Raw genomic sequence first — 72,089 nt, forward strand, 5'->3', positions numbered from 1 at the left:
GGTAAACATATTCTTCTTCTCTGTGCCCCATGCATGGCTTCCACATACTCCTTTGCGAACCTTATAAAAGGTCTTCAACCTGGCTAACTGCAGTCCAACCTTGTGTGTTTTCTTTTTTTATCTTCTGGGAACTGAGATCTGCTCACTGAGCTCTTCTCTTCTCGGACTTAAGTGCCGAGATCTTGTCTGCTAGAATCTTGGATCTGCTTACTCAGGTTGAGCTCTTCTCTTCTCGGACCTACTCACCTAGGCCGAGATCATGTCTTCTAGGATTCGGGATCCAGGGTCTGGAATCTGGGATCTGCTCACTTAGGATGAGTTCTTCTATACTTGAATGTTATCTCCTTGGGAGCGTTCATGCCCCCTGTCTTTGCATCCCTTCTGGAAGGGTCTTCGTTCCTCCACAGGTATCTATCCTTCCATACCTGGAGGTCATCTTCATTGTAGTATCCGCTTCGATCTATTGTCTTTGGTGCGTCACCTTTCTGGCCGGCGTCTTTCACTCCGTGACTCTGGTCACAAGTTTCTGTGTTGCAGTCATCCCCTTCAACGTCGAGGTTGATAGGTCTCCCATTCCCAGCAAGAGCGTTGTCTCCAATCTGATCTTTTTGTCCGTCATTAGCCATCTATTCTTCTTTCTTTCATTGGACATCTATTATTCTTTCTTTCATTGGCCATTTATTCTTCTTTCTTTCCCACAGATGGCGCCAAATTGTGTGAGTGATTTTCTAACCACACTGCCCGCTTAGTAACCAGCTAGAGAGCACCGGTAGAATAGATGGCACCTGGCTGACCTGCAACAGAATAAGAAGATTCCGACGGTGGTTCGTCCACCCGGGGGCACTCCGACGATCAAGTCAGTATATCTCTCAAAGATAAATCAAGTGTTAAACTCACAAGCTTAAGTATCAAAAGCATACCTTAGACCCATGGGGGTGCCTCTCTTTTATAGCCAACATAAACCTAGTCCCAATAGAAGCCTAACTTCTATGGACTCAGGATTACTGCTAATCTTGGACTCCTAGTAAGATTAGGATAAACTCTCTAAGAGTCTTATCTTAATACAAACTGAAGTCTTCTATCATTCTAGGACTCTTGCCCTTCATCCGCTTATCTCGGATTTCGATATCTTCAGAGGTAACCTCGGCATAACAACCAGGACACGTGGCACCTCGGTTGATACGTCGACGTCACCTTGGCCACGTGTTGGTACTCAGAAAATATATCCCCACACAAGCCATGTCTCCAAATGTCTGCATTGTCAGCGTGTTAAAGCAGAACATCAGAGACCTGCAGGACTGTTGCAACCACTCCCTATTCCTGAATGGAAATGGGAGCATATTACTATGGACTTTGTGGTCAGGCTATCATAGTCATTTTCGAAGAATGATACAATATGGGTTATAGACCGATTGACAAAGTCGGCACATTTTCTGCCAATTAAAATCATGTACTCCCTTAACAAGTTTGCCACCTTGTACATCAAAGAAATTATTCGTTTGCATGGCACCCCAGTTTTAATCGTGTTTGATCGAGACCCCCGCTTCGTGTCTCACTTTTGGAACAAATTGCAAGAAACTTTGGGAGCCACACTGAAGTTTAGCATGGCTTGTCACCCACAAACTGATGGGCAATTCGAAAGAACAATCCAGACGTTGGAAAACAGGTTACGTGTATGTGTGTTGGACCTCAAAGGTAACTGGGATGAGCACCTACCTTTAGTGGAATTCGCCTATAACAACAGTTACCAAGCAAGCAATTGAATGGCACCGTACGAAGCTCTGTATGGAAGGAGATGGCGATCACCTTTGTGTTGGACGGAAGTCGGGGACAGGAAACTGCTAGGCCCCGAGATCGTGCAAGTCACAAGTGAGAAAATTCAACTCATCTAACAGTGAATTCGCACTGCTCAGAGCCGCTAGAAAAGCTATGCAGATACATGGAGACGGGACTTAGAATTTTAAATAGAAGATCATGTGTTCCTTAAGATCTCACCAACAAGAGGAATTATCCGATTTGGAAAGCAAGGAAAGTTAAACGCACGTTACATCAAGCCATTCGAGATACTGGGAAGGATTGATTCTGTAGCCTATCATCTTGCACTACCACCTGAACTATCCAATGTCCACAATGTGCTTCACGTTTCAATGCTTCGACGGTATCTTTGAGATCCAGAACATGTTATTGATTATGAAAACCTAGAAGTTCAAGAAGATCTCTCTTATAAAGAGCAACTAGTGCAGATTCTCGATCGTCGTGATTAAGTTCTCTGAAACAAGACCATATCGTTGGTAAAAGTCTTATGGTGAAATCATCGTATCGAAGAAGCTACGTAGGAAACGAAAACTCAAATGCGAGCCAAATACCCATACCTCTTCGAAAATTAAGGTACGTCAAGTTTGAAGACAAACTTTTATTTAGGATAGGAGAAATGTGATACCCTGAAAGTTTAATGAAATACCACATAAATATTTATAGCTACATATATATATATATATAATTATGGTTGTATGTGACAATATTAAAAATAAATAACATATATAACTATTAGAAGAAATGGTTCAAAGTAAAATGACACCAAAAGTTAAATAAATAAATAGAAACAAATAAATATTGAAGTAGTAATAATAAGGGAAAATTATTTATAAGTCCTATTAGGGAGACTTGTGCTACATATGGTCCTACTAAAACTCTTATATTCCCATAAGTCATGTGGGAAGTTTGTTGACACATTTACCCTCAATATTAGTTGTTAATATCATAAATAATAGTAAAACCACATATAAGAAATTGAATGTTACCATAAATCATATCTATATAAACGTAACGTAACGTGACACCTACATAAACGTAACGTGACACCTATGATCTATGGTAACATGCAATTTCCTATATAGAAAGTTGCATGTTACCATAGATCATATCTACATAAACATAACGTAATGTGACACCTACATAAACGTAACGTGACACGTATGATCTATGGCAACATTCAATTTCCTAAATTGAATGTTACTATAGATCATATCTGTAAAAATATATGTATTATTGATTGATATGTTTATTGTATTCTATTACAATGATTCATGATTCCTATATATAGAAGAGGGTGAGTGTATAGTAGGTAAGGAGTAGGTGATAGTGGAGGTGGTAGTGGTGTAGTGGGTTAGGTTTAGTGGAGTAGGTTTAAGTGGGTGAAGTAGGTGGAGAGTAGGTGGATTTTAACAGCCCCCCGCAAACTCAAGGGGGATAGGAACTAACCAACTTGAGTTTGGAGAGAGTAACAAAACAAGAAAATACATAAAAATAAAAGAGGATAAGAGACACTGTATGGTCGTGTCAGACCATTGGTGAAGACACTGGATGGTGGTGTCATAACGTTGTAGAGGACACTGTATGGGGGTGTCATAACCATGTAGAGGACACTGTATGGGGGTGTCATAACGTTGTAGAGGACACTGTATGGTGATGTCATAACGGTGTAGAGGACACTGGATGGCGGTGTCAGACCGATGTAGAAGACAGTTTATGGGGTCATGTCGGACCGTTGTAGAAGACAGTTTACGGGGTCATGTCGGACCGCTGTAGAAGACAGTTTACGGGGTCATGTCGGACCGATGTAGAAGTTGACCGGGAGCAATGTCGGGACAGTTTACAGAGTCTTGTCGGACCCTTGTAGAAACTAACCGGAATCAATGTCGGGACAGTTTACAGAGTCTTGTCGGACCCATAAAGGAGCTAACCGGAATCAATGTCGGGACAGTTTACAGAGTCTTGTCGGACCCTTGTAGAAACTAATCGAAATCAAGGTCGGGACAGTTTACAGAGTCTTGTCGGACCCATAAAAAGTCGCACCCTCAAAAGGTGTGCCCAATCTTTCAAAAGGCGAGCCATAAAAAAGCGTGCCCAATCCATAAAAAGACGTGCCAGATATGATGGCGAGGCACGTGAGGGCCTTGGCTGGCGCGCCCGTTTGTCGTCTAGCGTCAAGTGGCGCGCGATACGCGTGGCTGCCTCGGCTATTTAACCAAGATTGATGCTGAGGCTGAGGCTGAGGCAGACAAAAAACTTCTGAAAATCCTCTGAAAAAAACTCTTCCGTTGCTGAGAGAAAAACTCTGTAATACTCTGTAACCAACCCGTCTCTGAAACACTCAGCAACATGGCCTCTTCTTCCCGTCCAGCTACCCAAAACATGGCCTCTTCTTCCCGTGGTCTGCTCACGCTCTTTCCAGAACTGAACGAGCCCACAAGAGAAATAACTGGTGCGGTCGGTGGAGCAAAAAATGGCGGTGCAAACTGATATTGAGGCCAATCAGTATACTCTGAAGTCATGTGTGGAAACCATGACTGCGGTCACAAACTTGTCGCACCGGCTGCAGAGCAGGACAAATGAGGTGCAACAGTTAAACTCCCAGCTGGCTCTGCTCCAACGCATGTATAAGGATGCGCGAGCAGAGATAAGTGTGCTAAAGGCAGAAAACAAGGAGCTGAAGCGGAAGGCCACCGTGATGTTCCGATTTGGAGGTCCACCATATGCTGTAGTGGAGGAGCAGGGAGTAGTGATCGTGCCCAGTGGAGTGGGAAACACGGAGGCAACACCGTCAAGGAGCGCTCAGGACGGAGGCAAAAAGAAGAGACCGGCGGCAGAGTAGAGAAGGGATGGCGGGGTGTGGCCGTCTGCAGAAAAGAAAACAAAGCCGTTGTTGTGTGTGTTTTTTTTTTTTTTTTTTTTTTTTTTTTTTTTTTTTTTTTTTGTAAAATTGTGATCGGGGTTGATCCCTGAGATGAATAAAATATGGTTTGGTGTGCAAAGCTATATGGTATGAATGGAATTGGAAAAAGATGAAAAATAATGTGAAAGAAAAAGAAAGAAAGAAATAATAAAAATATAATTGAAATCAAAAAATGAAAGATGGGGAAAATAAGGAAAGTGGTTTGGAGAAAATAAATAAAAATAATGGAGTTTGAAAGCAATCGGAGGAGAGATGATGTTTTTTTTTTTTTTTTTTTTTTTTTAATATAAGATAATAAAAAGATATATATATATATATATATATATATAAAATAACAAAAGTGGGAACAATGAGTGCACCAAGAAGCTTTATAATAAAAAAACAATTTTGGGCGGTGGATGCAAAGTGAGGAGAGAGAGTGGGTGTGAAGTGTTGTCAAAAACCCATTTGCCGAAAAAAGAAAAAGTCACAACTCTCCTCAATCCCCCTGTGTCTCTGTAGAATGATGCAGAGATGGCACAAGAAGAGAACCCATTTCCCTCTCTTAGCAGCACTGATCTTCTTCGTCTTTATAGTCTGTTCAATTCTCTACAACGAACGTAGTATTCAACAAATCCATCAAAACCTTGACCACCATGTTGATGATTCCCTCAAGCAGCAACATCCATTGCCACTGTTAAGTGGCGGCGAAGCTGCGAGGGCGGCGGACAGAGGGTAAAGGAAGAGAGACGGTGGTGGTGATGAAAGTTGCCTTGGCCGGTGGTGTGAAACCCAAACCGAGGCCGATTTAAACCAAAACAATAAATTTTTATTTTCATTCTCATATTGACACAGTGAACAGATCTAAGAATCTGCACAGAAGTACCAAAAAATCAAAACCAAACTCAACAAACAGGAGAGAGGAGGAGAAGACAACAGCGGATTAGTGGTTTTGGTTCCGGAGATGAAGGAGATGGTAGATCTGAGAGATGCAGATGAGGCAGCGACAGATGTGGTGGTGAGGAGGTCAGAGAAGAGTTCAGCTATGATTTTCTGGCAGAGGAGTGAAGGTATGTGTAGAGGTCCGGCGGGCGGCCAAGGCGAGGCTGCCACCCGCCGGTGAAGCAGAATGATCAGGTTCTTTAACCCTGCTCTGATACCATGTAAAAATATATGTATTATTGATTGATATGTTTATTGTATTCTATTACAATGATTCATGATTCCTATATATAGAAGAGGGTGAGTGTATAGTAGGTAAGGAGTAGGTGATAGTGGAGGTGGTAGTGGTGTAGTGGGTTAGGTTTAGTGGAGTAGGTTTAAGTGGGTGAAGTAGGTGGAGAGTAGGTGGATTTTAACAATATCTACATAAACGTAACGTAACATGACACTTACATAAACGTAACGTGACACCTATGATCTATGGCAACATTTAATTTCCTATATAGGAAATTGAATGTTACCATAGATCATATTTATATGAAACGTAACGTGACACCAACAAAAGCTAGCAACATTTTCACATTCAATTTTAAAAAATAAAAACTCATTAAGTTTGAGAAACGTAACGTGACGTTTATGTAGGTGTCACGTTACGTTACGTTTATATAAGTGTCACGTTACGTTACGTTTATGTAAATGTCACGTTACGTTTATGTAAGTCTCACGTCACGTTACATTTATGTAGGATATTGTGGAATACATTTCAATCTAAATAGGACTTAAGACACTATAAGAAATTACACAGGACTTAGTCTACCATAAGTGTCTGAAAAATGACTTATAAATAAGTCTCCCTAATAATAATAATAATAATAATAATAATAATAGGATAGTTATCTAAACAAGATAACAAATCTGTGTGAATTTATTAGGATGAAAGGTGGCCTTGGAGGATTACACCACCTGTACAAAATATACATAATTTTGATCTAGTCATTATGGTGAAGATACGAGCTTTGTGTATATAAGCAAGCCAAAGTAGCAAAATTGAAGATACTAAAACGAAGGAAAATCAGCGAAGGTACTGCATAAGAGGGAGTCTCGAAAAGACAGGAAAAATAGGAAGGAAATAGTAAGACTCAATCTTAAGGTGAGTTATATTATACCTTGAGTCACCATAATATATTTTACGTATGTTTTGACTTACCATAATTTATTTTATACAATTATGTTTTATAAATTATATTAATATTTCAATTACGTAGATTAATTTTTGAACTCTATTTATTTAAAATGAAACACATGGATATATTTGTTTAAATTTTAGAAAGTATTTGATTATGACCTTATAAACAATTATGTTTTGTAAGTATCACCACGGGAATCCCACGTCTTAGGGGACTTAAATAATCATTGGCCTCTGTTTGGCCACTTTGTGGTCCTCTGTTTGTCATGGATCCATTGACCTCTGTTCTGACTGTTACTCTTGTGACCTCTGTTCTATTCTGTACCGTGGTTATGATTATTTATTTACCTAATTTTTATATTTCAGTTTCTGTCACTTTGAATTATTTGTCTATTCAAATTAAGTTATGTAAATGTTTTAGCTTAACTAACTATCCATGGTGATTTTGTGTTCCCTATACTTTTGGCATAATATTTCTCACTCTGCTGTGTGCTTATAGTTATTATCTTTTCAGGTGACGAGATGTAAGGAACACCCGTAACCTCATATAATAGAACCTAAACAAGAATTGATGTTGATCCATTATTTTGTTTTTTTTCCTTTTCTTCCTTCTATTTTTATTTTTATTTGTTTTTACTGAGGGCCGGTCGATGCATAATAAAAACATAAATAAATAAAAGTCCTATCAATGTATTTTCTCTTATTAAAATAGTAGAATGAAGTAAATTTTTTGTTTAATTATTTTTATTTATATCTGCCATCGTCATTTAATTTGTTACAAATAAATTAGTAAGTTGCAATTCCAACCCTAAACCCCTGAGGTTAGGTTGTGACATAACCATCATCTAACTATCCATATAACTTCCACCTTCTTACATTGTCACTTGTCCTCTATCCCTTAAATCTTCAAAACTTGATTTAACTTCTCTTAATTTTCAAGATTTTCCTGCATAAACATAATAATAATAACAATAACAATAATAATAATAATAAATAATATAAAGTTTAAACCTAATTATAATCGATAGAAATTTTATTTATGGTGCAAACATTTCCCTTTTCAAATATCTTCCCAAATCTCTCAACCAAATACATCGTCAGTCTTACCTTGGATTAAATTTGGCAATACTATTTTTTAGCAATCCTTTTGGTAGAGCGATAAAAAATTATTTTTTTGGCGTGAAATTGTTATAATTTAACAATAGCAACTATTGTACCAGGTTTCCTAAAACAAATTAAAATCCAAAAATATCATTCTTATAACTTGAAACTTTTTTTTAGTTTTTAACATATATTTTAATAATCACTTAAATTTTTAAGTGATACTATTTATGATTATCAAACATGCTTAATTACTTTCACTTAATGCATTCATTTGTAAGTACTAGATAATCAAACACCACCTAAATATATAAATTATTTGAATCCTACCAAAAAATCTCTCCAACACAAGTAAAAGAGTCGTTTTCTTGCTTGCTTCGTGCCAACCAACTAGACTGAAAATTAAAATCTGTATGAGATTATGTTTGGTTTGATTTTGCATCTTAAAAAAATTATTAAAAATAAACAAAAATGGGAACAAAACCGTATACAGGTTTTTGATCATTTTTAGTGACCCCTTTTTTTAGTCACTTTTTTTTTTTTAATGCATTTATATTTGGTACTTCTAAAAGGTAAAAATATTTGACTAAAATATGAAAAAAAATCATTAAAGACAAACTAATATCAATTTAAAAACAATGAGTAACGCTACGAATCCAAATAAATTACTAAATATTTTATTAAATATTCACATGGTTGCGAGACTCATACCACATGAAACCCATGTAAGTCTCACAATTACGTGAGCATTTGATAAAATATTTACTAATTTATTTGGAGTCTCTAATATTTTTAAAAAATAATTTGAAAAAAATCAAATCAAATACAACCTTCTGAGAAACTCAATTTTGCAGCAAGTTAATTAGAGTAAAATGTGTAACATTCGACACGTTATGTAGTTGTTGGGAATCTGTTTCATTATGTAAGCAAAACCACGTCAATGTTGGTGGGTGGATCATGGATATGTTATGAAGAAAGACAGGATGACTAGCTTGAGATATTAGGAGATATTGCAGGTATTTTTAAAAATTAATTATAAATTCATAAAAAAATTATAATATTACTTTTTAATATTTGTAAAATTTGTCACTAATTTCAAAATATTTTTCTAAACATAATGTGAAATTACCCCTAGAAATTATAAGAAAAGTTAAGAAATCAAGAAAAAAAATGTTCAGAAATTTGTTAAGAATATTAATTTGTAGTTTAGAATTTAACTTTGTATAATGGGATTTACATTTAAATGAATCTTAATCATCTCATATTTTTTTCCGATTTTTTTTTTTTTTTGAATAACCTAACATTACTCAAAAATTAAAACACTTCCCATTTAGATTATTAGTCATAGTAAACATGTTAAATTGAGAGTGAGACTGTGTTTAAATTATAAATATGAATAAGAGCTTAAAAATGAAAATAAAAAATGTAGGTAAAATGCAAGTAAAATATAATTATTTCATTTACATTTCGTCAATATCTTTCTTAAGAAATTCTATCCAAATTTATAACTCAAATACAACCTGAACATATTTTTAATCAAAGTGGGAGAGGCTTCTCTCCGGTCCAAATCGGACTAGAGAGACCTGTTGAGCCTATATGGGCCCACCACGAAGGCCGCGTTGATAATCCGTACTGTTTAATGTGTAAAGCCTGTTGAATATTTCATCTCTGTAAAAAAATCACGTTAATCAAATATTTATAGCCATTTGATCAGATCACATTAATGTGGTATGATCAAGTGGATATCGATATCCGATTAACTTAATTTTTTACAGAAATGAAATAATCGACGAACTCTATACTTTAACGATTCGAATCATTGATGTAGCCTGTGTGGTGGGCTTATAAAATCCCAACAGCACCCTCTGGTTGAGTTTCCCAAGTGGAGAGAACCCAAGCCCAATCAGAATAAGCTTGAATGGAAAGCTCAACATAAAAATTGTGCATATATCTTTCCACGGTGGAAAATTATTGGTTTGTCTAGCATATATTTTCTAATCACCTAATATAAAATCATATATTTCACTATTTTTATCAATTACAATACACATAAAACACCATGTGATGCTCCCCTACACCAACCAATTCTTCTCATCCATGACACCTTCTTAGGATCAGATGTACCTACCTAACTACCACGAGGACATGAGATGAAAATAGGTGGTAATGGTGGAAAAGCTTGAACCAAAAAAAGATCATAATATATATTTTTTATTTGCTTGGATTTTTTTATTTATTAAATAAGAGTAATAAATATAGTTATAGATACTGTGATGGCCTTTACGATACACATATTTGTTTGGCAAGTATGAAAAATAGCTTAAAAATCAAAAAATTATTTAAAAAATTAAAAAGTCAGCAAATATCAAAAAATTAAATAGTCTTTTCCACTCATTCTATTTTTTGCACATATTTTTTAAAAGATTAAAAAGTCATTCCAAGCCTATTAATTTTTTATCTCATATTTTAATCAAAAAAATTAAAAAAATCATTAAAAAAATATCTATCCAAACACGGTAACCCTTCTTTATTTATAAGGTTGGGCTCCTCTCCAATCTATTTTAAGAACTGAACTAAAAATCACCGTATCAATTTTAGACATTTTAGATATTGTCTTTGTTTGAGATGCAGGTTAGCTTTTAACTTGGGACTAAAAAGTCTCGTTTGGAATGAGTTTTTTTTATTTTTGTGAGAAAAAAATAAAATAATTATAACTTGGATGTGATATTTTGTTTTATTAACTATTTAACCTATTTTATTTTTTTAACTATTTTAGCCAAAAAATTCATGCCAAACATTGCCATTATTAAACAATTAAATGAAAGAAACTTAAAATGATATTCTTATTTTACCTCTGTGTTCTTGCCATTCAAATATTATTTTTATATTTATGTAAGTTATCAATGAATGAAGAGGATTGTTGCATAATTTAAAGAAAAAAATGCTATAAACCCATCCTTATAAATCCATAATTTATCATTGTTAGGTTTTTATAATTGACAATCCTGTTTGACAAAATTTCTTTCAATTGTAATTTTATTCGCTCTTTTATTTCAGTAAAGATGTGAGTGTTTAGATACGAATTCAACTCGAATTGTGCTTATGCAAAGGAGTTTATGATCTTGATCCTTTTATGTTTGCCACTTCGCTAACTATATACAGGGATCAAGCTGTCTGGTCAGCTCGCGGGGATCCACGAGGCAACTCCCAGGCGGCGTTGAAGGGCAGTGCCTCCGAAGCCAAAGTTGTTTGACCGCTCGAGCGGTCATTTGTGCTCTGGTGAATGGCATCGTTCTGTATTTTTAGAGAGCAAACTGAACTTCTAAGAGCATCCATTTCGAGCTCGAGCAGTGAAGTCTTGGCTCAAGCGATGGACACACGTTTTAGTGAGTTCGCTCGAGCGGTAAAATGTGCGCTCGAGGGCCTTCGCGATTCAGTTTACTATAAAGTGCGCCGTTTGCTGTTTTTAAGATTCAAACTGTCCAAATTCTAGGAGAGCAAAGTTACCAAGATTTTTTATATTTAAGGGTATTTTTATGAGTTCCTCCTTGATGATTTGAGAGTGATCAATAGATCTATGAATTTCATATTAACATCATCAAAAGAGAGAAGCATTCTTCGGTGGATTCCGAGGAACTTAGGTCTAATACTTTGGTAGATTCTAGAGTGGCTCATCGTCATAGATTCAACATTAGCATTGTGAATTCAACGTTGGGCAAGACGATTCCGAGCTAAAAACGGTGATGAAAAAGGTACATCGGGGTCAGTTCAATTCATATGTAGATTCGCTAGGTAATTGAGGTTACACATATGTAATTTATTTTTGTCTTCTTAGTGAATTGTTTTGTGATGTTGACCCATGATTTTTTTTATCACAATTGGAGGTGCTCTAATTATAATTTTCTTTCATGTTAAATTGTTGTGTTAATTTGTCTTTAATTATTTGATTGAGATTGTTATTCGTTGTTTAAAATTGAAACATAATTACAAATCAATATCTCAGAGATTTTAGATTTTTTCAATCCCAAATGGATTTGTATGGTGAAAATTAAATTGATGAATTGTGGGATACATGAGTAAAATAAATTTGAACAATTAATTTTATTTTATTTTATTTTTTTGAATAAATTCTGATTTGATAAGTATGAATTTATAATGCTGTTGTAATTTAAATTGCATTATTGTGAAGGCTTGGAGGTTTGGTTCTCTTTGAATTAAACCGACTGGAGGTCATTCCCTACCTTTCTTATTAGTAAAGGAATGCTTGAGGATAAATTTTATTTAAACTTGTATCAAATTTAATCTCACTCGATAAATTTTATCCTAAATTTAAATCAAATTTAAAATTATATTGCTTAAATTCTAAGTTTTATGGGTTGAATTCATATTTAAGGACCATCATTTGGTTAGAAAAACTCTTGCCAAACCTAAATCTATTTGACCCGTCGTGTTTTTACTTGACATAAGTGTATGCCTCGAGTGAGCTAGGTTAACTCAAATGAGACATGAGTTGCTCCTACGCCTCAGCCTATGTTTTAAAAGCTTGACCTGACCAATTGGCTAATAAAAGGCCACCTACCAACCCAACTAGTAAACTATACAAAAAATAGAACAAAATAAAATAAAATAAAATAAAAATTCAATTATATATTTGAATCTCAACTTGTTGATTTTAGTTCATAATCTAGTTTGATAACTTTTATGGGCAAATCTATTGATCAAAATTTAGACTTGAGGTTTTTTACTCTAAGCCAGCCTGGCCTAGTGTCATGGGCCGACTCCTTTAGAGGCGCAGTAGATCAATCTTTCGCCTGTGTGGCACTCAAACTCCACCAAGTTTAAACTCGCCATAGCTTGTTGACAAATCGAGTGTTAATTATCTCACCCGTTTGAACATTAGGGTCCAATGCTTTGTCAAGAAAAACAACTTCACAAGGAAGCTCCGTCTTCACCCGAATGCCACAAGTAGGCCTAACGGCTCAAGTGCACCAAGCACGGCATAAGTTACTTCATAACGCCAAACTTATCTCAAGCAAGGTCCTCGCCCAACTTAGGTTTATGTCATCAAGGTGCCTAGCCACACAACAATGTGCTAGCGAAGACTCTCGACTTAGCCGATAAGCCAACATAGCATGTTGGGTCTTTGATAGTGCCTAGCTACACAACAATGTGCTAGCAAAGGCCTTCGACTTAGCCGACAAGCAGACATAGCACGTTGAGTCTTTGATAGCGTCTTGAAGTGTCACAGCATCAATCATGCCTTAATTAATGCATATAGGATGGCCACATGGTAATGCACAGCCCACAAGCCATCGAGGGTCAATCTCTTGCCCACGGCGTAGTCCTCGAGCCAACACGTATGTTAGATTCCGCCTAAGGCCATTGTGCACCTTAGCGTTGCACCAACGTGTAGCATGAGTAAGGCAACGTCTCAATCCGTAGCTCGCTTGTAGCATAATGTAGTCCCTTAATGGACTTAGTCAATACATAGCTTAATGCTTTCATTCGATAGCCCACATATGCGGTGTTGTCTTCCAACCGCTTAGCTTAGCCACGGGATCCCCTTGTGCAAGGTTAAACCCAAACCAAGCACTTGAGTTGGCACACAAGGCCTTTAGTGGTGCCTCGATAGCCCATTCGGTCTAAATCGAGTCCCCAAGATGCTATAACGTGTGGCATAAGGGAGACAACGTGTTAAACCTCTTCCTCGGAAGACATGCACAATGCTTACATTATTGCACCGTCCACGGAGCTCCCAAACCCACGTGGAGACTCTAGATACCCCTCTGGATGCCTAAAGCCCACCCTTGAGTTGCCCCAAGGTTGCTCACTTGAAACCCAATTTAGACAGGGAGACAGGTAGTTAACACACCTTACCTCCTTATATATGTTTGTTAAGCAATTAGCCATCTGGCAAGAAGAAACATCCCTATGTCCGAGGAGTCATAATGATATTTCATAAATTTCAAAAATTAAGAAAAATCATGAAACTTGGTCGGGAAAACACTTCCCCCAAGACCTCTTTCCAATAAAAATTTCAGCTCGAAACTCCTTCATTTGGGTGCTCAAACAATGCGCCAAAAATCTACTTTGTTGTTGCTGGCTGATCTGCTGGGCCGCGGCTCTGGGCTGTGGCTGGCAATGCTGGCAGACAACTTGGGCTGCAGCCTGTCTGTGGCCTGCTTACTGGCTGTTGGCATGGGTTGCAGCCTTGCAGCTTGCTTTTGCTGGCTGCTGCTGCCTGTTACTACTGGCACTTGTTGCTCACTGCTGGTGCTGGCTGCAGGTGGCCTACATGCCTTGGGCTACTTGGGGCCAATGTTGGGCTACGTTGAGGCGCTTCTAATGGCCACTCTTGAGCACTCAATTGGTCACACTACCACGAGCAAAACGTCACGGAATTGGCCTTGCAAGACAACCCGTGACACCTAACCTATCAAAATAAGTTTGTAGGTTGATCTGACTGCCCATCCCATGCAAGCACTATACATATTCAACTAGTCCAAATTGATCAAGAGCGTTGGCCTAATAGTAACATTTTTTTTTTTTGTGTGTGAAATCTTGTGTTGAACTCTTATGAAAAAGGGTTTGTTATCTTTTGTGGTAAATTTTTTTTTTTTCTATTATGAAATTGTATGTAATTAGTAGTGGTTGTTAGGCTTAGTTTTGTGAGCTTGATTTATTAGTTGTATTAGGTTTCGTTGGCTTTCTACTTATTGTGGACTAGTAGTCAGTTTAATGATATAAATATTTCTCATATTTGTAATTATTCTCCTATCTATTGACAATTATTCAATCTCGCTACATTCCCTAATCGAGGCTCCCTAATTCCACCCCAATGACGTGGCTAAAACTCTTGTGAAACAGTCTCACACTTTTTTTTTCTCTCATCTTTAGCAACCCTAATTCCACATAATTGGGGGTGAAATTAAGGAGCTAAACTAGAGGAATGAATCATTTTTCATATATATGTATATAAATATACTTACAACTTGTCACCCATTGTATGTAGGACTAAGGGTATAACCGCCATGCTAGGAGTTGTTTCGGAAGTTTTTTTCGGATCTAAATATGAAATGTGGCGTTCTAAAATAATTTATATTCTTTTAATAATTTTATTTGAAATTATTATTGATAATACTGCGGGTTCCAGATGGAATGGGTCAGACTGATCCACGCTTCCCAAACTGGTATCCGAGTGACCAAGCCCATAGAGGAACTTGCACAAGAGTTCAATGGGGAACGGGGAGTCCCCCAGCGAACCCTCTGACGAGCAAGTTAGAGAGAGAGGTGGAATGTAGAGATAGATTGGAGTTAGAAAGCTTAACCTTCTTCCAGTCTTCGACGTCTGCTTATATCCTCTAGTAATCATTTCGTTGTCCCTTCCGACCTGTCACCTTGGCTGAAAGTCTATGTTCTAGCTTACCTTGTTCATGGTAAAAGGTGTTCTGTCCCGACGGAGAGGGATTATCGCAATAAATGCTATAAGGGGCTTCATTAATGGTGATGTGCAGTGGCAATAACTTTGCAGATCTTTGTATGCTTATGTTGCTTGCCCCTTTCTTGTCATGTGTCTTGATGTCATTGGTTATTATTGCTACGTGGGGCTTCAGCAATGCTGAGCTTTAGTATTTGAGTTATGTATTGGGCCCTAAATGGTGGGCTATAATCTTTATGGGCTTACCCATGTCAGTAGTCTCCCATTCCTAAGTACAGCTTTAGTCCAATGAAGGGAATAATGAAGAAAATGAGGGTTGTGAGAAACCGGCAGGGTGAAGACCGACCGAGAGAGGTAACCGACCATAAGAAGGGCCGACTGCGAAGGGTGGCCGAGTGAAGGGACCGACCATGAGGAGGGCCGACCACGAAAGGTGGCTGAGTGGAGGGACTGACCATGAGGAGGGCCGACCCTAAAGGGTGGCCGACCATAAGGAGAGCTAACCCCGAAGAGTGGCCGAGTGGAGGGACCGACCATGAGGAGGGCCGACCGTGAAAGGTGGGTGGTGCGGCGCGGGACTCGAGAAGCGACGGGGCACGTGTTGAAGTGAAGTGGAATAGACAGGGAAGGGGAAAGGGGCAATGGATCTTGGTCGTACACGTGGCAGAATCTCGTAGTGGGGAAGGTTAGGCGTTGGGCAATAAGTGAAACGATAGGTCATTATAGGGTGTTGAAAAGACAGTTTTGGCAAATTTTTGAAAATTTTCAAACTGGTGAAATTTAATTATAACCCTTGGAATATAGGCAAACCTTGGGCTTTTGGTATTATCCATTTTACGTATCTCTTTGCAAACAACCAAAATATTCCAAGTGTAAACTTCATCGTCGTTAGTGATACACCTCTACAACACTTTGTGAATTTTCTTGTGCCCGCATCCGAAGCTATTCGCAGACACACAAGAGAGATGGCCCAAAAAGAAGCAACGACCGCGAGGGTTGATCCATTAGGCGACGACGATGCGGTGGGTTTGGCAGAACAATACCGTACGGAGCGTAGGAAGGGAGCAGGTCAGGCTGTGCGGGCTCGCCCCAGGACAATAATCTCGGCCGCGAGGCCCATTAGTCAGGTGGAGCCAGACCATTGGCACACCAAACTGGATAGGTCCGTACTGACAGCAGAGGAAGTGGAGGGAATAAGGAAGAAGTATCAAATTCCTTCGAAGATAAGGCTAAGACTGCCCACATCCAAGGAAAGGGCGTCGAATGTGCAGCCGAGTGAGTTCAACTTGTACGATGAGGCATTGCGAGGAGGTTTGAGGCTACTTCTTCCCCAAGCGGTGGTGGATGTGTTGAACAAGTTGGAGGCGGCGGCAGGGCAGCTGATGCCGAACGCCTAGAAGATAGTAATGGCCTGCGCAAGTGCCTGGCTTCAAGCGACCGGAGGGGCGACAATGACAATAGAGGAGTTCTTCTCCTGTTACGAGGCCTCGGGTCAACAGGAGACTTGGATCACTCTGCAAGCGGTGGCGGGGCGAGGGCTGGTGGCGGGTCTTCCATCGTTAGTGAAGGGATGAAGGCCGAGATGATTTTTTGTAACGGCGAACGGTGGGGCGGGAGTTCACGCAACGTGGAAGGTGCCCACCAAATCAATCGAGCCCAAGTTGGACAAAGCGGCAGAAGACCGAGTGATGACGGTGAGGGAATGGAGGGAAGAGAAGAGAGTGAGGTGGGACGAGCTGGTCCTGCCTTCAACGTTGTTTGCCTTGAACTTGGGGCCGCAACCGTTGGAAGAGGATCCGGCAAGGGAGAAGTTAGCGAGGCAACGGAAAGCAGAGAAGGAGGAGGAAAGGAGGTTGCTCGCCCAAGCGAACAAATACAAGGAGACCCAACTAGGACCTGCTCCGAAGCTGATCGCGAGGGAGCGGATCCGACCCTGCCCCAAGCCGTTGGGGAGAAAGATCTTGGCAGCTTTGAGCCACGACCGCCCCAGTGGACCCTCTGAAGGAGAGGAACAAAAAGGAGATGGAGGTTTTGAAGAAGAAAAAGAGAGTGAGGGAGAGTGAGGAAGAGCCCGTCTTGAAGAAGAGGAAGGATGTGACGGTGGAGATCACTCCCATGGCGAAGAAGGCAGAGGGGAGGGGAGTAGGGGCTACTTCAGAAGGGGTGATTGTCCTAGAGGCGCAGGGGGACAAAGGTCAAGGGGCCCAAGAGGAAGAAGAGACCCTGAGTGCCATGGGCCCCAAGATGCACGTGGAAAGTGGGTCAACTGGCCCTGAAGAGTGGGTGGGATAGCAGCCCAAGGGGGGTCCTGCGCCCCAAGGAGAGGGGGGTCAAGCTGAAGACTGTCATCTACCATGCGCCAGTAGTGTCTGGGCGACTAGAGGGAGAAGGAAGCCCAGCAAGGACAGCTGCAGACCTCCTTTTAGGGATAGTGGAAGAAGCAGTCATGCGCTCGGTGGCCGGTTTCACTGAGGCTGAGCTGCTAAGGGGGTTGTGCTCTGCCCAAATGGAGGCAACTGCCTTAACAGGAGCCCTACTGAGAAAGGTTGCGGCTGCCAAAGGCGAAATGAGGCCATTGAAGTTAAAGTTGGAAGAGGCGAAGGCCCAACTAGAAAGTTTGAGGAGGGAAACTACGGGGTGGAGGAGGACCGCACGAAGCATGTGTGCTAGGGGGTTGGAAGAGGCCCAAAAAGCCAAAAAGATAGAAGTGTTGGCGATGGTGCAGGGGTATTCAGCCGACCGAGCCAATGCTGAGCTGCTCGCGACCAGGTTGGAGCTGGAGATAGAACACTGCAAGGTGGTGTCTGTAATAACCCAACCCTCGCATGTGTTCCCGGTATATTTCTGTCCCTCATTATGCGTATTTATATGCTTATTGTGACGATCTCGAAATTTTTCCTTCCGCTCGAGTGGGGGAGTTGATACTCGAGCGGACTTGTGAGGCCTCCAGTATTTTTTTTTAGGCTACCTGAGATTCTGAGAGTTGTAAATTTCCGCTCGAGCGTAGTAGTGGCCGCTCGAGCGGACGGCATTGTTGGTCTGAGAGCTCGAGCGCAAGGTTAGACGCTCGAGCGGACTTCTGAAGCACGTGGGTCGTTTATGGCATTTTTTTTATTAGCGTATTTGGAACCTCCTTATTTATTTTGGGGTATTGATTGAGGTGGTAATATGATGGTAAAGTAAGATTGGACTAAAAACTTTAATTCAAATAATTATCCTGCGATCAGCCATCACTCATTTATCTTTTTATTTTTCCACACTTTGAATTTGGATGTGAGGTTACAACCATTGGAAAGCTTATTTTCGGGGCTTCAATTTGGACATAAGAACTACCTAAAACGGAGTCCGGATGGGAAAGTTATACCTGTTCGAAGTTTTGAAATCTGTGCTGGAAGCAGGTATGCTCGAGCGGAAATAGAGAAACTCGAGTGGATGTCGCGAGTTCAGCAGCTTAAAAAAGGGATTTTTAGATCATTTCTCACATTTTCTTTTCCCCTCCTCTTTCCTCTCATTCTAGGTCCGAAACCCTAGCCCCCAAAACCTTGCTTTCCTCCACTTTTATCAACAATCCACCTTGGTTCTTGCATTAAGGGTGGAGAACAAGAGAAGATCAACATTTTCAACCGATTGGAACTCGGATTTGCGAAGGATTCTCATCAAAGCTTCGTTCTTTTGCTTGATTCTTGAGGTAGGGGTTCTAGTTCTTCTTCAATACTTCCATAAATAGATAAATCTGTGGTGTTTTGATTATATACATGTAAAACCCACATTTTTGAGCATATAGTGTACATTATGAGAATTGGGGGTTTAGAGTTTGAGAGCTTGGAAGTTTAATTGATGGGTTAAAATGATGGATTATGAACCCTAGGTGCATAATCAATGGGAAAGTTGGAATAAGAAGTAATGGGTTAAGAAGTTTAAAAATTTTCTTGAAATTTCTAGGTTTTCTAGAAACCCTAGGTTGATTCATGATGATAATCAACGATTCGGCCCAAATTGAAAGTAGAATCATGAAATCGGTAGGTTGAATTATATGTGTACAATTTTAATTGAATTTGGTTATATTTGAAAATTATGTTTAAAATTTGCGAATGAACTTTGTTATGAGCATTGCAAATCATGTTATAATGAGAAAGAAAATTGGGAGGAAATGATTTATTAATGATGTGGATGACATAAACTTGATTATGGAATGTTGAAATGGGGTTTAAGAATTCCTCTTGAATTATATTTAATAGTGTTGAGTTGAATCATGTTGAATCATGTTGATTTTGGTTTTTGTGATTTAAAATGTAGAGTTTCCAAAATGGGTTTAATCTTAAATCATTTTATTAAATTCCTAGTGGGCTTGTTTAGTCATTCAACTCAAGAGGATGATTTATTGGGGTTTCTTTATGGGGATGGAAAATGTTTTGCTCCATTTCGCGTGCTTAACCCTCTAGTATTTTTGAAATAGGTGTTTGATGTCCCTAAGATGCCTGTAAATTCATTCGAAGTAAAATGAAGCAGGAACTGAATTAAGAAAGAAAAAGAACTAATGACTAAGTTATGTATGTGTACAGGGCACACTCCAGGAGGGTTAAGCACTCCGTTGTACCACTGTGAGTAGTAGTACGGTAGTCGTACGTTCAATTATCGTTAATGATTCTTATTGTTAACATTATGTTCCTTGCATGTAATGATGTTAACAGTATGTTGATTGGAAAATCTAAGGGCATTATTGCGCAGTACATTTTATTTACTGTTGATAAAGAATACTAACGTTATTTGCAAGATAGCTATAGGGATTCATGACGAACCAAGGGAACGTATAAGCACTATGGAACCATGGTATTCACGTATCTCTGATATCATTCAATTTGTACAACATGCTTACCTTCTGTTAATAATTATCAGGAATGCCCTGTTAGACTTAAGTTAACTATGTTAACTCATGTGAATGATGTAACGATTACCATAAGTACTCTGTTAATTACAAGTCAACTATGTTAACACATACGAACGATCAAACAAAAGTGTATGCTTCTATGTGCTACTGATTAATAGATCAAGTGAACTACGCCGTTTCTTAAGGAATAAAGAGAAATTATATTCATTCTTGAAGAACGGATTTTGAGTAAATATGAGACAATTATAGGTTGTCAAGGGTAGACACCTTTGAAAAATCGGAATAATTGGAAAGCTATGAAACCACAACATAAGGGCAAAAGTTTAACATTTTTATATAACCCTCATGAGAATGTGAATTATTCTACCTTTGTTAAGCGTACGATAATAACATGATATGACAAGAAACGCCCTATTTTCTAACATGTTACGTTTTGAATCACTGAATGATTGTTCATTTATATAAAGGTATTCAAGGCATTCTTAGCACAAGGCCCTTACCCGGGGGTAATAATACCATGGTTCACGTATGTTACAAGTTCAAGGATGTTACAAGTTCTTAGTACCGAGGAATTCCTTTATGGAACTAACAAGAATGCTATATATTGACTTGTTAGCGCTATTAAAGTGACAGGTATAATTAAGTATGAATTCTAATTTCTGTATATGATTCAAGCATAATGCATATGTATGAATTTGTTTCCGTTTATAACATGACATGATATGTATGGTTGGTCTGTAAAGCCAGTTAATTACTGGTATGGAACAAAGTGCTAATTGGAACTAAGTGCTACATTGTGAGCCACCTCTAGAGTCCATGTGAGACACCTCTTGAGTCCATACATATATGAACTAGGCTTAAAGCCAATTTGGGCCTATGGCCATTCTGTATGATCTATTAGGCCAAAGGCCATTCTGTATTTCTAGTATGGAACAAAGTGCTGCAAGGCGAGCCACCTCTTGAGTCCATACATATGTGAAAGTTATGAGGCTGAAAGCCATTCTGTGAAAGTTATGAGGCTAAAAGCCATTCTGTTGTGAAAGTTATGAGGCCTATGGCCATTCCGTATAAATTGTTATGACATGAAACAAAGTGCTACACGGAACTAAGTGCTACGATGAGAGTCACCTCTAGAATCCGTGTGAGACACCTCTTGAATTCATACGAATATGTTGAAGGGCTATATGCCAACATGTTTAAGAGCTTCATGCCATAAGTTCAAGGGCTATATGCCAACATGTTTAAAAGTTTAATGCTACTATATTCAAAGGCTTTATGCCACTCTGTTCAAAGGCTTCAAGCCATTATGTTTCAAGACATTATGTTTCAAGACTGGGCCTAAGGCTGTTATGAAATTAGTACAGAATCAATTAACCTTATGTCATCTTAGTTATGTATGCATTGAAATGTGTTATAATTCAGGTTGAGTATTGAATTGTTATGTACTATTATTCACTGAGCTTCGTTCACTTTGTGTTATGTCCGTTCTGTAGGTAATCGCTTTGGGAGTCCGACCTAACCCTTAAAGCTCACCCTTCAGTTGTCAACCTCAGTATGCCCAGGCTCCCAGACCAAGCCCATGCATTTATGTGGAGTGTTGTTAAGATTTTGGCTTGCACTTTAATTATTTACCTAAGGTTAAAATGTATGTATATGACCCCTTTCTTTACCAATGTTCGGTTATACACTCCATTATGTGTATGGGTATGTATATAGATAAATGGCTCTCACGTATGTGATCCTGGCATGTTAGTTTTAGCTCAATGGATGTTATTCTATGTTACTTTGTAATATTAAATGCTTCCGTTCAGGCCCCATATATTATGTATATCAGGTTAAGTGTTCGTTTCTGCATAGGTCATGCCCGAACTTTTAGGGGCGAGTTTGGGGGTATGACAGTGTCGCTCAAGTTCCAGCTGGCTGGCGAGCAGAAGAAGCTGGAAGAGGCCTAGAGAGCCTGTACTGTCTCCAACGATCGGTTTGAAGAGGCCATGACTAGCAATGAAGATCTGCGCGCTTAGTGGGTCAAAGAAAAGGAAGAAGCAGACTTGAAGATCGCTGAGTTGGAGTGGGATTTGATAGACGAGCGCGCCAAGGCAGCGGCAGAGAAGGTGGGGCTGGAGAAGGAGTTGGAAGAAGAAAAGACCAAGTCAGCCTCTGAAAGGGCCGCATACCCCGACTTATGCGTTACAGCAGTAGAACAGTTCAAAGGGTCTGCTGACTTCCAGATGGCTGTCGATGCCGCAATCGCCCGTAACTTGGCAAGAGAGGGGTCTGGGGGGGCTGGCCCGTCGGGAGCGACCGCTGGGAGTAGGAGTGAAGAAGAGGTGATCCAAAGCTTCCAGTGGTCAGACTTCTACAAACATGAGATAGCTGAGTTCTGGGACAGCGGCTGGAAGATGTTCAAACGCAAAACAGAAGAGTTGTTCCCAAACTTGGACTTCAACATTGTTAGAATAGAGGAAGACGACGTGGCCCAGACCCCCTTAGACGAAGGTGAACGAAGAAGACCTTGTTTCGAGTAAGGAAGATTGATGAAATGTAAATTTTGGCACTTTTCTTATAAATGGAATTTTTCTTGGTGTTTTGAGTGTTGTTGTTGTTGTTTTTTTTTTTTTTTTTTTTTGTTGGGAGTGTAATTTCCGGAGTAAACTTATGTATAAGTTTGTGGATAAATAAAATTATGAGTTGTGTTTGTCACACTGTTGTCTTTATTTTTGTAAATCTGAAATGAATGAGAATGGTTATTCAAATGAGGCTTGACTTGTAAGGAAACAGGCGGACTTGCAAAAGTTGATAAGTAGGGAAACAATCTGACTTGTAAAGGAACCATAATGCAAAGTGGAGTTTAAAATGTAAGAATGTCAAAAAATGTGAATTTTCAAATCACGACCCAGTAGGGAGCTAGTCTGGCGTGTAAGGGTCCCAAAAAATGAAGTTTTAAATCACATTGTAAGGGTGTTGGGAGGCTTAAAAACATGGACCTAGAATTTGACTAAGTAAGGCAACTATGCCACAATCATGAAGTTGCAAGAGTGGCCTTGGCCGAGCTTGTCATTCGTGCTTAGTTTGGGTTAAACCATGATTAACTTGGCCGAGCTCTTCATTCTGGCTGAGGCCTTTCATGCTCAGTCTGGCTGAGGCTTTTCATGCTCAGTCTGGCTGAGGCTTTAAGTAACTCAGTCTGGATGAGCTCTTCGTGTTCAGTCTGGCTGAGGCGTTAAGTAACTCAGTTTGGCTGAGCTCTTCATGCTCAGTCTGGCTGAGGCTTTAAGTAACTCAGTCTGGCTGAGCTCTTCATGCTCACTCTGGCTGAGGCTTTTCATGTTCAGTCTGGCTAAGGCTTTATGCTCAGTCTGGCTGAGGCTTTAAGTAACTCAGTCTGGCTGAGCTCTTCGTGCTCAATCTGGCTGAGGCTTTAAGTAACTCAGTCTGGCTGAGCTCTTCGTGCTCAATCTGGCTGAGGCTTTAAGTAACTCAGTCTGGCTGAGCTCTTCATGCTCAGTCTGGCTGAGGCTGCAATCAACGCGTTATTGAAAGCCCACACAGATAACTGAGATATAAGCTTGTTGTCATTAAAGTGTAGCCCATTTGATCAGAGATTTACATCGCATGAGAAGAGGATAAGAGCATTCAAGTGCGTAGATTGTCAACAAGGAAATACAGCAAAAGATTGATACAAAAATTGAACTTTTATTGAAAATAACGCTTCAAGTGCTCGGCGTGCCATGGATGAGGGAGATCTCGGCCCTCCATGTCCTGAAGTCGGTAAGTGCCCGGACAAGGTCTGGCTTTAACAACGTAAGGTCCTTCCCACTTGGCTGCTAGTTTGCCCTCAACCGGATTTTTGGTGGCAAAGGCTACTTCGCCTAAAACAAGGTCCCCCACGGCGAACTCCCTCGGTCGGACTTTGCGGTTGTAATGTGTTCTCATTTTCTGTTGGTATGAGGCCCGTTTGACAGCAGTGGTTTCTCGGAGCTCTTCAATTAGGTCTAGGTCTGCCCAACGTAGCTCCTCAGTTAGTTCTGGATTCAGATGTAGAATTCTTGGGGTAGGCAGACCGATTTCTACTGGGACGACCACCTCAGCGCCGTATGTTAAGCGAAAAGGGGTCTCTCCAGTGGGGGTTCGAGCGGTAGTGCGGTAGGCCTAGAGTACATTCGGTAATTCCTCAGCCCAGAGTCCCTTAGTAGCTTCCAGCTTAGTTTTGATGATCTTGAGAAGAGAACGGTTAGTAACCTCAACTTAGCCATTGGCTTGGGGATGGCCTGGGGAAGAGAAACATGGCTGGATTTGAAGTTCTGCACAGAATTTCCTGAACTTAGCGTTATCGAATTGTTTGCCGTTGTCGGAGACGATGGCTTGAGGGATGCCAAATCTGCATATGATCAACTGCCAGATGAATCTGGTTGTGTTCCGCTAGGTAATTGTGGCAAGGGGTTCTGCCTCCACCCATTTAGTGAAGTAATCAATGGCGACAATGGCGACAATGGCGAATTTGATTTGGCCTTGGCCAGTGGGCAATGGGACAACGAGGTCGATCCCCCATTTGGCGAATGTGTAGGGACTGCAAAGTGTGATTAATTCTATAGGTAGAGCATGGGGGATATTGGCAAAACGCTGGCACTTATCACATTTGAGCACGAAGTCTGTCGCATCTTGATTGAGAGTAGGCCAGAAATAACCAGTGCAAAGTATTTTGTGGGCTAGGGCCCGGGTGCCCGAATGATTACCACAGATACCCTCATGGACTTCCCTTATCACGTAGGTTGCTTGAGAATGGTTGAAGCATCACATGTATGGGCGTGAAAAACCACGTTTATACAAGAGGCCGCTGACAAGAATATAGTTGGACGACCAGGCCCTGACTTTGGCGGCCTGTTATTTGTCGGCTGGCAGTTCCCCCATTGTTAGAAATAGGAAGATGTCGGCCGCCCATGGAATAGGTTCATTTTGAAGGAAGTAGACTTGCTGCTGAGTTGGGGAAATGGGAGGGTGGGCCAGGTACTCGAGGCGGACACCGTGGCTGAGGTCTGACTGGTCTGCAGAAGCTAACTGAGCCATTTCATCTGCCTTGGAGTTTTCCGTCCGAGGGATGTGCTTGATGTGGAAATTATTAAAGAGGCGAGCTAGAGGGAGTGCAATATCCCTATAACTCCGCATTGTGTCTTCCTTGGCATCGAATTCCCCCATGATTTGTCCGACAATGAGCTGAGAATCGCTGAACACTTGGATGTGGCTAACACCAATGTCTCGGGCAAGGCGAAGACCGGCGATCAATGCTTCATACTCAGCCTTATTATTGCTTGCGTCAAACAAGAAGTGGAGAGCACATTTGAAACAACCACCCTCAGGGGCGGTAAGGATGAGACTAGCCCCACTGCCTTCTTTGCGAGATGATCCGTCGACGTTGAGGGTCCAAGAGTGGGGGTCTTCTGGCTCGGTAGGGGGTGGCGGGGGCGGAGGAGCTGTGGTTGGAGTGGGATTAGTGAATTCCAGGAAGAAATCGGCAACAACCTGTTCTTTAATCGCCGTTCGAGGCCGGTAGGAGATGTCAAATTGGCTGAGCTCGACTGACCATTGTATAAGTCTGCCGGAAAGCTCTGGTTATTGCATTATCTTCTTCAATGGTTGGTCAGTGAGGACCACTATGGAATGGGCTTGGAAGTAAGGACGGAGTCGTCTGGAGGCGGTGACCAAAGCCAAGGACATTTTTTCTAGCAATGGGTAATTTTGTTTCGCGCCTCTAAGAGCCCGACTAATGTAGTAGACCGGTCGTTGGACAGAGCTGTCTTTCCTGATGAGTGTTGCGCTGACTGCGGTGTTTGACGCGGCTAAATAGAGGAAGAGGGGTTCGCCCGTGATTGCCTGAGAAAGTAGGGAGGTTGGCCATGCACTGTTTCAACTATTGAAAGGCCTCTTCAGATTCGGCCGTCCACGTAAAAGTTTGCCGAAGATCTTTGAAGAAGATGAGGCACTTGTCTGTTGCGCGGGAAATGAAGCGGTTGAGGGCGGCAACTCGGCCAGTAAGCCTCTGAACCTTCTTAACCGTTCTGGGTGACTGCATTTCAATTAAGGCCTTGATCTTTTCGGGATTAGCGTCGATACCCCGCTGACTGACCATGAAGCCCAAGAACTTCCCAGATCTCACGCCGAAGGCGCATTTCTCCGGATTGAGCTTCATTTGATGCTTTCGTAGGGTTGTGAAGGTCTCTCGCAGGTCGGCTAGATGACCAATAGAGAGCTTACTCTTGACTAGCATGTCGTCGACATATACTTGCATGTTCCGGCCTATCTGGTGATGAAAAACGACATTAACCAACCGTTGGCAAGTGGCTCCGGCATTTTTCAACTCAAATGGCATTACACAGTAATGGTAGGTCCCCCGGTCAGTGATGAAGGAGGTGCGCTCCTAGTCAGACGGGTGCATCAAAATTTGGTTGTATCCAGAGAAAACATCCATGATACTGAACATTTGATGACTGGCCGTGGCGTCAACCAGCAGATCTATGCGAGGAAGAGGATAGCTGTCTTTGGGGCAAGCTCGGTTGAGGTCGGAGTAGTCGACACAGAGTCGCCATTTACCATTGTTTTTACGAACCAGAACCACATTCGACAACCATCTGGGGTAGTCCACATTTGTGATAAACAGTGCCTCAAGGAGCTTATCTACTTCAGAAGCAATAAGGTTATTGCGCTCCGGGTGAAAGATGCGCTGCTTCTGGGGGATGGGTCGGAAATGGGGCTCAATGCTTAGGCGGTGGGTGATGAAGGAGGGGTCAATACCTGGCATGTCGGAGTGGGTCCAGGCAAATACGTCATTGTGCTCAATCAGGAGGCGCGGTGAGGTCGGCCTTGGCTTGGGAAGATAGTTGGCTGTCGATCTTGGCAGTTTTTGCCGGGTTGGTGGGATCGATGAGGACCTCAACGAGCTCTTCCACTGGTTCCCCTCTAACCAGCTCGTCCTCGTCTTTGACGTCGAGTCCTTCAGTGATCATAGCCTCCTTGAGCTTGACTTCTTTAAGTGAGGCGACATAACATTCTCTGGCCACGGTCTACTCGCCCCTCTCTGTGCCGATCCCAAGATCGGTGAGGAACTTGATGGCAAGATGAAAAGTGGATGTGATAGCTTGGAAGGCGTTTAGGGCAGTGCGGCCAAGGATGATGTTGTAAGCAGAGGGGCAGTCGACAACAAGGAAGGTGAGTAATTTTGTGGTCTGCCGCGGGTATTCGCCGATTGTGATGAGAAGATCGATGGAGGTCACCCGGTCTCCAGTGAAACCGACCAATGGGGTTTGGAGAGGAGACAAACTTTTCTCCCCGATCTTGAGCTGGTGAAAGGCATTTAGGAAGATGATGTCGGAAAAACTGCCATTGTCGACGAGAACCCGTCTGACTTTGTAGTTGGAGAGAAGGGCAGAGATGACGAGAGGGTCGTCATGAGGGTAACGGATGCCTATGCAGTCGGCCTCCGTGAAGGTGATGGGCTCTATCTACTGTTTAGGCTGTTTAGAATGGCGGTCCAACGTGGCAACTTCTTTGTCTGAGCCCTGCCTTATTTTTCTAAGTTCTGCCCGTTAGGCTAAGCGGGATGGTCCTCCACAAGCAAGCCCACCAACAATAACTCTGATTTCTCCAACAGGTGGGGCGGGGTTACCTTGTGCTTAGGGTTGCTGTGGAGGGTAATCATGGCCAGGGTTAGGTTGTGCTGGTTGCCGGGGAAGAGTGCGCCGGCGGTTGTTTCTGATGGGTTCGGTCCTTTGCCTTTGCTGAGGGTGGGTGTTCGTGAACCGACTGAGACGTCCCTGACATATCAAGCCCTTGACCTGATCTTTGAGGTTAACACACTCCTCAATATTATGACCGTGGTCTTGGAGAAAACGATAATATTTGGACTGGTCTCACCGATTGGAAGGAGACCGTGATGGTTGGGGCCATTTCAGGGGATAATCTCGTTGGATCTAATTGAGGACTTGTTCCATGGAGGAATTAAGGGGTGTGTATTGTTCGAACCGGCCAGGCGGTCGGGCTGGTGCCGACTGGTCGGCTCTGGGGGTCGGTCAGTATACTGAGGTGTTTGGTTATTGTATTGGGTGTTTCTGGTTTCTGAGTCCTTCCTCTCCTCTCTGGGGGTTGGGTTTTTGGCTGTAGGGTCCTGGCGAGCGGCTAGGGAATCTTCTGCATTCATGTATTTTGGGCTTTGGAAAAAAGGGTTGCCATGGAGGTCGGGGGGTTTTTTGAGAGGGAGAAAAGGAAATCAGATGATCGTAGGCCGGCCATGAATGCCGTGAGGATGACCTTGTCATCGTTTTCCACCACCTGCAGGGCATCAGTGTTGAAGCGGGTGACAAAGCTACGCAGCGACTCCCCCTCAGTCTGATAGATGTTGAGGAGCTGGGTTGCCGGACGCTGCTGGCGCTGGGCTCCAATGAAATGGCTGAGAAATGAGTCACTGAGATGCTGGAAAGTGGAGACAGAGTCTGCTGGCAGTTAACTAAACCAAAGTCGAGCCGACCCCTTGAGTGTCACGGGGAAAGCCCGACACATGATTTCATCGGGGAATGCACGGAGGATCATGAGGGTCCGATAAGTCTCCAAGTGATCGACTGGGTCTGTTGTACCGTCAAAAGAGTCGATGGTAGGCATTTTGAACTTAGGCGGTAGAGGTTTGTCCCGGATGGAGGCAACGAATGGTGAGTTGGCTGTGGTGGATGGTTTATTCGGTATGTTTTGCAGGACTCCTTGGAGCTGGAGCTTCATGGCTCGGAGCTCTGCATCCCAGAAAGGGACGTTGTCACCGCCGGAAGGGAACGAGGGTTGGACACTGCTAACCTCTCCCTCGGAGGTGGGTGCATGGACCGATAGATGTGGGGCCCGAAGTGGTAGGTTCATATCCGGGGGGGGTGGTCGCAACCCCTCCAAGTTGGGGGGATGGGGCTGCTGGATAGTGTGGCTCGGGGCTCGTTCTTGGTAGGGTGGAATATCTGGAGGTGGTGGAGAAGGCATAGAAGGGTTTCTTTGGAGTAGAACATTAATCAGGGCTTGGTTTTGCTCGGCTAAGCGGTTAATGCTGTTGGTGAGCTCGGTGAAATACTGTGGTGGGTTGTTTGGATTGGGAGGATTGGCTTGGTGGTCGGCAACATTGTGGTGAGAAGCCATAGATCTAGTCGTGACCATACACCTTAGTAGGTGGCAGGAAAGGGTTATTGGGACAAGGTCTCCGGCGACAATGAGCACAACTGGCGTACGGAGTTAAGCTGTTCCCATAGATGGCGCCAGTTGATAATACTGCAGGTTCTAGATGGAATGGGTCGGACTGATCCACGCTTTCCAAACTGGTATCCGAGTGGCCAAGCCCACAGAGGAACCTGCACAAGAGTTCAACGGGGAACGAGGAGTCCCCCAGCGAACCCTCTGACAAGCAAGTTAGAGAGAGGGGTGGAATGCAGAGATAGATTGGAGTTAGAAAGCTTAACCTTCTTCCAGTCTTTGATGTCTGCTTATATCCTCTAGTAAGCATTTCCTTGTCCCTTCCGACTTGTCACCTTGGCCGAAAGTCTATGCTCTAGCTTACCTTGTTCATGGTGAAGGCGTTCTATCCCGACGAAGAAGGATTATCGCAATAAATGCTGTAAGGGGCTTCATTAATGGCGATGTGCAGTGACAATAACTTTGCAAATCTTTGTCTACTTATGTGGCTTGCTCCTCTGTTGTCATGTGTCTTGATGTCATTGATTCTTATTGCTACGTGGGGCTTCAGCAATGCTGGGCTTTAGTATTTGAGTTATGTATTGGGCCTTAAATGGTGGGCTATAATCTTTATAGGCTTACCCATGTCAATTATTATAATAAAAAAAAATGAGAAGTCTAAATATTAATTAAGATATTAATAACAATAGTCTCACTTTGTTATAAAGATCAGATCTATTCAATGTATTTAGTTTCAGTTTTCTGAAAATTAAAATTTTTGTTTTTCGTATTTTTTTTGTTTTTAGTGAAAATTTTTAAAATTTTAAGCTATTTTTTTTACTTTTTTAGATGCACCTTATTTAGAAATATTTACATAATAAAATATTTGTGAAAAAATATTTTAAAATTTTAATAAATATACAAAAAAATGAAAAATCTACTGAATTTTCATTTTTTTGTATTTTTGATATTTAATGAATTTTTTAAAGAATTTTTCACAAATATTATACTTTTAAAGTATATTTATATTAGGTATGTTTAAAAATTAAATTTATAGAAAACGAAAAAGTTAAAAAAAATTAAAAATAAATTTTGAAAATTGAAATCAAATAGAGTAATTATAATTTTTTTTAATCTTAGAAAAGGAAAAAAAAAAAAGGGGGGCACACAGCTCAAATGAGCAAGGATCATCTTCTTACCTTCTTTACTTAACCTCTTCCTTATAATGATTAAGATTTATCTCAAAAAAATTCAACGGTCTAGATCACTTTATTAAAAAAAAATTAATTTTTTTTTTTAATAAAGTGATCTAAGTCGTTGAATTCTCTTAAAATAAATCTTGACGATTGTAAGAAGAGAAGCTAGTGGGGATGTAATTTTGGCTCGGCTCGACTCATATCGAGCCTTGAGGGCTCCCGTAAAAATCGGGCTGGGCTGGGTTAGGCCACGGGCCAAAAAACTAGCCCCAGGCCCAGGGGTATTCGGGCTTTGGGTGCACCAGTGAGCCGGGCTGTTGGGCCTGGGCTCGGGCTTTGGGCAGGCCTAAACAATTTTTTGAAAGTTTTTTTATTTTTTCTACTAAAATTTTATTATTTTCCATTAAAAATAACATTGGGCCTTGGACGGACCAGGCTTTTGAGTGGGCCTTGAGTGGGCCCACATACTGGGTCGGATTTCAAAATGATGGCCCAGGTCCAAGACCTTGGACAGGGCTTAGGCCTGGATCTAAATAGGCTGGACCCACCCCAGATCACAGGTAGATTTCAGGGCGCCCACGAATTACGAGGTATTTTTACACTCCTAGAAGCTAGTAGAGATACCAAGGCGGGGAGCAAGGATCCTCTCCAATGGGGCCCACGATAGTCCGGAGAATGAAAAACAGAACAAGAAGTGTGTAAGCAACATCAGATCAACCCAAAAAAAAAAAATTTGTGTGTAAGCAACCTGTACATTAATTGATTAAAATAACTAGATCCCGTCCATAGTCCCAACCAACACCAACATCAACGGGAAATTATCTTGAGTCCTGGCTAAACTGATATGGTGGTCTATTTTGATTGTTATTAATTAAATGTAAGGAAATTTTAGTCAAAATTTCTCTATTAGGTTGTCTAATTTTTTTTTTTTCATAAATCTCCAAGGAGAAAATATATAATTTATTAAGGACAAAATAAATTTTTTTTCTTGGATAATATTATCAGAGTAACACGTTACTATCAAACAGGATAATATATTACTGTCAAATAGAATAATAGTCAAACAGAGTAACATATTACTGTTTCTGTTTCTATTAATTTCAACGGTAATAATTTTTTTTTATAAAAAATTTCATAGTCAACATGAATCTTATTTGATAGATCTTGATGAGAAAACTCCAAAAATATTAATTTTATTAAAAATTGACATGCACATCAAAAGTTATAGTATTATTTTAAAATTTAATACTTTGATAATAGTGATACTTGTTGAACTTTTAAAGAAAACTTTTTGTGTTTGTTTTTAATGCATTAATTAAAATTTTAGGATGAATTATACTAACAGTCTCTATAGTTTGGGTTTTGTGTCACTTTGGTCCCTGACTTTTCAATTATGACACATTTGACCTTAAATTTTGAATCTTGTCTAAATAAGGACAATTGAAGATTTCATTGTTCAATTTCAAGGGCAAAGTCGTCAATTGGATAAAATACAAAGAGTGGTGTTATTAGCACCCCATGAATTAATTTGAACTCCCCATTTTTTGGACCCCCACTTATAAATTTTGAAACACTTAAAATTTATATTTTCCCCCCAAATAATACTAAAATTATCCTTGTGAAAACATTTCACCCATTGAATGCACACTCTCCACACCCCCAAAAAACCCCACTTCTAAAAACTATAACAAAGCCCATAAATAAGAAGAAGAAGAAGAGACAATGTGATTATTGTCTCTACTGCCTCATCCACTATTGTCACAGCTGGTATGCTCTCTCTTTCTCTCTCTCTCTCTCTCTCTATATATATATATACATGAGAGGGTAAAATATGGTCTGGATTGGGCCATGGTAATATCAGGCAAATTGTGGACCGAACACATTTGGGCCGTGGTATCCCAGGTCCACCCAGAAGTGATTTTTGCTCGGCAATGGCAAGGGCATGTGGAACCGAGCTACTTCGCCTTGTCGGCACGAAGGCCGGTCAAGTAAGGGTTCCACAGTTTATGCGTTGCGCGGTTGGGAAGCACGCATCCATAGCTCGGCGTGAAGGCCCATGCCTGAAGCTCAGCAGGAAGGATTTTGGTTGACCAGTATGACTAATCTCAAGCTTGGCTTCGCCGGAACGCAGTCGAGCATGGTTGGAAAGGAGCTTGGTTGTTTGGGGCACCTGGGCATGAATCGCAGCATAGCCGTTGACAGCCGAGATGCTGCAGCCCGGCTGCCGAGCTCCCAGAAGAGTGGGCTGGCAGTCGGGTTAGGTGATATTTAGCAAGATTTGTGCTGACAGATGGGGTAGCAAAACCACGTGTCGAGAGATCACTGGGAGTAGATTTGGGGCGTAGAAGGTATATAAGCAAGTCTGCGCCCCCCATGCTGGAGATACGAACATTTGGTAAAAGAAATACTTATACTTGACTCTCTCCTCATTCTCTCTATCCTCAGGTGTGTGCTAACTTGATCGTCGGAGGGGTTTTCCAGCCACACACCGCCGAGTAGCTCACTGCTGTTGTGCATGCAGGTGATCAGATAGAAACGGAGCTTGGAAGAAAGGAATGCGGGCTTGCCTGGATATTTGCTCCCCGCACAATTGGCGCTGTCTGTGGGAAGCTTTGCAGACAAAACCTTGTCTTCTAGGCTCGTCTGATCGCCCTCCATGGCACACAACGAAGAGATTCCGCTGTCCGCCATCGACGGAGTTACCCCGGAGTCAGGGAGACGGAGAGAAGGGCATCCCACCATCGTTCCTCCGATGGCAGACCTGGAGACTTCTCCAGGAGGACATTCAAGAGATGCGCGGGATAAGTACGGAAGAAGTTATGGTCATTCACGGAGTCCAGGCGGTCATCGGCGGCGGAGAGAATCATATGCCAGACGTCTGGAACACAAGTTAAGGGACCAGGACGCCGTCATCTGGCGAATGGCGGCGGAGATGGAAGAGCTGAAGCGGCATGTTAAAGGGAAGGGTGTAGCTGGAGTGGGCGACCACAATGAGCGCACCCAACCACACCGTTCAAGCAGTCAGAGCCAGCGGCGTACACCGTCCATCTCAATCACCAAAAGTTACAAGGTTGGAGATTCCGACGCGCACGAAAAGAAATCCAACGCGCAAGATAGTACTTACCGACCCTCACGTCCGGTGACGACGTCGAGATATTCTTATTCTGCTTATTCAGAGGATTTGCGGGCAGTTTTGAAGGAACGGGCTCACCGGCGGGAGGCTCAAAGGGTACCGGCGTTCCAGCGGCTATCCTATGGGGTTCACGCCAGCGAGGAGGTCGAAATGCCTCTACCCCGCCTAGCCGCGCCTCTCCTTGTAGATACAGACTTGGCAAGGCTAAGTGCCACTCCATTCTCCGTGGATATAGAGATCGCACCGCTTCCGGCGGGCTTCCACCAGCCAAAGTTCACGCTCTATGACGGAAAAACCGACCCGTATATGCATGTAAGTCATTTCCGACAGGTCATGGTCGGACATAGGCGGAATGACGCTCTTATGTGCTTGATCTTCCCATCGAGTTTGCGCGAGCTGGGTTTGAAATGGTTCGAGAGGTTGCCGGAGGAAAGCATGGCAGTAGTTGGCCGAGGCCTTTGTGACGCGCTTCAAAACCAACACCAAAACACCAAAGGAAGTTGACCACCTACTAAGTGTCAAAATGGAGCCATGCGACACATTGAAGGCATACAACTCCAGATATTGGGAGACCTTCAACGAGATCCTGGATTGCCCGGTTAACCTTACAATCACACAATACAAGCGTGGTCTCCCGGTCGAACATAGACTGCGGGACTCGCTTACCATGCACCAGCCAACATCCATGGGCCAACTAATGCAGCGTATCAATGAGCGCATCCGAATGGAGGATGATGCGTCAGTATCTACCGTGAAGGCAACTCCGGTAGCAACAGACAAGCGGTCAGCTGGCAAGGTGCACGCGGTCGGGCAGGAGTCCGGCCGATCCAGCGACCGCGCTAAAGAATCGGACCGTGGCACTAATCACAAAAACCGGGGTAGGGGACGTCGGAATGACCAGGATGACTACCCCCGGGATGACGTAACCGATGCAAACAGAAGGTTAAAAGCAAGGACAGGAGTCACCACGGTCTTTAAGATTCCAATCTATCGCATACTTAGTGAAATCCGTGACGAGGAGTATATCCGGTTTCCTGTTAAGTTAGGCGACGGACAGAAGGGCTTCAATCTGCGGTACTGTTGCACGTTTCACTGGGAGCGAGGCCATCGGACCGAGGATTGTTTGCCTTTGAGACAACACTTGGAAGAGCTGGTCGCAGCCGGACACTTGGACCTTTACATTGATGGCAGCGTGAAGGCCAATCAAGCTCCGGTTAACCCGTGGGGACCGGATGACCGAGATGCGCCTCCATAAGGGGTTGTTAATGTCATCCACGGCATAGTGGAACCGGTGCGCGTATGCGAGCTCCGAGGTATGATCAAGAAGGCAGAACACATAAGGGAAGTTTTGTCGGTTCAGCTTGCGATCAAGAGGGGGAAGACCGAAGTGAAAGATGTGATCAGTTTCTCCTCAAGAGACCTGGAGCGCATTCAGATGCCGCACAACGATGCCCTAGTGGTTACACTCCGCGTCAAAGAATTTGATGTCAAATGGATTTTGATCGATCAGGGAAGCTCGGTTGAGATCATGTACTACGACCCTTTCAAACAGCTCAAGCTCCGGGATACAGATTTGGCCCCGGCAACTTCGCCACTGGTTGGTTTCAACTCACAACCGGAGTGGCCTTTGGGAAAGATTATCCTGCCGGTCAAAGCGGGATCCGTGGTCAAACAAGTGGAGTTCTGGGTGTTGCAGGTGCCATCCACTTATAATTTGATCCTTGGAAGGAGATGGCTTCACGCTATGCAAGTCGTAGCGTCAACCTACCACCAGGTGGTGAGATTCCCATCGGTTATGGGGGCAATCGAGGAGGTTTGGGGCGATCAAGTTATGTCGAAGCAATGCTTCGTGGCGGTCAATGGGAGCCGAGCTGCCAAAGGCTTCGTTCAAATGATTGAGGGACCGGAAGACCGGGGAGTCCTTGACGACGTGGGCACCAAGGCCAAGGACAAAGCTGTCGAGGAGTTGGTGGAAGTGCGCATTGATACAGAGCATCCGAACAAGTTCTTCTTGCTTGGCTCAAGCCTTACAGCCCAAGAACGGACCGACATGGTTGAGTTTTTGATGGCCAACATCGAAGTCTTTGCATGGTCACCTTACGACATGCCTGGTCTCGATCCGAGTTTTATATGCCATCATCTCAATGTCTTCCCCGGAACAAAGCCGGTCATTCAACGCATAAGGAGATCGGCGCTGCATCACGCCGAGGTAGTTGACGAGGAAGTAAAGAACTTGCTTGAGGCGTGAGCAATTCAGGAAGTGCATTACCCTCAGTGGATTTCAAACACAGTCGTGGTGCCCAAGAAGAATGGCAAGTGGCGAGTTTGCGTTGACTACAAGACCGTCAACCGAGCTTGTCCGAAAGACAGCTTTCCTCTGCCTAGAATAGACCAGCTTGTGGACTTAACGGCTGGACATAACAGGCTCAGTTTCTTGGATGCCTACCGTGCCTACCATCAGATTGCCATGCATGGGCCCGACCGAGAGATCACCTCGTTTACAACACCAAAGGGACTTTTCTGCTACAGAGTCATACCTTTTGGTTTGAAGAACACCGGGGCAACTTTTCAACGGATAGTGACCAAGATGTTCGCTCATCTGCTAGGCCGGACAATGGAGGCTTATATTGATGATATGGTGGTTAAGAGCCGACATCAAGCAGACCATTTGTCCGATTTGGCCGAGATGTTCGCCATTCTCAAAAAGCACAAACTACGCCTGAATGCGTCTAAGTGTGCCTTCGGCGTGGGATCCGAAAATTTTTTGGGTTTCCTAGTCACGAACTGAGGCATCGAAGCAGACCCCACACAAATCCAAGCTGTGCAAGAGTTAAAACAGCCTAGTTCGGCTAAGGATGTGCAGCATCTGGCCGGAATGGCCGCCGTGCTTAACAGATTTATAAGCCGGTCATCAGATCGCTGCCGCCCTTTTTTTCAAGCCCTGAAATCAAAGTTCTCATGGGATGAAGAGTGTGACCGGGTTTTAGCCGAGCTCAAGGAGTATTTGTCTTCAGCGCCGTTGTTGGTCACACCGGAGCCCGGAGAAGAACTTTACCTTTATCTGGCCGTCTCGCAGCATGCAGTCAGTGCAGTGCTAGTCCGGTCGGAAGGAATCAAACATCTACCTATCTTCTACGTCAACAAAACCTTACTACCGGCAGAGTCGAGGTACTTGCCGCTGGAAAAACTTGCGTTAGCTTTGATGATGGCTTCAAAGAAGTTGGCACACTATTTCCATGCCCATACCATCATCATCTTGACCGAGTTCCCTCTCAAAGCTTTATTCGAATGGGCAGACTTCTCCGGTCGGATTCTTAAGTGGGCGATCGAATTAGGACAGTTTGATGTGAAGTTCTAGCCGCGCACAGCCATAAAAGCACAGACTCTGGCCGACTTCGTTGCTGAATTCTCACCTGGAACTCATCCGGTCTGCCCGGTCGATATTGTCGTGGCAGATGAAAAGGTGAATGCAAGCTCGACCGAAATACCCCAGCTTGGCGGCATTGGCGACGCGGAACTTGCGCGCCCCGCCGAAGCCCCTCCAGTTCATACGATACTACAGCTCGGTGATGCGATGACAGAGTTGGCTATCACTAACCAACCCGCTTTGTTCGACGCCACATCACCGAGGAGGGAAGAAATGGAACCGCTCAGCACAGAGCCTGCGGCTGACGTAATACCGCAACCTGGCGATTCGCCTACGGACTTAAGCATTATGGATCAACTTGCTGAGTCCGGCGCCGAATCACCAAGGGGGGCTGAAGTGGAACCGCTCAGCAAAGGACTGGAAGCCGAACAGCCGAGCAACCGTGATCCCATCAACCTTCAAGCTTCTCAGGACCCCTCAGAGTGTTGGAACCTCTTTGTCGGCGAAATGTGGAAACTTTTTGTTGATGGAGCCTCGAACTGTCACGGTGCCGGGCAGGGTATAGTTCTGATTTCGCCAGACGGACTGACTATTGAACATTCTATCACCCTTGGCTTCCCAACATCCAACAATGAGGTCGAGTACGAGGCACTATTGGCCGGTCTCAAGAGCACGCTTCAGATGCAAGCATCCGAACTAATGGTTTACAGTGATTCCTAGCTTGTGGTTAACCAAGTTTCTAGGGTTTACGAGGCAAAGGATGACAGAATGATGAAGTACCAAGCTCTGGTCAGAGACCACATCAAGCGATTTCAGGCGATCAGGGTCCAACAAATTGGCCGAGAAAAAAACGGCCGAGCAGATGAGTTGGCCGGCCTTGTTTCTATGGTCGACAGCACATCTCCCAACCCTCTTTTGCTTGAATTCCTTCCGAGGCCCAGCATTGAGGATGCCAGGCAGACAGAAATACTCTATGCCGAGCTAGGTCCTTTTTGGATGGATCCCATAATCATCTTTCTTAGAGAACGGACCCTTCCAGCAGACAAGAAGGAAGCGCATAAAGTACGGGTGAAGTCCGAGCGGTTTTGGCTCTCTCTATCAGGCGCTTTATACAAGAAGTCTTTCATCGGTCCCTACCTGAAGTGTGTGCACCCGAGCAGCGTGGAAGCCTTCCTTTTCGAAATTCACGAAGGCATCTGTGGCAGTCATATAGGGGGCAGGTCCTTGGCCTACCGAGCTATTTCGCAAGGATACTGGTGGCCGTGCATGCAAGCCGACGCCCAGAAATATGTTCGCAAGTGTGAGAAATGCCAGAAGTTTGCCCACCAGATCCACTAGCCGGCCAGGGAACTTCTTCCCCTCACTAGCCCTTGGCCCTTTGCGATGTAGGGGCTAGATATAGTGGGGCCGCTCCCAACAGCACCAGGCAACCGGAAGTTCTTCATCGTGGCCACAGACTACTTCACCAAATGGGTTGAAGCGGAGCCTTTGGTAACAATCAAGGAGAAGGACGTGAAGCGGTTCGTCTGGCAGAATGTGGTCACGCGGTTTGGCATCTCCAAAATCATGATCTCCGATAACGGCACCCAATTTGACGGCCGCCTGTTTAGGGGGTTCTGTGAAGATTTGAAGATCGAATTCTACAACTCTACTCCGGCTTACCCGCAGTCCAACGGTCAAGCCGAGGTTTCGAACAAGACCATTCTTGATGGACTGAAGAAGAGGCTTGAGAAGGCCAAAGGAAAGTGGGCCGAGGAACTCCCCAGTGTCCTTTGGGCATACCAAAAACCCCGCGGTGATCTACCGGAAAAACTCCTTTTGCTTTGGCATATGGCATGGAGGCGGTCATCCCGTTGGAAGTTGGTATGCCCACCCTCAGAAGTGAAAGTTTTGAGCCCGAGCTGAACGCCGAAGCCATTGCCTTGGAATTGGACCTAGTGAAAGAACGCCGGGAAAAGGCTCTTGCCCATGTGGCCGCCTACCAACAAGAGCTTTCAAGAAAATACAACAAAACCGTGCACCCCAGACCGTTCAAAGTGGGTGATTGGGTCTTGGGGAAGGTCATGGGCAATACCCTGGTGCCAGGCGAAGGCAAACTAGGGGCAAATTAGGAAAGACCCTACAAGATAACCAGTCTGGCGGGCAAGGGGGCATATCACTTGGAGGACTTGGATGGTAGAGGAATACCCCGGCCATGGAATGCAGCCAACCTCAAGTTGTACTATTTCTTGACTCTCTCCCCATTCTCTCTATCCTCAGGTGTGTGCTAACTTGATCGTCAGAGGGATTTTCCGGCCATACACCGCCGGGTAGCTCACTGCTGTTGTGCATGCAGGTGATCGGATAAAAACGGAGCTTGGAAGAAAGGAGTGCGGGCTTGCCTGGATATTTGCTCCCCGCACAATACACACGCACAAATTTCTTAGTTTTCTTATAATAATTTCTTCTCTTGCAGGAAAAAAATTATAATAATTGGTTTAGTTTTCTCAGTAAAACATGTCTGAACCTATGAATAATGTTCGGTTACCTGTTTTTGAACAAATAATAAATGTTCATTTACCAGTTCCCGAACAAATAAATAATATTCAGGCCTATGTTCCCGAATTTCGGTCATATGTTCGGGAGTTCAGTCCTAAAAAAATGACGAACATATTTTATTATTTTTGTCATTTTTTTCAAGAAACTTACCTTTATAAGGCCAATCTCCTCTGAGTTAAAAACAACATCAAAGTTATGAACCTCTTCTAAGTTTTTATTGTTGTACTCCTCTCTGTTGCCAGAAAAACTTCAACTCATTATCAGTGCCAGAGATTTGTAGGTAATTAAATGGTTTCCACCGTTACCACCTAGATATTACAGCCAAAGGATTTTCAAGGTTTTAAGGGTAGATAGGTTTTAAATGTGAGATTTGGGGATGAATGAGCCGTGATGGAGGTGGGTGCTCTCATAAACTCTTATTCATGATGTAGTGGGTGTGTAGCTTTAATTGTCAGATGGGGTGTCCTAAAATTAATGACGTACTTTGTAGTAATTTTATTTCAGGTTATTCTTGTAAAAAAAAAAAACCCTAAAAATTAGTAGGTCCAAAATAATTTATAGAGTGCTAATAAAAGCACTCAATACAAATTAATTTGACAAAAATAAATGTCAAAAAAGTATTTTTGAATTTTTAAAAATTATTCATACCTACTAAAGATAAAATTATCTAAAATTAATACGTAAATTTTTTAGACATTTATTTTTTTTACCAAAATAATTTTTATTATGTGTTTGGATAATGATCATGTAATGAGTGATTGTTTTTATTTTTATTAAATTAGTTTCTATTTTTTCAAAAGTCAAATATGGCGACAATTTTAATATCATTATTAAACCAATCTATTAAGTCAAAAAATTCAAAACTAAAAACATTTCATATATTAAATATATCGATTACACATTAAAAGTCTAACAATCACCCATTACATGATCATCATGCAAACACATAATAAAAATTATTTTGGTAAAAAAATGTCTAAAAAAATTATTAATTTTACATAATTTTATCTTTAGTAGGTATAAATAATTTTTAAAAATTCAAAAATAATTTTTTCACATTTATTTTTATTAAATTAGTTTGTATTTTATCCAATTGACGACTTTGTGCTTGAAATTAAATAATGACATCTTCAATTGTCCTTATTTGAAACAATATTCAAAATTTAAAGTTAAATGTGTTACAATTGAAAAGTCATATATTAAAATGACACAAAACCCAAATTATAGAAATCATTAATGTAATTCACCCAAAATTTTATTATAAGGAGGTTTTGATTAAATTTTTCTTAAATTGATGAGATTCACTTTGCTTGGTTACACTTTTTCAAAAACACTTTTCAGAAAATTCTACTTTATTGTTTTTCATTTTTTTTTTTTTTGTTTTTACTGAATTTTTTAAATATTTTAAGCAATTTGTTTTACTTTTTAGACATACCAAACATATATATACCTAAAAAATAAAATAAAAAATTGTGAAAAAACCTTTTAATAATTCACTAAATACCAAAAATACAAAAAAAATATGAGAATTCAATACATTTTTGTATTTTTATGTATTTATTAATTTTTTAAAATATTTTTTCATAAATTTTTTACTTTTTAAATATATCTAAGTAAGGTATATCTAAAAAAATAAAAATAAAAATAAAAATATTTAAAATTTTAAAAATATTCATTAAAAATTAAAAAATTAAAAATTTTATTTTTAAAAAAAATTAATCAAAATAATTCAAACCAAACACAATAATTAGTTTTTTTTTTTTTAAGAGACAATTGTACAATTATCCTTCAATAATAAGGACATGGACGAGCAATGTTGTGAGAGCGACTAATAACTTCTCTCAACATCAACTACAGCCTGATGGAGCCGAGCAGAGCAGACTAGTGAGTGACCTGGTCCTGGCTTTTAAATAGGCTCTACGTTATTTTCGAAGTCACTCGAACGTACTCCTCCTCCTCGACCCTCACGAACCTCACACGTTTGTCTGCTTCCTCCACCCTACTATGCCTCCGTTTAGATGGTGGGTTAACTTTTTTATTTTTTTAATTATTTTAATTTGAGTTAAAAATTTTAATTTGAGAATAATATTTTAATTTTTTAATTTTTTTAATTAAATAATATAATAATTATAAATTAGTAGTTAAATAATATAATAATTATAAATTAGAGATAATATTTTATTTATTAAGATTAAAATAACTTATTTTATTTTTTTTAATTATTTTAACTCCAAAACCAGTTGGCAACACCACCAATATCTCTCTCGCTCTATAAATTATTTCACATATTTTGTGCCGTAGTGTCAGAATTCAAAGTTCTGGAGCTTTCGAAATTCAGAGATTCCTTCAATTCTCCGATGGCCACGACGGCGGTGCAGACCAACGGAATCCGCCAACATCCGCCGTCAACGGCGGTGGCGCCGCCGACGGAGTTTCATAGCTCAGAAGGCTCTGTAATCGGCACTCTTCTCGCTCTTGTTATATGGCTTGGAGCCATCCACTTCAACGTCCTCGTCGTTGTCTCTTCTTTCCTCCTCCTCCCTCTTCCCAAATTCTTTGCGTTCGCTCTCTCTCTCTCCCTCTCTCTCTGTTTATAATTTTATAAAATTTATTAATCTCAAAATCCAATTCAATTGAAATCCATTCATCCAAAGAAGCCTAAAGAGACATGAATATGTATATATATGCTATGCATGTAATTTATTTGTGTATATTGAGTGTAACTTTGTGTATCGTTCAGGGTACTGGGGCTGCTTGTGGTTCTTATGTTGATTCCGATTGACGAGAAAAGTAAATGGGGCCGTAAATTGGCAAGGTTAGCGATTTTGAACTCCTATAGCTTTTCCAGATTGAGTTGTCTATTATGTGAACTATGAAACCGACAGTGTGTTTTTATTCTCAATATTTGAATCAGACAAAAAGTGTGAATTTTTAGAGAATAATGATATATGATAATTTTATGAATTTTCAGGTATATATGCAAACATGTTTGTGGTTATTTCCCAGTGACTCTTCATGTTGAGGATATAACAGCCTTCGACCCCAATCAGGCCTATGGTAAACACTTTTTTTTGTTCTTGGTTTATCGTTGTTTTTATCTTACAAAGTTGCAATTTTTTAATTGAAGAGAGACAAATATTTTTGTTAAAATGAAAATTTTGGTATAAAAAAATTAAAATTCAACGAATCCCGAGCAAATAAATTGGGAGCTTTGTCCAAACTCACGGAATTGGGGGTATGTGATTTCAAAAGCCAGAAAAAATGGTACCAATGTGTTTTTTAAAAGGTGGTGTTCTGTGTCTGTGTTGTTGTATGAAGTGATTGGTATACTTATTTTGAATTTTATCATCTAATGACGGTTTTAAATAGGATGGATTCCTTGTTTTCAACTATGGTTGCAAATGAATTGGGCCATACCATATGTGAATAGCTCATAAACAAGAATAAAAAAATTTTGTGAACAGCTTAGTTTTGTTTTTTATGTGATTGTTAAAGCTTGTTTTACCAGCTAAACAATTAGAAGTCGAGCGTTAGTTTGTGCTTTAAAGCATCAAACTGACCTTGAACTACTAATAGACTGGATCTTGGCAGGTTTCTGAACAGTAACTTTATGCTTTAAGCGAAAGCTTTCATGGCTTTTATGCTTCCCCATTGAGGGAGAATTACTCTGTTGCATGGATGAATCTCAAAGCCTTTCCGTTTAATGTCAATCACCATCCATATGCTTTCTTCTTTAATCAAAGAACTACCCTTCTCTCTACCCTCCTTTTTTTCTCCTGTATGTAGTATTTATGAGTGTGATTTCGTCAATTTAGGTGGAACTAAAGTGGTGGTAACAATGAGTTGCCTTAGGTGATGGTCCTGGTGTTGTATTATTCGAAGTGGTGTTAGTAATTGGGGGTTGGCTTTGGGTTTGGGTGATGATATGTGACGTTAAAAGTGACATCGAGGTGCTGGTGTCGGTAATAACATTTTCAACATGGTTTCGAATGTCGAGATGTCAATGGTTGTAATGGTGAACATGGAGGGGAACAATTGAAGATGACAGAGTTGTTGCTTAGTGGAGGTGAGGATAAGGTAGTATGGTGATGTTAAGTGCCAATGACTGTGTTATAAAAAATCTCTTGTGTTTTAGATTTCTGGAATTTGCAAATAACCTCTCTGACTTTTGTACTTGTGGCCCCATTGTGTTTAACCTTGTGCATTTGGAGGAAGTGAAGCTGGCACAATTTTGATGATGTACAGATGTGCCTTCATAAACTGAAAGCATCTTTGCTTCAAACTTAATTTTTTGCTTTCAATGAAATCTTGTGAGTCTTCTTTTGCTGTAATTGATTTTATAATAGAGATTGGTTTTGTTGATGGGCTTTAATTTCGTTTAACGTACATCCTATGTGCACAGGTTGTGTGCCTTTTGGCGCCTTCTGAAATGATACATGAGTGATAAAAAATTAAAAAACGAAATATACAAAATTATTGGTCATAGATCCTATTTTTCTGAGTTTCCCTAGTCAGATACACACTAAGTGAGACATCTATAATTTAAAACGTTACCCTCTTATGTGGTGGAAAAGATGTGAAAGGAAAGGCCGATTAAAAGAGCAATACAGGGTCTTATGTAGAAAGAGCAAGTTTCTCTAACCTTGGCCTGATCTTGATTCTCCCTGGCTAAGTACTTCCAATCTAGCAAGCGAGCGACTTGATGAAATTATATTTTATATTTTACATTCTGTTATTTTGTTGTACTACGTTGCCCTATATCTTGATAAATCCGTTCTAGTTGTTGTAATAGGAATGTGCAGTATGCATAAATTTGTGTTATGAGAATTAAGAACTTACAGATGAGAGTTTTTTTTTTTTTGGCTACTCGACTTGAAGTGGCAGGCTCTAGGGAGAGCTTTGACTTCACTTTTTTCCTGATGACTCTTGTTTATTTTTCCTTATGTTGCCCAAGTAATGAATTAAGCTTGTGCTGCAGTTTTTGGCTATGAGCCGCATTCAGTTTTGCCCATTGGTGTCGTTGCACTTGCTGACCTCACAGGTTATCTGCCTCTTCCAAAAATTAAGGTCCTGGCAAGTAGCGCTGTAAGAATACCACCCTTAATGTTTGAAGCTTGTTGAGTTCATGGAGCCATCTTCATCTTTCTATACTTATTAACTGTGTTAATCACCATAAAAGAATAATAATAATTCAGGTGTTCCACACACCATTCCTGAGGCATATATGGACTTGGTTGGGACTTTCACCTGTATCAAGGAAAAATTTTACCTCCCTCTTGGCAGCTGGTTATAGCTGCATTATAGTGCCTGGTGGAGTGCAAGAGATAATTCATATGGAACACGGATCTGAGGTTTAATTCTCATAACTCATTGTCAGTATTGTTTTCATATGTACTTCTATCTCATCACAGCATCTTGATTGAGGATATACAGGTCACCAATTTTATGGACTGTTGATTTCTTAATCTTCTCCTTGGCTTTCTTCGTGTACATGCGAAATAATCACAATGCTGCGTTAAATTAATGTCAGTTCTCTTTTCTTGTGAATCTGAATGTGATCATGCATAGACTCCCTCTCGCTCGCTCCCTCTCAGGATATGCTACAACCTTAGAAATTCTTAAGGTTCAGACCCACAATTTCAAGCATCATATGTTAATGCAATGCTGATAATTTCCTTACCCCAAGAATTATTCATGTAGACCGGACCCACAATTGTGAGCATCTTATGGTAATGCAATTCTTGATAAGTTCCTTCCCTTGAAAATTATTCCTGTATGTTGCAATTGAGACATGTACAACCCTTGTCTTTTATGATGTGTAATGCAATGCTTGATACTCTTCTTCCTCTATGAATTATTTATGTATGCTTGAGACATGTACTACTTTGTCTTTTACAATGCCTATTCGAAGGCTTTTTGGGTTGCCATCGCTGTGCGGTCTGGAGCAGCAGTTATCATCATCCAAATTGCCAGCCAACTCTGACTATTAACAGATTAGATCATAACTATAACTCATTTCTGCTAGATGAGCACAAGGGCAGTCAATTTGTCCATCCCTTGTTTTTTGAACTGTGAAAGATACAGATAGTGAACTTCTGGTAGTGTTACAATATGAGCCACGTGCTAGACCTTGTTTATCTATAATTCATAGGGATTACATTGCCTCCCACTTCTGATGGTTTCCTTGTTCTTTGTTACAACTTGATTGTGAGGGAGGGATTTTTTTCTTCCCTCCTTGTTTTATTTTGCTGCAGACCTGTCACCCTAGTCTTCAAATTATTCTCTTTTGTAGGTTGCCTTCCTCAAGTCAAGAAGAGGATTCGTACGTATAGCTATGGAGATGGGCCGACCCTTGGTTCCTGTTTTTTGCTTTGGTCAGGTAATTCCTTTTCTTTTTGTCCATGTTTTTTTTTATGACTCTTTTTCTATTTTCTTGCTTTGGACAAAGATGATCTCTCTCTCTCTCTCTCTCTCTCTCTCTCTCTCTCTCTCTCTCTCTCTCTCTCTCTCTCTCAATTCTGCTGCAGTCACATGTATATAACTGGTGGAAGCCTGGAGGTGAACTATACGTACTGTTATCTAGAGCTATTAAATTCAGTCCAATTATCTTCTGGGGGATGTTTGGGTATGTTCAAATCAATTTTTATTTTCTTACTGTTTTTCACGTGCTGTTCTAAGAGAAACTTTCTGAATCTGTACTTGAACGAATCTGTTCAGCAAGAGTTTTGTGGAGCTGTTTGAACTATGAACTGTTTTGTGATTCTTTCCCTTGCAGGTCTCCGTTACCCTATCGCCATCCAATGCATGTGGTGGTTGGTAGACCAATTGAAGTTAAACAAAATTCAAAACCCACCATTGAAGAGGTATTGATGCTCATTATACCTTCTTAACCATATTGTATATGTTATTCTTGATCTGGATTGATGTATTTGTTTTTTCCCCAACTTTTTGGAATGCAATGCCATTTTGAATGGGGTTGGAAGCTAGGAAAAACCTTTCGAGGGCTAATCTTTCTTTCTTTCATTCTTTGTTTCCTCTTTTGCTCACTCCATTGTGTGGGTTTTGAAGGTGTATGAAGTACAGAATCAGTTTGTTGAAGCACTTAGAGACCTTTTTGAGAAGCACAAAGCAAGGGTGGGCCAAGCTGATCTTAAATTGAGAATTCTTTGATCATCCCACAGCATTAAATCCCCATTCCCTCCCTTCTCTCTGTGTCTGTATTTTGTGTTAGTCTCCTTGTTTATTTTGTTTTGCTTAGATAATTTATGGGGGAAATAAAATTCTCATCAATTACTTCGAGCTTTGGTGTACATATTATACACAAGCTTTCACTGTGAACATCATTGTAAAACAATATATAGTCAGGGTTTGCCAATTCCTTTTGTTGTACATATTATACACAAGCTTTCACTGTGAACATCATTGTAAACAATATATATAGTCGGGGTTTGCCGATTCCTTTTGTTGCAACCTTTTTATTTATTTATTTTATTTTTTTTGAGGAAGAACAAGGTCAGACATATACAAAGATATGAAACAGTTATACAAACTACATGAAGCATTTTCAGTCCTCACACAGGCTTGGTATGTTCTAAATAAGTTTATTTTTTTGATATTTTATATATAAAAAAAAAATGTGTAAAAAAATACAGAAAGTAACTAGAAAAGTAGAGAGGATATGTTGATAGATGTTAATTACTCAAATAAGTGTATGTATGTAAAAAAAAATATACTTTTTTAATGCCTGTCAAACATTTATTTAACTTCATCATGAACATATTTTGCCTCTTTTCTAGACACTTCTTTTTTTTTAGAGAGTATATATAAGTAAAAAGTTTTTTTTAGTGATTTCGTTTTGAATTCTATTTTTTTTATTTTTTTTATTTTTAGATCCTCCTATAGACTAATACTTGAAAAGTGAAATTTTTTTTGACACAATTTAAGAAAATTAAAAATAATAATAATAAACAAAACTAAAGATACATTTTTTTATTTAAATGTGACTTTTTTACAATAGTCAAACAAACTTAATGATCAATGGATGACAATGCGGAGATGATGAATGAGGCTATTAGACCTTTTTCAATTATTAGACATATTTTCTTGAATGAGGTTAAAAATAATGGCGTTTACACTTTTGGTGATTATCTTTAGGCCATGTTTGTTTTAGTTTAAGGGGCAATCATAGCCCGTTCCATTCAACTTAATCGGCAAATAAACATGACTTAAGATGGTTCGAATCCTAGACTCGTAGACGCAGTTGGCCATTCAATTTGGGAAATTTTGTCATAAATCCCTTTTACCTTCTTTTTCTTGTTAAAAAGATTAAAAAAAAAAAAAATTATACTTTCAAAATTCTTTTATAATTATAAAGTCTTATATAAAGGACAAAAAAAATTAGATTTATATTTTGTCTGACAAATTTATCCCTTCACACACATTCCCTATCTTTCTCCGCTTTCTCTTCATCAGTTTGTCATCTCTCTCAGCTCTTTCTTTCTCTATCTCTGTTAGAAATTGAGCGTCCATGTGGCATGACCCTTTGAACCTTTTAAACCTTATCCATGTAAGTTTGAATTTGAATTCAAAACTTACTTGGATAATCACTCAGGATATCCATATCTATCATATCAACTGATATGGATAGATGAGATATTATCCAACATATCTGATATAATATGGGATATGGGTGATTAAGAGAAAAACAACGTATGTCGTATGTTTTTCCCATATATTAACTCTCTCCCAAAATACAACGATCAAGAGTCATTTTGCACTGTGACTTGTGTGGGTGATATTCATTCTGTAATATCACTCTGTTGCTGGGTTGATTGATCAGATTCAAGAAGCACGCGATTTATCCACGAGATCTTTCAATTCAGACTCTGCAGAAAAATGTATGACTATAATTTTTCATCCGCTACGTTTACCTTTGATTTACATTCTCTTTCTAAGAGCTCTCACCACCACCACCACCACCGTCTACACCATCACCATCTCTACTACCACGACTACCATCGTTTCCACCACCTCCGTCATCTCCACCAACACCGTCTCAACCATCGATATTGTTCGTCACCGCCACCGTCACCACCATTTCACCACTAACATCTCAACCACCAGCCATTCAATGCCACCATCGTCATCCTTAGTGTCCAAGACTTCAAATCTGAGATTGATGACCTCAGATTTGAGATCTATCATCTCAGGTCTATATTCTCTCTCTCTTTTTCTCTTCGTCTCCTTATCATGCTTTGTTTTTCAAACAATAAAATTTTACTCTGGTTTGAACCAAATCTAAGGCAATATATGTGCTCTCTCTATCTCTATATTTCTGTTCTTTTTTTTTTTTTCTCTGGTATGTCTATTTTTGATTGACAGAATGAGAGTAAAATTTTACTCTAGTATATATTATGTTTTTGTTTGACAGAATAAGAGTAAATTTTACTCTGGTATGTGCTCTATTTTTATTTGATAAAATGAGAATAAAATTTTACCTCTAAGGCAATATATGTGCTTAACGATATAAAAATTATTTTGAATCATAATAAATTTTACTCTGATTCAGAGTTAAATTTTACTCTAAAATACATTATGAGAATGACTTTATAGAAGAGCTGATATATATATATATATATATATATATGAGCGTCGTATAGTAAAATAAACAAGTTTTAAAATATTAGAAAATTTTGAAAGAATCTATATAATTCTTGTCCTTTTGAAAGAATCTAAACAGTAAGGGCTCTATCACCAAATCCCTAATTGTTCAATAGAGTTTATACCAATGTTTTGAAAATCAGACTGGTGAACGAACCGGAAAAGTAACCGGACAAATATTCAACTGTGGGTGAACCGAAATTGAACCGTGATGTCATAAATATATTAAAATTTATAAGTATAAAAAAATCTAGATATTAAAATTACAAAAATTAATAAATAATAAACATTTACAAAAAAAATATATTTCTTAAAATTTATTTTACGTTTTTTATACATTGATTTTTAATAAAAATAATTAAGATAATATTGAATATATAGTATATATACTTATTACATTGTCAATAATTGTGTTGATGACTTAATGGTTTGGATGCTTGATTTTTATGCACTTGATTCCATATTCAAACCCACTCCGCAACATATTTTTAGAAGAAACTTTTATTCTTCAAACCCGACTAGTTTTTATGTTGACCCGTGACCGGTTATTCCGATTGAACCAGAGATTCTTTCGATTTTCAAATTCTAAACCGATTTTGAGCATAGTCTGGGTTTGGTGAGTCATCTAGACCAAAACTAAATCCAGTCACCGAATCAACCAGTCCAACCGGCCAGGCCGGTCCAGGTTTGAAAACATTGGGTTATTCTATGAAGTTGTGTTTATCACCTAATGTTTCACATTTGTAGTGGTTCAAATTCATCTAGAATATATTGTATTACTTATTGTAGGTGTACATCAAATAATAAACAAAACATGATTAAAAAAATGTCCTAAATATTTATTTTTTGGATCCTTAAGGTCATTAACCTATATTTGAATTTAAAACTTGAGAAGAATTTGTGAAAGCAAAAATATAAAAATTAAAAATCAAAAAAAAAAAATGTGCGCAAAAAAGAAAAAGGGAAGGAAAATGCGAGGAACCGATTTCTACAAAGCTTTTTCTCAACTTCACTTGCACCTGGTAATTTTGTCTAAATCATTAAACATCTATAATCCATCTGACTCACCAATACACAAGAAAATAAGGTTGATTGTGGACCTTTTCCTAATATACGTGTCATCCTGTTTCCTGTGACTAACTCTTAACAGCAATCAATTTCCCACCTAAACTTGATCTTAAACACAAGCACAGGACAAAAGCTTCTACACAAGCAGCTCCTACAATAATCAGAGGCCTCTCTTCCTTGTTTAAATGGTGGAAGTTCTGGAGTTGTTTACTCAGGTCTGTCGAATAAATCAATGATCGGTTCACAAGCCCTTTTGCTGAAATAAGTATTTTCATGTATTCAATTCCTACAGTTGCTAGTGAGTACAAGATGCTCTCACAACTTCCCTGAAGTTTTATAAATATATATATATATAGAGAGAGAGAGAGAGAGAGACAACTGTGTTCAATCTATACGTTATTGGTCTTTCATACCTAGCTTAATACTTTGAACTTTAACTGTCAACTGTAACTTCTGCTGCTCAATATCTTTCAAAACAGAAAGTAAGTTGGCCCGATATAGTCCACATTTTCGACGTGCACGTTCAAGCTGTTGCGTTAGTTTCTGTATTTTCCTGTCCTGCTCGTCCTACAAAAAAATAAAATAAAAAATGTTCAATACATTGGTTTAGTAAAATGGTCAAACAATAACAAGACATAATCCATCATAAGACCCACCATTAAAAGATCATTTGATAGTCCCCAAGACGATATCAAATGACCATTACCATTTCCAAAAGTACATATAATTAACAACAAAAATAAATATAAAAAAAATCCGTATCGATCAAATTAGCAATGGCGTGTAGTTGCAGTGATTATCAAGAAGCTCATAAGCAAACAGTCCTTGAACACCATTGATCACCTGGTGTGGAGTCTATTCTTGCATTATATATATTGAACACCTACATGGCCTAAAATGTATATGATTTTAGCCTGCATCTACCATTTTGATGGGCAATTGGGTCTCAATAAAATGGGTATGTCTGTACTAAATGGTTATATACGGTGGTATGTCATGTTGATTGGAGTTGGATATTTTGGCCGGTACATGATGGTGGATGGAGTTGTAAATGATCTTATGGGTTATGATGGATTTTTTTTCACATGCAACGTTTGATAGGTTTGAGAGAGAGAGAGAGAGAGAGAGAGAGAGGTGATGGTGCAGTATTGGTGCTGGTGCAAAAATTGATTGGCTGTTAAACAACTTTTTACAACTAATGTAACAGAGTTAGATTGCACTTTAGTCTCAAACCATATGGAGCTGATCCCACTATACTCAAAAAGTAAGGGAGGTTTAATGCTAAAGGGGCAAACTAAAAGAGGTAAAATAGATTTTGCCCAAGAAAAAAAAAAAGATCTAAACAGTAGCATGTTTAATCTCTTAAATACAACTCAGCACTCACATCACCCCAAATATGTAAGAGCACCCCAAATATGTAACAGCAGAATGTGAAGGCGATTCGATGCATCCAACATATCTATATATATCACACAACTAGTGCTCCTCCAACAAACCTTTTCGCTTTAGGAAGCCTGATGCAGGGATGACAAACACGGGAGGAAATAGAGACTGCTGAATTTTCGTCATCCATGGATAATCCATAAACCAATGGGCAGACTAGAGAATTACAAGTTGAAGTGTCTGTTAGAGAAGTCTAGGTTCTTATTTGATGACTTTGATTCATCACTTTACCATTTTATTTTTTCGGCCTTTACTGAAACATATCAAATAAATGAAAGATTCTCATGCCCTAAATGGAACTTTTCGGCCTTTACTGAAACATATCAAATAAATGAAAGATTCTCAAGCCCTAGAATGAAATGGAACTTTTTGAAATATACCGAAGACTAAAAAAACAGCATATGAAGTTCCAATAAAACCGAACTTATAGCTCTTCAGCCTCCCTAATGGTCTTCAGCCACCAGTTAGCTATTCAAGAAATGCCAATTAAAAATTAAGGTTGTCTCTAAACAAGAAATTGTCATTACGCTAAATCCTAAGCTCTTAGTTCAACTTATTCATTCTAGTTCAAAGCAAGCACGAAGCATTTTTCTTCACTTTTCTCTCCCTTATTTGCAGTCATGGTAATACATTCACGAAACCAACTTGATATCAATGCAAGTAAGATGGTTGTCGGGCAACAAAGGCAATACAGCATGGCACTGATGTCAGATCCATGAGTACAATGCTGAGATAAACCGGCAAATGGAGGTCGAATTGATGAGCTGACTACGTCATTAGCTGTGAAAAAATCAAGAGAGCATTGATAGGAGTTCTAGGGTAGCCTTGGTTTGATGTAACTATTATTACTTGTTCAGACTTGAACTATGACAGAATGGTTGTTTAAGATTCTAATAGGGCTTTCCAAATATATCAAATGAGTTTCATAAGTCTGCAGTAGTTCTGAATGGTGTTCGACAATAACTCATGGGACAACTGACTTATCTCTTCATCACTCTTCCTAATATTGCTACAATGCTAATCACCATGCTTGGTTTGAGTTTTCAAAAAACTCTTTTCAGAAAATTCTACTTTCTTATTTTCCGTGTTTTTTTGTTTTTACTGAATTTTTTTAATATTTTAAACAATTTTTTTACTTTTTAGACACACCTAACATAAATACACCTAAAAAGTAAAAAAATTGTAAAAAAAAACTTTTAAAAATTCACTAAATACCAAAAATACAAAAAAAATACAAGAATTTAGTACATTTTTTGTATTTTTATGTATTTATTAATTTTTTAAAATATTTTTTCACAAATTTTTCACTTTTTAGATACATGTAACTAAGGCGCATCTAAAAAAGTAAAAAAAAATGTTTAAAATTTAAAAAATATTCACTAAAAACAAAAGAATACGAAAACCAAAAAACTCAGTTTTCAAAAAACTTAATTCAGAAAACTCAAACCAAACACACTAAATGTTGTTGATATTGTGAGCTAAGCTATGCATGCACCAAAGAACATCTTAACAAAACGGTACTATTGAACTGTTATAGTATGGAGGGGTTTCACTAAATTTAAGGAAAACGTAAAAATCCAAATGCATATCAGATATGAGTAAAACCAAACAAAGAACGGAAAAAATAAGCCCTGATATATATATATATATAGATATATTTTTGGATAAATAAGGTCAGAGATTGTACCGATAAATGTCAACAAAAAAGAACAAAGCAACTGATTAAACTTTAGATAAAACCACTCACCTCAGATTGAGGTTGTTCTGAACCCCATTGATGAGCCCCACAAGTATCATTTGCATGATTTCTATGGGTGAGACAATCTTCTCTGCTAGTTCCATTCACACTAGTAACCCTTCCATCATTCTTTTTGGCAAAAGCAACTTTATTTGCAGCTTCCTTTAGAGCATCCGTTGCCACATTGAAAATTTCGATAGTCTTCACACCTTCATCTACAAACTTGAGAGCCTCACAACGAAGATTGTTGTATCTGACCGTAGGAGATTCTTGAGAACCATTAAGCAAATCACTAGAACGTTCCTCCAACATTACACCACTCTTGGCATTTCTTGTCCATCGTTTTAAAATATAGTGAGATGGCAGAGTAAGAACATTTGTCACCCTAAAGACTGTCAATGTATGTCTACATAAAAGGCCAGAGAATTCAAACATTTGGCAGCTACAACTTGCTTTCATCTCTCGCACATCGGATTTGACAAAGTAGGCTTTATGATTTTCTCCAAATTTAGCAACTCGGTAAGTGGTGGTTGCCTCCTCTTCCTCAACCTTGGTTGCCAAGAAAGTGAGTGTCTCAACCAGCTCCTCTTGAAACTTTATGAACAGTTTCCTTGTGTAAGCCTCAGCCGCCTGTTTCTCCATTGGAGATGGGGTCTTCAATATCGGGGCTGTGTTCATTGTATCATAATCTGCTTTAACTTCTTTCTCGTAGCGACTCTCCAGTGCCTTCTCGTACTGTTTAACAAACAGCTGTAGAGTCGTTGAGGCATTTACATATCCATCAAAATATGAATTCATACTATCGCTACGTTGTGTGATAGACATTTCTGCAAAGAATGTGTCCCTCAAGTATACTGGAACCCACTGCCAGCGATCAGCATAAATAGTTTGAAGCCACTCATGTTCCTGAAGGTCATATCTATCAATAAGGGACAACCAACAAGATTCAAACTCTTCAATGGATTCAGACATATCTACATATTTATGGAGCTCCACTTCGAAATTTGGATGTTCGATAAGCAGGTGAGACAACTTTTCTTGACATTCTTTAAAGATGTGCCACTTGCAAAAACGGTGACGGGTCTCAGGAAAAACCTCCGTAATGGCCAAGCGAATCACCCTATCGTGGTCAGTGGTGATTGAGACTGGAGGTCGGCCAGACATTGCCTCAAGCCATGTTCTAAATAGCCAGACAAACGATGCCTCAGATTCATTTATCAAGAGAGCAGAGCCAAACAACACAGGATGTCCATGATGGTTAACTCCGGTAAAAGGAGCAAAAGGCAACCGATACCGGTTGGACCTATAAGTGGTGTCAAATGTAACAGTGTCACCAAAATAGGTATAGTTGGCTCTTGCTTTCGGGTCAGCCCAGAAGATATTACTCATACACTGATCCTCATCACCCTGCACAGAGTAAAAAAATGCAGGGTTCTCAGACTGCTTCTGCCTTAAGTAGTCCAAGAGGAGTTGGGTGTCTCCTCCAAGAGTCCTTTGCCTACTACTTCTCATGTAGTTCCTACAATCGCGTTCCGTGAATCCAACATTGCTAATTCCACCATATTCCCTAATCAGAGCAGACATAATACCACTAGGACCAATACCAGCTCCCTGAAGAGTATCAATCAGAGACTTTGCAGAGCCAGACACATGTCGGTGAGAGCGGAGGCAATGAACCTTGTCAGGTGGGACAAGCTCATGGTTATGCTCTTTCACAAATCCAGAAACAACCCACCTCCCAGAATCCTGAATCTTGACAACCAACATGGCTTTACAACCAACCCTAGTCTCAGCACGGGGTCGCTTGACCTTTGCAGTGTCACGCCTGGGCTTCTCTTTTTCAACACGAAACCCCTCTTTGGCACACACGAACGATCTCTGGATGATGGCACCGTCACGCCTGGACCTCCTAGACATGCTGACACGGGTGCTGAACCCAACCCGGCGGGCATACGAATTATAAAAGGCCTTGGCAGCCTCCTCTGACTCAAATTCCATACCCTCATAGGGTTCAAGATTCGTGTCCCCTTCAGGAATATAAAGCTCAGCAGCGCCACCACCGCCACTGCCATAAGAAGTTTCAAGGAAGCGGTCATCATCATCACCGTCAATGGGGTGGTGGATTTCGACAGGGTTTTCACCGAGCCCCATCATATCGAATTCAATCACATCGTTTCCTATGCCCAATGGTTCGAACTCCATCCTAAATCTTTATTACTTGTTTTAGTTTCGTTTATGAATCAAATGACAATAATCAAACTAACAAAAACAAGATTCGAGTGCAAAATTGGGGGTATAATCAAAATTATTAAGAAATAGCTACTTACATAGAAAGAAAGCATGTACAAAGCTGGAAAGAGTATGAAACTGACCGTAGATAGTCTGTTTCAATAGCATAGACACCGAAGCTTGCGGCAAACAACTTCACAGACAGACACACAGTGATATGGCCGTACCCGTATGGTTCAGTTTCAGTGAAAAGGTTGAATCTTTGGTTTGGACATGGAAGTTCTGAGTTAGGGTTTTCGATTGTACGGACCGCAGGGTGTTGTTGGGGAAGGGGGTGATGAGGGGTTTTAGGGCAATCATACCAATGAGGGGTTTCAAGGATAAATTGCATTTGACTCCCCTGAAGTTTGCTCTTATAACATTAGTACCCCTGATTTCTCAAAATTATAATCCTTTCAACTAGGTTTAGAATCACGTTACAATTTCCCCCTTCGTTACTCAACCAACTGAAACACTAACGTAAAATGGTAATTTTATTTTGTTTTCTATACATTCTCCTTTTTCCTCTTACTCACAACTTTTACAATCTCTTTATTAAACATTTACGAAATCAAATCAAATCAAATCAAATTAAATTATGTTTTGTGTTCTAATTAAGTAGAGTTGGCCACATGAATCCCATTTCATCATTCTACTTATATTTTCATCATTCTACTTATATGTTCATCAAACATCAACTAGAAATTTTTTTTCTTAAATAGAAATATTGAGCATATTCAAATTAGATATTCTCTCAAACTTTGCTTAAACTTGTTTCTTTCTTACTCCACACCACTATTTCTCCTCCACTTTTAGTCACTATTTCACTTTCTTTCTCACTCAATTTCTTATTCTTTCATTTGAATTGTGATCATTTACTAATGAAGCAGCAACTAGTTGCGATTACTACCATTTGAGGCTGAAATTAGCTTTCATTTGAACTACTTCATGTGGGACAATCTTCGTTGTATTATGAATAAATTATGTTTGTGTACTTAACAACAAACATAATAAATAAAAAAAGTAAAAAGATTATTTGATTACAAAAATCAAACCAGAATATAAAAAATAAATATATAAATAAAAACAAAATTTTATTTTGTTACAAAACAAAATCAAAATCTGAAACAGAAAAATAATAAAATAGAAAGTAAATTAATTACTAACCTTATGTATTTATTGAATAAAATTTTGATCAAGTCCAGTGTTTAACACTATATCCTTAAGACAGATTCGTCCTTTCCATGGTGCTTTCAGATTGTAGACGTCTATCTCCCAGGATAAAATGATCAACTGCGAATAACAACAACACTACAAATTATTCACACAACGAACACATTTTATGTTTACACTCTTTTTCACAGAAAATTAATGCAGCAAAATGCAGCGAGAGCAGGCAGAATTTGGGATGAAAATTAAGTGAAAAAAATGCCTATTTATAAATGTAAAGGTGATCGTATAGATTTGAATCCAATATGTATGGTTTGAATTTGAACAGGTAAGGCACTGTTTCAATAGATACGAACTGTTTGGGTTTGAAATTTAAACAGATTTGAATCTGTCCGATTTATATTGACCAGATATAGACCTGTTTGGGTAGAGGGAAAACTGGACAGATTTCAGAATTAATTTCGAATTCTGGATAGATTTTATTTTACCAAAAAATAAAAATTAAATTCAAATGTTTTTCGCTCAAAAAGATAGGTATTGGGCCGGACAAGTCCAACCCAACCTTACACCACGGACCCGCGCCCAAGCCTTCCTGCTCGGACGGACGGCAGCGGTAGTGTGCGTGTGTGTTTATTTTGGGTTTAATGAGTCTAGCCCACTTTGCCCATAACCTCCCCCTCTACAAAACTTAGATGCCCCTTGGGGCCTACCCCAAGTTCCAAACTCAAGCCTTATAAGCCCACTCAAAGTTTGCCCACTAAATCAATATGGGACAAGTCTTAAACCAAACCTTTCAGGAAATTTCACCAAAAACACCATTTCCATGGAGTTTTCTTTAGCTTCAATTTCCCATTCACCCGATAATGGTTTTGAGCAACCAAATATACCACGTGAATCACAAAGCGGCATAGAACGCGTTACTATTTAGATCCGCCAACTTTGGCGTATGGATCCCACCTAAAAAATAGACTAAAGTTAAGGAAAAATCATATTTTTCAAAACCATTTCTTACAATCCCCCATATGAATGGAATTTGATGACAACGGAAATGCAACAATATGCAGAATTTGACGAAAGAGTATAAATCGAAAATATCTTGTATCAGGATAGGTAGTTTTCGGCCTTGAACCTTCCCTAGTGATAACCTATCGGACTTACTAGCTAACCAATGGACGCGATGCCTTGAATTATTCAGCCGTTTGTGTAAACCAAGACAATAGATTTCTTACAAAATATCTTCTGACACATCGTGGTTCTCACGGTTGTGCTCATTTTGGCCATGAACACTGCTGGTTGTTCATGAATGCTTTCTAGAGAATTTAGCCTCTTCATTCTTATAGAACCGGTCCTAGTTTGACACTCATATAGGTGATTCTTATTATGAGTATCTCCTTATACTCGTTTTGATTTTTCATGCCTAAATCAAGATATAAGTAATTATTAAAAGCAAGGCTTATCCTTAAAATCCTACATACAATACATATTGCAGATATCACTTTCACCATAGGAATGGGTAAGGAATTTTAATCCTTTGGTGATTTCTGGTGAGCGACACATAACTTAGTTATCCCTTTGAACTTAGTTCTTGAGATCTCCAATCATAGAAGTAGGATTCCATTATGATGACTCTTATGTAATAGGCTTTAATCGCATTCTCTTCGATAAACTATACACTTGCTTTTTTGTCAAATCTTTTGTTAACAGATTCGCAATATTCTATTTAAATTTTATATAATCTATTAAGATTATTCCATTTGAGAGAAATTTCCTTACGGTATTATGTCGACGACGAATATGTCATGACTTACCATTATACATATGATTATGTGCCCTACCTATTGTAGATTGACTATCACAATGAATGCAAATAGCTGGCACAGGTTTTGGCCACATTGGAATGTCTTCTAAGAAGTGGCGAAACCATTCTGCATCTTCTTCTGTTTTGTCTAAAGCAATGAACTCAGATTCCATAGTGGATCATGTGATGCATGTTTGTTTTGTGGACTTCCAAGAAACAGCAGCGCTACCTAGAGTAAAGACATATCCACTAGTGGATTTTGAATCTTTAATATCCGATATCTAATTGGCATCACAATAACCTTCTAGTACTGCAGGATATCGCGTAAAGTTCAAACCATGATCATGGGTAAACCTTAGATATCTAAGAACCCGAATGATTGCTTTCCAATGGTCTTCTCCGGGGTTATTAGTGTACCTACCCAATTTACTGACAGCATAAGCTATATTAGGACGAGTACAATTCATTAGGTACATTAGGCTTCCAATGATTTAGGAGTATTTTAACATAGGCACCGCATCACCTTTATTTTTCGATAAATAAAGATTGTTGTCTACAGGTGTTCTAGCTATACTCATATCATCCTTGATAAATTTACCAAGAATTTTCTTAATATAACGTGATTGAGATAATGCATATTCATTAGATGTTTTAGTAATTTTCATTCCTAATATTACATTTGTGACCCTCATATCTTTCATATCAAATCTTTTGTTCAGCATTTGCTTAGTTGATTTGATTATGTTTTGACTACTTCCAATGATAAGCATGTTATCCACATAAAGACAAACTATGACATACCTTGATCAGTGTTTTTAACATAGACGCACTTGTCACATTCGTTTATCTTAAACCCATTAGCAAGCATAGTAAGATCAAATTTTTCATGCCATTGCTTAGAAGCTTGTTTTAATTCATAAAGAGATTTTACAAGCCGACAAACTTTCTTTTTTTGCCCTAACACTACAACCCCTTCGGGTTGCTCTATATAGATCTCTTCATTTAAATCACCGTTTAAGAAAGTTGTGTTAACATCCATTTGATGTATTTCTAAATTGTGCAACACTACTATAGCAATAAGCATGTAGATAGATGTTATTCTTATTACATGGGAATATGTGTCAAAATAGTCTAGACTTTCCTTTTGTCTGTAACCTTTTACCACAAGTCTTTCTTTATACTTTTCTATTGAACCATTTGCTTTCATTTTTCTCTTGAATATCCATTTATATCCAAGAGGTTTAGAACCAAGTGGAAGATCCACCAATTTCTAAGTATGATTTTGCATAATGGATTCAATTTTATTATTAATAGCCTCTTTCCACAAAGGTACTTCAGGACCTTTCATTGCTTCCTTAAAGCTTTGAGGTTCATTTTCTAATAGGTATGTCAGAAAATCTAGACCAAAGGATTTTGATGTTCTAGCTCTCTTACTTCGTCTTGGTTCACCATCAGTTAAATCCTATTGGTCAAGACCATTACTAGTTTCTTCGGTTTGATTGCCATTAGTCTCTTGACTTTGTGTACAATCATAAGTTATTTTCTGTGAACTTAATTCCTGTCCTTTCTTGTAAGGAAAAACATGTTCAAAAAACCCAGCATTCCTTGACTCTAGAATAGTGTTCACATTTATATCAGGTATTTCTGAATTATAAGTCAGAAACCGATATGCACTACTATTCTGAGCATAACCAATAAACACACAATTTTTGGTCCTATCTTAGTCTTTTTCGGAACATGAACTTCTACCTTTGCCAAACACCCCCACACCTTTAAGTATTTGTAGGAAGGTGGTTGATTTTTTCAAAATTTATAAGGAGTGCTATTAGTTTTCTTGTAGAGTATTATGTTAAGAACATAATTAGCAAACAATATTGCTTCTCCCCACAAGTTCTGCAGTAAGCCTGAACTTAGTAACATAGCATTCGTCATTTCTTTAAGGGTTCTATTCTTTCTTTCAGCAATTTTATTTTGCTGTGGAGAATAAGGTACTGTGGTTTGGTGAATAATACCATGTTATGCACAAAATTCATTTAAAGGTGCATCATATTCACTACCCATATCACTTCTAACCATTTTAATGGTTTTACCAAGTTGATTTTCAACTTCAGTTTTGTAGAGTTTAAACATTTCTAAGGCTTCATCTTTACTTTTAAGTAAGTATACATAACAATATCTTGTGCAATCATCGATAAATGTTATGAAATACTTTTTGCCTCCTCTAGTTTGAACAAACTTTAGATCACATACATCTATATGAATTAATTCTAGAGGTTCAGTTTTTTTTTTCAACCGATTTAAATGGAACCTTAGTTAGTTTCACTTCTACACAAATTTCACATTTGTGATTATGATCAATTTCAAACTTTGATATATAATCCAAACTAATTAATCTATACAAAGTATCAAAATTTACATGTCCTAATCTACCATGCCATAAATTTGACTCAAAAATATAAGCAAAAAATGTGTTATTCTTATTAATAGCAAGTTTTGGTACAACCGTCATTACATTCAACTTGAAGAGGCCATCACTCATGTATCCCTTACCAACATACATACTACTCTTTGTTAATACAAATATATCAAACTCAAATACAAGCTTAAAATCATTTTTACTTAACAAAGAACCAGAAACTAAATTCTTCCGGATGTCTGATACATGCAGTACATTGTTGAGGGTAAGTTCCTTCCCTTATGTCATCTTCAAGATCACCTTTCCTTGTCCAGCCACAGTAGAAATAGAAGAATTTCCCATGAAAAGTTGTTCACCATTTGCAGCTTCATTGTAAGTTGTTAACATCTTCTTGTCCGCACAAATATGACGAGCTGTCCCAGTGTCAACCCACAATTCCTTGGGATTTCTAACCAAATTAACCTCAGACACCATTGCAAATAAATTGATGTCATTTACCCCGTCAGAGCTATAATCTAATTCTGTCATATTGGCTTGATTAGTGGTCTTCTTGCTTGTACTTCCGCGATCCTTCTTAGGGCGGCGGCAATTAGAAGCTCGATGTCCGGTCTTGCCACAGTTATAGCATTTTCCTTTGAATTTCTTATTGTCATTGTTGTCGCCTTGTTTAGGACCATCTCCAACAAACTTCCTCTTTTTGTTATGTAATTTGTGCACTTGTTCAACTATATTAGCCTTGGACTCAATGAAATTTTTACCATTCCTCTTTTTAGCCTTACGGTTATCTTCCTCAATTCTTAGTCTTACAATCAATTCATCCATGGTCATCGCCCTATGTTTATGTTTTAAATAATTTTTGAAATCTTTCCAAGCCGGTGGTAACTTTTCCACTAAAGCTGCGACTTGGAAAGACTCGCTAAGAGACATATCTTCAGAATGAATATCATGCAAAATTAATTGAAAATTTTGAACTTTATAAATTACCGTTTGGGAGTCTACCATAACGAAATCCAGAAATTTACCGACAACAAATTTCTTTGTGCCCACATCCTCTGTCTTCTATTTTTTCTCCAAAGAATCCCACAATTCTTTTGCTATTTTTAGAGGGCTGTAAACATTATACAGCATGTTGTCAAGGCCATTGAGGATGTAGTTTCTACACAGAAAATTAGAATGTTTCCACGCATCTATAGCGACAACAATTTGCCGATCACTTTCATCTTCTCTAAGTATTGGAACCTCTTCACGGAGAAATCGAGCCAAATTTAGAGTTGCAAGATAGAATAGCATTTTCTGTTGCCATCTCTTAAATTCGGTGCCATTAAATTTTTCCGGTTTTTCTCCCTTACTTATTGAAACTTGAACATAGTTCTGGATAGGGACTGGAGTCGTTGTAACAATCGGATTTGGAGTATTACTTTCAACAGCATAATATCTGATTGCAAAAATCAAAAAAATCAAAATACAAATTAATTTTCTAATTACTCAAACCAGAAAATAAATTATAACACAAAATAATTTTATTTTTCTAATTACTAAAACCAAGAAAATAAAGTACTACACAATAATTTTCTGTAACACTATTACACAAAATAATATTATGAAATTGTTAATGACACTAGTATGTTACTACTAGTTGTTAAAGAAAATAAACAGTATATTACTATTATTTGTCAAACAATATATGACTACTATTTGTATTTTCTAACTAGAATATCACTTTGTAAAAAGGATAGAAAATAAATACAATAAAGACACCAAAAAAAATCTATCTTAAGATTTATAGACAATCTTCGCTGTATTACGAATAAATTATGTTTGTGTACTTAACAACAAACAGAATAAATAAAAAAAGTAAAAAGATTATTTAATTACAAAAATCAAACCAGAATATAAAAAATAAATATATAAATAAAAACAAAATTTTATTTTGTTACAATACAAAATCAAAATCTGAAACAGATACAGAAAAATAATAAAATAGAAAGTAAATTAATTACTAACCTTATGTATTTATTGAATAAAATTTTGATCAAGTCCAGTGTTTAACACTATGTCCTTAAGACAGATTCGTCCTCTCCATGGTGCTTTCAGATTGTAGACGTCTCTCTCCCAGGATAAAATGATCAACTGCGAATAATAGCAGCACTACAAATTATTCGCACAACGAACACACTTTGTGTTTACACTCTTTCTCACAGAAAATTAATGCAGCAAAGCACAGAGAGAGCAGGCAGAATTTGGAACGAAAATTAAGTGAAAAAACCAAGTAAGGGACTGCCTATTTATAAATGTAAAAGTGACTGTACAGATTTGAATCCAACAAGTATGGTTTGAATTTGAATAGGTAAGGCACTGTTTCAACAGATACGAACTGTTTGGGTTTGAAATTTAAACAGATTTGAATCTGTCCGGTTTATATTGGCCAAATATAGACCTGTTTGGGTGAAGAGAAAACTGGATAGATTTCGGAATTAATTTCGAATTCTTGACAAATTTTATTTTACCAAAAAATAAAAATTAAATTCCAATGTTTTTGGCCCAAAAAAATAGGTACTAGGTCGGACGAGCCCAACCCAACCTCATACCATGTATCTGCACCCAAGCTTAGCCTGGATGGATGGCAGCGTATTTATTTTGGGTCCAATGGATCTAGTTCACTTTGCCCATAGCCTCCCCCCTACAAAACTTGGGTGCCCATTAAGGCCTACTCTAAATTCCAAACTCAAACCTTATAAACCCACTCAAAGTTTATCCACCAAATCAATATGGGACAAGCCTTAAACCAAACCTTTTAGGAAATTTCACCAAAAACACCATTTCCATAAAACTCTCTTTGGCTTCAATTTCCCATTCACCCAATAATGGTTGTGAGTATCCAAATATACCACGTGAATCACAACGCGGCATAAAACACGTTACTACTTAAACTCGCCAACTTTGACATATAGATCCCACCTAAAAAATAGATCAAAGTTAAGAAAAAATCATATTTTTCAAAACCATTTCTTACACTTCAAACCACTATCAATATCAATCTCTATCATCATGGCCATCTTTATTTCCTTTTATAGTGGTGATTTAATGGTTAACTTATTCCGTACAACAAATGACCGAATGTGTTTTGATAGTAGAGATATGTGGTGAAGATGGGTAAATTTGGAAGTATGTAGTTGTACACACCAATTTCTTATCTACAATAATAAAGCAGAAAAGAAAGATAAAATGACAAATATAAATTTATTAATTTTGAATGATATAATTAAGTGATGGTGGTGTGGTAGTAGTGGTGGTGGTTGTCGTCGTCGGAAAATGCTATTAGAGATTCACATAAAAAAATGTTTGTTGAAAAATTATCAGTGACTAATGACTAAAAAACAATTATCAAAGGTCATTATCGACCGTCAGAGGTCATAGTAACGGTGCTATGAGACAGTAGATGACGAGACTAATAAAATTTCAATTAGGGTAATTTTGTCATATTTTCATTATATTTTAATATTTGTCTTTAATAAATAAAAAATTTCTATTTACTTTTTGCAAGAAAAATTGAGATTGAAGGATCTCTCACCATAAATCCCCATTGAAAATTGCTTTGTGACATTTAATTTGACATCTAATTTTGGCAGTAGAGGCAAATTTTAAAAGGAAAAATAACATTTTAATTGGATAGTTCAAAAATAATTATATTTTATACGAAATTTTTGAGTGCATAAGAAAGGACTTGCATCTTACAAAAGAAAGAACTTGCAACTCACACACGATAGACTTATATCATCATAAAAATGAGATTTTTTTTCCTTGTCCAATTAATTTTAAAATGTTTTTTAACAAATGGAGTTGAATAATAATTCCCAAAAAAATACATGTAAATTGTGAGATCATGTTAATAACAGCCATCACCTTGTAATCCCAATCCCCTGTTCACAGCACTCAAAACATGTCACCTCTGGTTTGTGTCAAAAAGGTTTCCAAAACAGATTGCTGCAATTCATAATGGATAACTCAACAATGAGTTACAGAGAATGAAGGGGAAAAAAACATGAATGTGGATGGATTAAAATAAATAAAATAAAATAAAAAACACACAGCTGAATGAGAGAATTATTAATACAGTATGTGAGGCCCTTCCATGTGCTCTGTCACACTGGCTGTGAAGAAGAGATGGAAATCAAGAAACTAGCCACATGAAGAAGGTTGACCAGAGAGTGAGTGAAACTGATGCCAATCCATATGTCCATAGCAAAATAACAGAACATTCACTCTCCCCCACTCCAAATAATTGGGTCATTGTGCCTGCCAATTTCAACATGGGGAATGTTTTTTAATGTAACATATACTAAACAAATAGAGAAAGTAGTAGTGGTTTCTATTTGGTTGTGTTTTTGTTTTCTTCATTTTTGTTTTTTTGTGTTTTTCAAAACATAAACAATGAAAAATTCGAAAATACTCTTCGTTTTTTTATTTTTGTGCAAAATAACCATTTTTGAAAATTCAATAAACTTTTTGGTGTTTCTTAAAATGTAGGTTGCTTTTAGAAAATTTTCTTCAAAACCGTTGTCGAAAACAACTTACCAAACAAGTTTCGGAAATGAAAACACAACCAAACAATTATAAATCTCTATTTTTATTCTTTTCAAAAGCACACTTACGATTTTTTTCTGAAATCAGTTTGGGAAAAAAAATTCTAAAAGTAAACCACTTTTTAGAAAACTCAAAAAGCTGTTTTCGAATTTTCAAAAACAAATTTCGCACAAATGAAAGAAACTGGTGTTTTTGAACTCATCATTATTTTGTTTCCGAAAACTCAAAAAACAAAAACAAAAAATGAGAACACAACCAAACAGCTTTTCACCAAAGGCAATAGTTTCAAAATATAACTCGGTCTACAAAATCAAGCTGACAAAAATTGACTACTCAAAAACATTATGAGTATCATACCTATGTTAATGGCTGGTGGAAGTGCAAACTGTACTAGAAGAATGAACTGATATAGTGGATCCGAGTGCACCAGACCAAAATGGATTGCCCCTTTAACAACGATGATGCCCAACAGAGGCAGGAAAATGTACCGAACAGCAACAATTCCTACAATGAGTGACAACTGAATTCCAGAACCTCTTAAGCCTGAAAAACAAGATCTACCATCTAGTAAAAAAATCTTCTACGCCAGCATGAGACCAAAAACCAACTAAGCAACACCTTGTATATAGGAATGTTCGATTACCTTTAAGTAGGTTTCCTCCCACTATCAAGGTGACAGTTGGGATTGCTGAATCCCTGCAAATTAGATAAAAGGAAGAGTAGCGAACATGCAAGACCGTGTTATAATGAATTTGAAAATGGGGAGAAATAATTGGCAGAAAAAGTGATATTTAAGGAGATTAGACATAAGGCTTGGTTGAGGCCATATATAAGATTCAGTCAACATATTTATATGACTCTATCTTCCTAGATGCCAAATCAACTCAATATACAGGACTAACCAAGCCAGAAGGGTAATATACATTAACACGGTATGAAGTTGAGAAAACGGTGTCCATGGGGATATTGATCTAGTGTGCAAGGAACTAATAACATGGAGAAGTACAACAAAAGTTCATATAAAAACTCTCTTGATAAAAAGGAAAAAAAGAAAAAAAAAAAGGGGGCTCCAGAAACAAATATTGTTTGGGTCAAGTCAATTTTCCTCAATGCTAGGCATTTCAAGAACCCCTATGGAGGTGTACCCAAAAGCCCAAAAATCCACCCAAAGCGAGAATACACAAAAAAGAAAAATGCTGCTTATTTTTTGTGGGTTTCTCAGGAACATTATAATACTCTTATTAGATTACAGGTAATCCCTGATCATTTGTCCAGTAAAAAAATAACCGTTTATATATTGGCCTTGTTTGGGAATCCAAGTTTGAGGCTAAAATAGCCTCAAACACTAAAAAAACCAAATAGCCTCAAATAGTACCCTAAACCAATGATTTATATTTTTTTAAAATAAGCAGCTCAGCAGTGGCAGCCTACACTGTCACGTTGACAATGCACTGACAGCCTACCACTGTCATGTTGGCAAGCTGTCCCACAGGTAGTAAATGACAATTTTGCCCCTTTAGACCAATTTTGGAAAAAGTGAGGTTAGGGAAAAATTTGTCATTTCAGCCTCAAACATCATTTCAAACACATTTTTCAATACAACAATCAAGCAAAAAATTCAACACAACTTCCCAAACATAAAAACTAAAATAGCCTACTAAAATAGTCAAATAGCTAAAAAGCCAAAAAAGTAGCCATTTCCCAAACAAGGCCATTGTAGACCTTACAGTCATCTTAACATATAGTGAGATTGTATGCATGCTGAAAATACATCTCAATTTTCATTTAGCACCTTGGTATTTTAAGATTGCCATAAATACCGGTGCCCATCCATGACACCTACAATCATGTAGTTGTTCTTGCTGCAGAAGGTAAAATGGTACACAACATACTGAAAACAGTAGCATGAAAATGATAAATTCAAAACAGTCTTTCTCTATGTTTCTTTTTCTGGTTTCTAATATGATTTTCAGAAATCTCAGAACTAAGATGCAAATGGTAAATTCAAATGCCCCTAACTTATCAGAAGCTAAACAAAGTATGCAGGTCGGGTGTGTACTGTATACCCTAGTAAGGCAGCAGAGTCTTGGATCACACGAAGTGGAGCAGCATCCCCAATCATTGAATTTCGCAGCTGTGGGACTATTCCAATGATAAAACCAACAATCTACACAAGAGAACAACATGTTCGTTAACTTGAGGTCCCTCAGCATGACATTGTTGCATTGCATTTAAAATAAAAAATCATCTCAGCATCAAATTTGATATCAAATTGTCATATAACCAATAGTTTCACATGATAGAGGTAACCCTGTTCAGACAGGATAATTAAAATAGTACATACGACAAGATAGTTCTGTAAAGACATGTCTAGCACTTCCTTTTGTAGTTTGTACTAAAATAAAAATAAAAAAACTAAAATAGAGGTTACCGCTCCAGTACTCGAAGGTGCAAACAATGCTTTCAGATTAATCTTTCCCTGTAACATTCTCAAATGCTGCATAATCTTTATTGAGACTGGGACCTGTTAAGAAATCGTAAAAATAGTTAAATCACTACATTATTTACACCATCTATTTTACAATATTCATGTTCATACTAGTTCGATAAATAAATAGACAAAGTAGTCACCTTAAATATGCATGTTATAAGAATTTAGTCATCAAATCTCAATAAATATGAACTCACAATACTGCTACAATAAATAGGATAGTGCCTAATTTCTTTGATAAGAGCTCCATTAACTAAAATTTCACTTATTCCTCGGTCATTTACCTCACATATGAATTACACAACAGTCAGTTATTAAGCTCAACTCAACAAGCCTTTGTCCTAATTATTTGGGGGTTGGCTACATGGATCCATTCCTCCAGTTGTTCAGATTTGAAGTCATATCCTCAATTAAGTTTAAAATAGTCAAGTTCTGTCTAATCACCTCAACCCAAGTTCTCCTAGCCCTTTATCTGTTTCATTTACCACCCTCCACATGGATCAATCACTCCACCTTAAAGTGGTGTTAATTGGTCTACACTGCACATGACCATCCCATCTCAAACATATTTCCCTCTTCTTATATTCAATTGATGTATGAGGGAAACAAAAAAAAGAAAAAGAAAATGGATAGAGTAAATGAGAAAAGAACTCATCACCTATCAACATAGAACAATAGAAATGTAAAATAGGGTTTCATAATACAGAAACAAAATAGATGGTTCTAGACTTAGTTGAAAAGTTTATTAAAGGATAGTCTACGAAAATTATGGAGTTGGTAGACCAAAATATTAGGTTTGAAACAATACGAGGAAAAATAAAACAAAAAAGTAAAGGAACAAGAAAAACTTCATCGTTGCACTGAAGATTAACAGTCAGGATGTTGAACTGTCACACACAACAAACTTTTGACATCACGATGAGCTTTTAATGTGAAAATTAAGTTCTACAATGCCTGCACATGATGTTATTTAGAGTGGGTTGGCATTTTAACTTCTTGGAACCCCTAATCACTAAGAAAGATTTTATTTTATTTCTTTTTCATATTTAATACACAAGAATCATAATGTGTGATATATTGCTCATATCATGATGATCATGCACTAGCACGAAGGAAAACATAAAAGCTGTTCCAAATCATAGAGGGTTATTTTCTAGTAAGCGAAAAATTGAAAACAACCTTTCCTTTGCCATCAATTTTACTCTGAGGCAAGGTGAAATAGTCTATAGAGGAGCAGTCTTCTGAAGGAAGAAGTGTTTCTGCACAATTCCCTTGGTGTGTTTCTGATATTTCGTCAGTATATTTTGCATTCTCAGCGGACTTGTTTGTGTAAATCACTTCTTTGCTGATATTACTTGAGGACATTCGGATAATGTTGTAAACATAAGACCACAAATAAACGGATGCTATCTGAAGAATCAAAACATGAAATACTTAGACTAACTAATAAATTTAGTTCATGCTCTGCACAACCAGTCATAACAAGCTAGAATGGATAGATAATGCATTAAGTTTTTACTAGAAGGCACAGAGAATGATATGTATGTTTATGAGCGCTCTTTTTCTTTCAAATCAAGTGCATGAATTTCTCATTCTTTATTTGTTTGATGATATCAATTTGTTGGATGTCATTCGAAGCTAATTAGATGCATACCGCCATAGAAAGTGAAGCATAAGCAAGTCCATAAATGTGGCATGTATCAGGTGCTCCAAATGGACTGCCTTTCTCTCTACATATTGCTGGGATGATAATCAGAGGCAAGTTTCCCAAATTTCCTGTTTAGATCAAATCAAAAGTTCTCACTGTTGTGTTAAAAGGCCAATTGATACCCATTGCAAGTACATGATACTTTTGTCACCACATCATTTCAATTTTAAGCCACATACATCTGAGGGCAGTATGTTACGCTATTCAGAACAACATAGCAGATAATCCCAGCTACATTGTGACTTGGAACACTGTGTTTTGCATATTGTTCAAAATCCCGTGTTTTTCAAGGAGCGTGATGCATGTGTAAACCATATTGTCACTTGATTGCATTGAATACGATATACAAGCATCTGATCCTATTATTTGGATTAATGAATGGCATAAGGAACATAGAATTTGAGTTTTACAATGCATAAATAAAATAAATTCCTCATCTCTTGCCCCCTTCGTGTTTTTTTTTTTTTTAAATGCTTTTCCTCATTTGACGCACAAAATCCTTGGCATGAGTACAACTAGGCTGTGTTTGGTTAGTTTCTCCAAACATATTTCCACTCCTTGTTTTGAGTGTCTTGTTTGTTTAGAGTTTTCAAAAATTAATTCCACACCCACTTTTGAAAACTCTTTCCAAGGCAGCAAAATTTGGGCTAGCCAATCGTCCTCCCGGACAGCCGGCCGGTTGACCGGAACATGCTAACTTCTTTTTTTTTTTTTTTACAATTCGCACCTGTTATTTTTTATATTTAAATAAAAAAAATTCTAAATTTTTAAATTTTTTTATAAGCTTTGAATAGAATTTTGAGTTGTGTGTTTAGTTATGAGTTGTAAGTTTTTGTATCAAATATCATGTCACAACAAAAATTCCAAACTCTTTTTAAAACTCTTTTCAAAACTTCTAACCAAACAAATTTTTCACACTCAAATCATAATTCCAAAATTCACAAACTCAAAATACAACTATATTCTCAAATCATAATTCCAAAACTCTTCCAAACACCACCTTAGTTTCTCTCTAAACAAAAGAAAGACATATTTCCATCCTTTAATGTTGTCCATGTAAAATTATCTGTTAGTGAAGACAGTTTTGTACTTTCAACTAATAGACGCAATGGAAGAAACCCACTTGCCAGCTGGAGAGAATATAGACTAAATATACAACTGAACATACATTTGAATAGTAAATAAATGGAATCAATAATAATAAATAAATAAATAATTGAAGCAATTTGAGCTCTTGAGATCATTCCTTCTTTACAATTCTAGCATTTCAATAAGGATTTATTCATGGTATGTATTTGTTGCAGAAAATAATATTGAAGTATATAAATGTACGTTGCAAGAACTTCACTAGGGAAGTTTGTCGAACATGAAAATTTTGTGATATAGCAAAAGTAAGAAGAGTTGAAGATCTTCCTATCAACTTCATATGACTACAGACATGGTAGAGTCGGAAGAATTGATCCGAACTCAAAACAGTCTTATAAGTCACTAAGAACTATATCTGGTTAGTGCCTAACTTCATTGAGTGGGAAAATGAAAATGAATTAGAACTATACTATCCATCCTAGCTTGCCAGTGGATAACGCCTAACAAGAAGACGTGTCAGTCTGACACTCGGGCACATGTGAAAAATTTGATAGAAAACTACCTGCTGCACATGAACCTAATACAAGGCCCTTAAGATGTTGAGGAGCTTTTGTGATTTTTATGAGTATCCATCCCATTGCTGAGCCAATAATAAAGGTGATAAGAATATTGAGGGGCATGAACCACCTATGCAATACATTAGAAGTTCAATTTGAGTAAAGAAATAAGTCACACAAAAAGTTAACGGAACAATGACAATTGGTCAAAACTAAACTCACAACAAAATAACGCTTTCAAGAGTAATTGTTTTGGCTATGTTGCTACCAACTAGTGCTGGATTGAACACAAAAAATACAACCTGATTACAAAGGAAAAGCATTGTTAGTTCATCCGACTTAATGAAAATGAATAAAAAATACTTTTCTATGTGTCTTTTATCACAGTATAAAAACATAGGAGACATGTA

At 38.8% G+C, this 72,089-nt stretch overlaps 3 protein-coding genes across 15 annotated transcripts in view; 1 reads left to right on the forward strand and 2 right to left on the reverse strand.

Moving 5' to 3' along the window:
- Nucleotides 1-41,928: 41,928 nt before the first annotated feature.
- Nucleotides 41,929-47,162, forward strand: LOC114266040 (diacylglycerol O-acyltransferase 2D). The gene is made up of 9 exons (XM_028206929.2): nt 41,929-42,252; nt 42,433-42,507; nt 42,664-42,749; nt 44,671-44,777; nt 44,888-45,043; nt 45,985-46,071; nt 46,220-46,317; nt 46,468-46,555; nt 46,761-47,162. Exons 1-9 carry the CDS (start codon nt 42,050-42,052, stop codon nt 46,860-46,862), a joined length of 1,002 nt encoding a protein of 333 aa, XP_028062730.2. The 5' UTR covers nt 41,929-42,049; the 3' UTR covers nt 46,863-47,162.
- A 3,509-nt stretch (nt 47,163-50,671) lies between these two features.
- LOC114266038 (protein FAR1-RELATED SEQUENCE 5) lies at nt 50,672-56,236 on the reverse strand. 6 transcript variants are annotated; one of them, XM_028206928.2, is made up of 3 exons: nt 55,974-56,236; nt 53,611-55,666; nt 50,672-50,987 (listed from the first exon to the last, which is right to left on the reverse strand). In XM_028206928.2, the coding sequence occupies exons 1-3, from the start codon at nt 56,219-56,221 to the stop codon at nt 50,817-50,819; spliced, it is 2,475 nt and encodes an 824-aa protein (XP_028062729.2). In that variant the 5' UTR covers nt 56,222-56,236; the 3' UTR covers nt 50,672-50,816. The 6 variants fall into 6 exon arrangements, with proteins under 6 accessions (XP_028062729.2, XP_028062726.2, XP_028062725.2 ...); XM_028206925.2 differs by having other exon boundaries at nt 53,611-55,804; XM_028206924.2 differs by having other exon boundaries at nt 53,611-55,810.
- An 8,880-nt stretch (nt 56,237-65,116) lies between these two features.
- Nucleotides 65,117-72,089, reverse strand: part of LOC114266037 (protein PIN-LIKES 3) — a 10,041-nt gene continuing 3,068 nt past the window's right edge. For 7 of the 8 annotated variants that reach the window (XM_028206919.2, XM_082867009.1, XM_028206918.2 and 4 more), the window contains 9 exons: nt 71,902-71,981; nt 71,685-71,809; nt 69,983-70,104; nt 69,508-69,738; nt 68,269-68,361; nt 67,904-68,004; nt 66,481-66,533; nt 66,195-66,380; nt 65,117-65,549 (listed from right to left, as the gene is read on the reverse strand). In XM_028206919.2, coding sequence (XP_028062720.2) covers nt 65,425-65,549; nt 66,195-66,380; nt 66,481-66,533; nt 67,904-68,004; nt 68,269-68,361; nt 69,508-69,738; nt 69,983-70,104; nt 71,685-71,809; nt 71,902-71,981 — 1,116 coding nt within the window. In that variant the 3' untranslated portion in view covers nt 65,117-65,424. The remainder of the gene's footprint in view (nt 65,550-66,194; nt 66,381-66,480; nt 66,534-67,903; nt 68,005-68,268; nt 68,362-69,507; nt 69,739-69,982; nt 70,105-71,684; nt 71,810-71,901; nt 71,982-72,089) is intronic. The other variant, XM_028206920.2, reaches the window with a different exon arrangement.

This window comes from Camellia sinensis, chromosome 4 (genome assembly GCF_055761805.1).
Source record: "Camellia sinensis isolate YWXY chromosome 4, ASM5576180v1, whole genome shotgun sequence".
Taxonomy (NCBI): domain Eukaryota; kingdom Viridiplantae; phylum Streptophyta; class Magnoliopsida; order Ericales; family Theaceae; genus Camellia; species Camellia sinensis.

Coding starts and splice junctions, on each gene's coding strand:
- LOC114266038 (XM_028206922.2), bottom strand. CDS start 56,221: ATGCAATTTATCCTTGAAACCCCTCATTGGTATGATTGCCCTAAAACC. Junction 55,811..55,928: donor TGTACATGCTTTCTTTCTAT/GTAAGTAGCTAT, acceptor CAAGTAATAAAG/ATTTAGGATGGAGTTCGAAC. Junction 50,988..53,610: donor CAGAACAACCTCAATCTGAG/GTGAGTGGTTTT, acceptor ATTTTTTTGTAG/GACGAGCAGGACAGGAAAAT.
- LOC114266040 (XM_028206929.2), top strand. CDS start 42,050: ATGGCCACGACGGCGGTGCAGACCAACGGAATCCGCCAACATCCGCCG. Junction 42,750..44,670: donor CGACCCCAATCAGGCCTATG/GTAAACACTTTT, acceptor CTTGTGCTGCAG/TTTTTGGCTATGAGCCGCAT. Junction 44,778..44,887: donor AGGTCCTGGCAAGTAGCGCT/GTAAGAATACCA, acceptor ATAATAATTCAG/GTGTTCCACACACCATTCCT.